The 50,959-nt window shown below is 43.9% G+C and overlaps 7 protein-coding genes across 7 annotated transcripts; 2 read left to right on the forward strand and 5 right to left on the reverse strand.

Annotated features, from left to right (window-relative positions):
* Positions 1–10,708: 10,708 nt before the first annotated feature.
* Positions 10,709–11,056, forward strand: LOC308075690 (transcription elongation factor SPT4-like; the record flags this gene model as incomplete). Its single annotated transcript, XM_080415638.1, has 1 exon — positions 10,709–11,056. One exon carries the CDS (start codon positions 10,709–10,711, stop codon positions 11,054–11,056), a length of 348 nt encoding a protein of 115 aa, XP_080271764.1.
* Positions 11,057–15,019: 3,963 nt separating this feature from the next.
* Positions 15,020–15,883, reverse strand: LOC308075906 (thioredoxin-like protein 1; the record flags this gene model as incomplete). The annotated part of the gene is made up of 1 exon (XM_080415893.1): positions 15,020–15,883. One exon carries the CDS (start codon positions 15,881–15,883, stop codon positions 15,020–15,022), a length of 864 nt encoding a protein of 287 aa, XP_080272019.1.
* A 4,046-nt stretch (positions 15,884–19,929) lies between these two features.
* Positions 19,930–20,190, reverse strand: LOC308075692 (diphthamide biosynthesis protein 3-like; the record flags this gene model as incomplete). Its single annotated transcript, XM_080415640.1, has 1 exon — positions 19,930–20,190. One exon carries the CDS (start codon positions 20,188–20,190, stop codon positions 19,930–19,932), a length of 261 nt encoding a protein of 86 aa, XP_080271766.1.
* A 1,450-nt stretch (positions 20,191–21,640) lies between these two features.
* Positions 21,641–21,901, reverse strand: LOC308076134 (cytochrome c oxidase subunit 6B1-like; the record flags this gene model as incomplete). The annotated part of the gene is made up of 1 exon (XM_080416255.1): positions 21,641–21,901. The coding sequence occupies one exon, from the start codon at positions 21,899–21,901 to the stop codon at positions 21,641–21,643; it is 261 nt and encodes an 86-aa protein (XP_080272381.1).
* A 6,308-nt stretch (positions 21,902–28,209) lies between these two features.
* On the reverse strand, positions 28,210–30,827 carry LOC308075693 (uncharacterized protein; the record flags this gene model as incomplete). Its single annotated transcript, XM_080415641.1, has 2 exons — positions 28,210–28,281; positions 30,189–30,827. The coding sequence occupies 2 exons, from the start codon at positions 30,825–30,827 to the stop codon at positions 28,210–28,212; spliced, it is 711 nt and encodes a 236-aa protein (XP_080271767.1).
* Positions 30,828–31,410: 583 nt separating this feature from the next.
* On the reverse strand, positions 31,411–32,889 carry LOC308075694 (NADPH:adrenodoxin oxidoreductase, mitochondrial-like; the record flags this gene model as incomplete). The annotated part of the gene is made up of 1 exon (XM_080415642.1): positions 31,411–32,889. One exon carries the CDS (start codon positions 32,887–32,889, stop codon positions 31,411–31,413), a length of 1,479 nt encoding a protein of 492 aa, XP_080271768.1.
* A 1,549-nt stretch (positions 32,890–34,438) lies between these two features.
* Positions 34,439–36,266, forward strand: LOC308075695 (RNA polymerase II-associated factor 1 homolog; the record flags this gene model as incomplete). The annotated part of the gene is made up of 2 exons (XM_080415643.1): positions 34,439–35,648; positions 36,229–36,266. The coding sequence occupies 2 exons, from the start codon at positions 34,439–34,441 to the stop codon at positions 36,264–36,266; spliced, it is 1,248 nt and encodes a 415-aa protein (XP_080271769.1).
* Positions 36,267–50,959: the final 14,693 nt, after the last annotated feature.

A 50,959-nucleotide genomic window follows, 5' to 3' on the forward strand; every position in this document is an offset into this window, starting at 1 on the left:
GTCTGGGTTCTCTATCCTGATTGGATACAATTCATATAATGTTTATTGTCCCCAAAGGGATATTTGTCTTAACAAGTCTGTTCAAATATCCCATCATATCCCAACTTGAAAATGCACTTCCTGTTAACCCATTAAGACTGGGAACGCATCTGTGTGTAACCACTTTAACCATTATTTCATACTTTTGGCTATTAAAAGATAAGATATACAAGCTCATAGCGTGGCACAGAGTGCTGCGCTATGAGCTTGTAGATCTGCTATTTTTTAATCGAGATTTGTTTTGCACACACACACACACACACACACACACACACACACATACACACACAATATATCACTTTTTTAAAGATTTAAAGTGAACATTTGTAACTCTTTGTTTCTGGGGATTCTACAAATGTCTTCTAAAACAGTTTTTTTTGTTTGTTTAAACTGATGTTGCTATAATATCATTGGTTCTCAAACTTTGTTTATGTCAAGGACCCCCAAAGTGATAAATGTTTTCGTCCATTCCCAACCGTTTTAACTCGAGACCCAAAAGAGAAATTGGACGTTTGGCCGGGACCCAAACTAGAGAAAATGGCAAATCTACAAGCTCACAACAGATGTGTTTTTGTCAAACAAAAAAGTTGCGAGCTTGTGGATCTGCTATTTTCATTTCATTTAATTTACTTTTTTAAATCATTAAATGTCATTCATGAAATACTTTTGAAAAATGTTGGAATTGTTTTTAATTGATAAAGTTTTGATTTATTTTGTTTGGGTTAAAACTTATTTGAATCTTTTGAAATGCATGTTTTTTTTTAATCAAAAAGGAGATATTTACTTGCAACCCATACAAATTGGCCCACGGCCCAAAGATGGGTCCTGACCTATTGGGAAACGGTGCTGTAGGCTACTTGAATATGAATTTAAATTCATTTTGTGTATTGACCCAAATATTGCATATTCCTGTTTCCTTTGTGTACAGCACACACATATCCACACCCGTAACAGCCCCACCAGCTGACTTCACCATCCAATCGGCATGGAGAAAAGGATCCAAACGATCATCTGGTGTCAAACTGTACTTAAGTACAATTTTGAGGTATTTTTACTTTACTTGAGTATTTCCAATTTCCAATACTTTTACTTCTACTCCACATCGGATCCAAATATTGTACTTTTACTCCACTACAATTATTTGAATACTTTAGTTACTAGCTACTAGATTTAGATTATTATTACAAAACATGCATTAACCACTTCAGCCCTATATACATTTCGGCCTTTTGAAAATAGCCGATCTACAAGCTCACAATGTGTCGCATTGTGAGCTTGTAGATCGGCTATTTTTATACTTTTGAAAACTTGTGAAATGGGACATTCTGCATAATGAGTACTTTCTACTTTTGGTACTTTTAAATACATTTTGATGCCAATACTTTTGGACTTTTGTTCAAGTACATTTCGAATTCCGGACTTTTATATTTATATGCAGCCTTATATTACAGTATTGATACTTTCACTTAAGTAGAACATGCGAGTACTTTTTCCACCACTGATCTGGTGTCAAACCCCAACCTACAGGTCCCTGGCACCAACCTCCCAAGGAGACAGTGGTCAACCTTCAGTAGATTCAGGACCGGACAAACGGGCCAGTAGCCCAGGCCCACTGTGTGCTTGTGGAGAGGAGCAAACAATGGAGCGCATCGTTGAAGTTCCTCCTCTCTCCAAAAGACTGATAAAGGAGGATACGTTGCCCTCCACACAGCAGATCAGGAGGCAGCTGCTTGGCTTAAGGACTTGATCTCTTGTCTCCGCCTCGTCCTTAACCGGTCAGCCGCCTGACCCGTCCCCATCCGGGGGGGGGGGGGTCACAGACCTGTTATTGCTCGAAGAAAGGGAGTCTACTGCCGCGCCACAGCCAAACGAGGCAAGCCCGGTGCGTCATAGGAAGCAGGACACCCGCACTTTTAGAAGAGAATTCACACTGGGGCAGCTCGGACAATTAAAGCCCTTTTTATTAAGGTGCTGGTACAACTTAAGTGACTGACGTTTCGATGCATACTGCATCTTCATCATTGTCATCAGTCGAGTAGACGGATGAAATGTATCGATCTGAAATGGTTTCTCCAGGAGTTATTTGTAGTCCAAAGAGGAAGATTCTGGACAATCTTCCCATCTTCCTGGAGTCAAAAGAGTTCTCCGAGTCACTGCCTGCGGAGTCGCGTTCCACTCGACGCCGTGTGGCTGAACGGGAGAGTCTCTTTTCCCGGCGTTTCGCCCAGGTGGACAGGGGTTTGGGTTTAGGCATAATTTCTGGGCCATGAAACTAGTTAACACGCCGGACTCTCGTTGGTTATCGGTTTCAACTAGACAAATCACTCCCAACTAAGAGCGACCATGCACCACCAACGAAAAAAAAAAAAAAAAAAAGTTTGGTCAGGTCATGTGGTATTCTGACTGAATCCATGAGCTGCCAGGTGTTGTTGGTGATTAAGTCTAAGCGCTCCACACAGCTCACTGGGACGTCCACTCACAGTGCCTCGTTCATGGAAGCCATCATCAACCAAAAGTCACGGAAAGGGGTCATAACGCCACAACTCCCTACTGACTCGTCAGATGAGAGTCTGCCAGACAAGTACAGATTAGAGCCTGATACGACCGGGGCTTATGCTGAGATGCAGCGATGGGCGCAGACGTGCCAGAGTCATCCACCGACTGGTCATGGGATCAAAGCTTTCAACTTTGTCAAGCTTGTCGTCGTCATCCCCCCCCCCCCCCCCAGTGGACTAACAGCCAGAGCACAGGTCATTAGTCAGGACACTACTTATACTTGAGTTAAAGTACAAAAGTATTGGCATCAAAATATACTTAAAGTACAAAAATAATTGAAAATAGCCGATCTACAAGCTCACAACCCGTCGCGATACGTTGTGAACTTGTAGATAGGCTATTTGAAAATAGCTTATGTATAAAATAGGGCTAAAGTGGTTAATTTATGTTTTATAATATAATAATGTATATCTGCAAAGTAACTAGTAACTAAAGTTTTATAATATTATATAATATTTGCCTCTGAGATGTAGTGGAGTAGAAGTAAAGGTATAGACAATTGAAAATACTCCAGTAAAGTAAAAGTACCTCAACATTTTTACTTAAGTACAGTACTTGACTAAATGTACTTAGCTACTTTACACCACTGGTCACTGGACATAATCTTTGTGAGTCTTCACAGAGAGAGAGATTGTGACACAAGTGTTCCAAAATGTACTCTGTGCTGCTTTAACATTGCACACGAGCGGAACTTTGCAAGGTAGTACATCCCTACACAGTTGTGTTCATCCACGTGACACCAGCAGGCATCGTGAACAGGCACCACACCCAACAATTTTGATGCTAATACCAGGGCCTGCACATTGTCTTTGGAGATGGACCACCTAGATGCTAATACCAGGGCCTGCACATTGTCTTTGGAGATGGACCACCTAGTTGCTAATACCAGGGCCTGCACATTGTCTTTGGAGATGGACCACCTAGATGCTAATACCAGGGCCTGCGCATTGTCTTTGGAGATGGACCACCTCGATGGTGCTACCAGGGCCTGCACATTGTCTTTGGAGATGAGATACCTTTGAAGTGTAGGCATAGCTCAGCGACATGTTGGAGCACCTCGGGTTCCACATCATTGATTTTAACCCTTTTTGATGGGGACTTCACCTTGCTAGATGTGAACATATCTTCAAAGTAAGGGAGGAAGACGGCCAGTACATAACGATGATGACAGGGTAACGCCAGTCCCCCCGCAGCACCGAATCACATCACACTGTTTAGGCCCTCTAAGACCGCTGCGTAATGGTTGGGATCCACAAACCTCTCACTACTCTCCATTGAGTGGTACATTGATGCACCATTCTACTCAGTTTGGACGACCGATTTGCACGTCAGGACCGCTGCGGGCCTCCACCAGAGCTTCCTCTTCCCCAACTCTTCCCCTTCCCTCAACCCAGTCAAGAGTGTCGGACCACCTTTCCTATCCGAACCAGAGGATCGATGACCACCAGCCCATTTTTGCCTGCCTCCATTCCACCGCCATCGTGAAGAGCCCAGAGTCGAGCACATCTGCCCAGCTGTTATAACATCACTTCCGTGCCAACAAAATGCTCTCCCCAACCCTGCAGAGTCGATATGAATTGATGTGTTATTTATTTTTGTTTCTCGGATATGTTTATGGACCCAAATTTTGTATATCTATGGTGTAGCTACAGCACGCACGACAAACTGGCTTCAGTAAATATGTCACTTAGTGGCTGAACTTGATCTCTGTCTCCGCCTCCTCCTTAACCCATTAACACCGGTAAAGCATCCGTCATTTTAGATTTTAGCGTTGGCTATTTAAAGAAAAAACTGATATACAAGCTCACAGCACGTCACTTAATGCCACGCTGCGAGCTTGTACATCTGCTATTTTTGAACATTTTTAAAAAATCTTCAGTGTCTGAAATATTTTGAATAAGCTTTTTTACACAACTCTTCTGGGTGTCCCTGGAATGCATTCCATATTCCAATGTAAAAATAAAGATGCACTAATGATAATAGTAATAATAATAATGGATGGTTGGTTGTACAGGATGACCATTTTTGAATGTTTTGCATAACGTTAACCAAAAACGTAATGTTAATGGTTAATAATTAAGGCGCTCGCATCAATATGTGTTGCTTGCTGTCCATTGTGTGCTGTAGCACACAATTATGTCCATGTTGTGCTATAGGACCATAATGGACACATGATGTACATTTTGGTGAATTCATACTGCATTTACGCATTTTGATGTTTGACAGGATAATGTCTGTGCCAGACTTTTAATACTGCACAAGCTTCGACTTTTTAAAGTAGGTATTTCAATGTGCACCGGACCCTGGTATGAAAAGAGTCTTTATGAGAAGAGTAGTAGAGCCAAGCTGGCATGGTGATGAGTGTTTTTGTATTGGTAGGATTGATTGTTCCTACCAATATATATATATATATATATATATATATATATATATATATATATATATATATATATATATATATAAAAATAAATAAACACTATTTATCTCTGGAGTCAACAGAGTCAAACTAAATGTAATGCCTCAACTCCCACAATTCCATGTGCTTGTCAGGGTGTGGGGGTCCCCATTTCAAATATGAATTTTTTTTTGGGGGGGGGGATCTAGCCTAAAGCTACTTGGACAATGTAAAGCTAGACAAGCTGATGAGTGAGATCATTCACCTGAAAGAATGGTACTGGGACAAATTATCCAGTCTCTTCATTGCTTTAACATTTTCCAAAAAAGTTCAAATCAGTTTTAAAGCGAGCAGAGAAACGTTTTTGTTTTGACAAAACATATATTAACCACTTTAGTGGCTATTTGAAAATAGCCGATCTACAAGCTCACAACGCGTTGTGTGCTTGTAGATCTGCCATTTTCAAACATTTCAGCACCTTTATTTTTGGTACTCTTAAGTATATTTTGATGCAAATACTTTTCTACTTTTACTCAAGTAACATTTTGAACACGGGCTGTTTAATTGTAACAGAGTCTACATTGCAGTATTGATACTTTTACTTAAGTGGATAATGTGAGTACTTTTTCCACCACTGTGTGTGTGTTGTACCCTTCATGTGGACATACTAGTCGTGTCATTTTTTATGGCCGTGGAACCATTTTCTAAATGGCCTCGTGCTTAAATGGCATTAGAACCCGAGTGAATCTGACAGGGGAAGGCTTTCATTATAATGGACATCTCACTTACATATACACACACACACACACACACACACACACACACACACACACACACACACACACACACACACACACACACACACACACAGACACAGACACGTGCCCGCGCAAACACACAACCAATGCAAGGCCTTTTATGCACTGTAATTTTTTTAATGAATGGAAGAGTGGGAGCAGTGCATAAAGTAACAAAGTACATTTACTCAAGCGCTGTTCTTACCGTAAGAACAATTTTTAAGTAGTTTTACTTAACTTGAGTATTTCCATTTTTTCAATACTTCTACACTGTACTCCACAAAGTTTCGGAGGCAAATATTGTAACTCTTACTCCACTGCAATGATTTGAACACTTTAGTTACTAGTTACTTTGCAGAATTAGATTCTTATTAGAAAACATTGAACCACCTAAGCCCTACGTTATGCTTTGGCTATTGAAAGTATAGCCAAATAGCCGATCTACAAGCTGGTTATTTTTCAAAGAATTGACAAATAAAACACATTTTTAAAAGGTGTATAATGGGACATTCTTCATAATGAGTACTTTTGGTATTGAGTACTTCTTCCACCACTGAGTGGGGGCAAACAGAGGGCATGATACTTTAACAGGTGTGTGTGTGTGTGTGTGTGTGTGTGTGTGTGTGTGTGCGTGCGCGCGCGCTGGGATGCACAATCACTCCATAAATACAGACAATGAGCGGACATATCGATCTTGCTGTCGATCTTGCCTCGCGACGCATTGTGAGCTTGTAGATCGTCTATTTTCAAATGGCCGAAATGTATATAGGGGCTGAAGTGGTTAATGTATGTTTTGTAATGATAATCAAAAACTTTTTTCCATTTTTAACTCATTCACTTCCACGGACGATTCTGACAACTTTTTTTCCTCTTTTTTTTGGTGTTTCCACTAGATGGCGCTCTTCGCTATCACATGAGTGACCATGGATCGATCATACTGGAGATATAGTCTGTGACTACTTGAAAAGGGTAAGAAAATTGTAAAATAGCTGGCAGTGGGTGATTCATTTATGTATTCTGGCAGTGAATGAGTTAACCCTATACATCCTGTGTTATACTTACAGTAGTTGCATGCCACCGAAAATAGCTTCTATAGATCTACTGTTTTTCTGCTTTGATCTTCCCTCCCTTACTCTAAAAAATCGCAACAATCTTTCTCGTGAAGATCAGGAAAATTGTCCCGGTAATGTCTATTTCTGAAATTCTACTAACCCTAACGCACGCACACACGCACGCACGCACGCACGCACGCACGCACGCACGCACGCACACTTGTGAGGACATCAGCATTTTCACGATTTTCGTGAGTTTTATTTTAAGGGAATTTTTAACCAAACAATTGCAGATCTACAAGCTCACAACGTGTGAGCTTTTAGATCGGCTATTTTTTGGGTGCACGAAACCAGCAAGCATCTAAGTGTAAATCAGGCGTAACTCTATCTCTAAATGTCTAATCCTAACTCTAACATCAACCTTTTTCTAATTGTAAACATTATCTCTAAAAGTAATTTTAAATCATTATAAGAACCATTTTTCTTGTGAGGTCCAGGAAAATAGTCCTCACAACTTCACCCCCCACCCCCAAAAAAAAATTATACTATACTTGTGGGGACAATCGGCCCTCACAAGTAATTACACACACACACACACACACACACACACACACACACACACACACACACACACACACACACACACACACACACACACACACACACACACACACACAGGATATGTGAGCACGGCAGTCAAGCACCATCCACTGGCTGACAGGTTGACAATAGCTTTCTGACAGGTCCGGGCCAGCTCCCCCTCACACACACACTCACACACACACACACACACACACACACACACACACACACACACACACACACACACACAGACTACACCTCTCTCTCTGTCTCTCTCTATCTCTCTCTCCCTCCTCTTGTTCTTGTCATGTCCTCACCTAGCTTGTCATCTTCGTGTTTCTGTTCCCGTCCCCTCTCCTTGTCTCACGCACGCACGCACGCACCACTTCTCGTGGTCGTAGAGACTTGTAAGCTCCGCCTCCACCCATAGCTTTAAAAAAAAAAAAAAAAAAAACATATATATATTAATAGGAATATAATAATTTTAGTATTAGTTTGTCTCTCCATAAACTAATCAAACAAAGTCCAATAACGCCATAAGCTATCCTTTTTTTTACAAATACAAACTTCCCTTTTTAAAACCCTTTTTGGTGTCATTCAATACCCAGCAGCTATAAAAGGACCAGCAGCTCCCCAGAGAGCTCATTTCTCCACCAAGGAGACAGCGTCTCAATCCAGATACCCCCCCCCCCCCCCCAAGGCCCTAACCCGTTCAGACCGGGAACGCATCTGTGTAACCACTTTAACCATTATTTCATACTTTTTGCTATTCAAAAAATAGCAGATCTACAAGCTCATAGCGTGGCACCGAGCTTGCAGATCCGCTATTTCTGAAAAATCGTGACAATGTTTGCAAATCTTTGAATATATATATATTTTTAAAGAGAACATTTTTTTACTCAAATATTTGCTTCTAGGGGGTCCCTGGAACCACATATTTTGAAATGGGGGTCCGCGGGTCAAATGCATCATTTTAGGGGTCACATGAAAAAAAAAGAGAACCACTGATATTATAGCAACATAGGTATTTTTCTAAAAACTGTTAGGATTTAGAAGATATTTGTAGAATCCCCAGAAGCAAAGACTTGAGTTACAAATGTGTGCTTTTAAAAATATATATATTCAAAGATTTGCGCACACTTTCACAAAATTTCTAAAAAATAGCAGATCTACAAGCTCATAGCGCGGCACTCGGTGCCGCGCTATGAGCTTGTATATCTGCTATTTTTGAATAGCCAAAGTATAAGATAATGTTTAAAGTGGTTAAAATCTAAAATGACGGTATATGCTTTACCGGTCGTAATGGCTTAAGACCCTCACACACTTAATTGACGTAACCTAGTGCTTGAGTATGAGAGGCTGCAATGGCTCCAAACGGTATAAATATAGGAATGGGAGAGCGGTCCTTCATTCATGACCCTTTCCTTAACTTTGCAAACTCTTACTGTACTTTCTGTGTGACCCGTTTCAATTACAGTTGTCCTGTCCTGTGCTTTAAGGGCTGTGTGTTCAGTCATTGAATGTGACAAAGTACATGTACTCAAGTACTGTACTTAAGGACATTTTTGTCAGAATGCATAAAGGGTTCAAAACCTTAGAAAAAAATGTTGAATTATTTTTACTTTACTTGAGTATTTCCAATTTTCAATACTTTTACTTCTACTCCACTACATCTCAGAGGCAAACATAGTACTTTTCCTCCACTACAATTATTTGATAACTTTAATTACTAGTTACTTTGTAGATTTAGATTATTATTACAAAACATACAGTAACCACTTAAGCCCTACTGTATATAGACTTCGACTATACAGTTGACTTCGGCTATTTGAAAATATCTGATCCACAAGCTCACAAGCTCACTAGATGTGCTATTTTCAAATGATTGTATACATTTTGAAAACATGGAATGGAAGATTTCTGCATAACAAGTACTTTTACTTTTGGTACATTTTGATGCCAGTACGTTTGCACTTTTACTCAAGTAAATTCTGAATACCAGACTTGTACTTATAACAGAGTATTTCTGCATTGTAGTATTGATACTTTAGTAAAACATGTGAGTACCTCAAAGTGTAGACATTAAGGACCGGGCCATGGTCTCCCAACTAGTGAGCCAGTGAGCCAGTAAGACCCTGACAGATAGAAAGTGTCATTGATGCACATCAAGATAAGCCATTTATTCAGATGGAAGGTGGGAGAATTTGAAGCATCGATGCATCTATTGTCTTCAGCTCCACAGCAATTATTAATAATTTGAACCGTTTCGAAGAGAGAGATGTTTGTTGATATCGGGTTGCTATAGTTACCCAATATTGTTGATCATACCGTAATGCCTGGAGGCCAGTCCAATGTGGATCTCTAACTTCATGTGATATGAACACTGATGATGGTGGCATGACATGAAATGTTTGCTGCAATTTAAACTTTGAGCACTTAATTAAGCATGGAAAAATAAAGAGAAAGTTATTAGTCTTAGTCACTGTGTCTTCCTTACGCTTTTTGTGGAGTGCAAGACTTTTTTTCCCCACTCTTTCCCCCCTAGTTGTTGAGAGTATCACACCTGCCGTCAACACTGAACTAAGGGGGCAAAAAGAAAGGCAGTTTACCCTGGACGTGACCGTCATAGTACTGACGTCCAGTGGTGTAAAGTAACTAAGTACATTTACTCAAGTACTGTACTTAAGTACACTTTTGAGGTATTTTTACTTTAGTGGAGTATTTCCAATTTTCAGTTTTTTAATTTTAACCACTTTCTACTCCACTACATCTCAGAGGCAAATATTGTACTTTTACTACACTGGAATTATTTGAAAACCTTTACTAGTTACTTTATAGATTTTGATTATTATTACAAAACAAACATTAACCACTTCAGCCCTATATACATTTCGGCCATTTGAAAATAGCCGATCTACAAGCTCACAATGCGTTGCGATACAACTGCTTTTAGTACTGTAGGTATACTTTGTTTTGTTACCAATACTTTCGTACTTTTACTCAAGTCAATTTTGAACTCCGGACTTTAACTTGTAACAGAGTAAATTTCAGTATTGATACTTTTACTTAAGTAAAACATGCAAGTACTTTTTCCACCACTGCTGATGTCAGGACGTCCAAGGTAAACTGCCTGTCTGATGTGACATCATAGTGACATCATAATGGACATCATAGTGCAAATTAAAACCAGACGGTACGCAGTGCAAGGGCTGTATCGTTCACACACCGACCACACACCGACCACACACCGACCACACGGCGCGCAACACCGACTAACACGACACGTAATGGAGACCATTCCCAAAGAACTTCGCCAGCTGCGCGCGTGTCTCCTGTGCTCCCTGGTGAAGACGGCGGAGCAGTTCGAGTACGACGGCTGCGACAACTGCGAGCCGCACCTCCGGATGAAGGGCAGCCGGGAGACGGTGCACGAGTGCACCAGCTCCTCGTTCGACGGCGTGGCGGCCATGATGAGCCCCGACGACAGCTGGGTGGCCCGCTGGCAGAGGATCGAGGCGCTCCGGCCGGGCGTCTACGCCGTGTCGGTGACCGGGCGGCTGCCGACCGACGTGGTGACGGAGCTGAAGGGCCGAGACGTCGCGTACAAATCCAGAGATACCGCGGTGAAGACATAATGATAGTTGTCATAGACTTGATTACTTATTCCTCTGGCAAAATGTGGCAACGCTGATCCCAATCCCATAGCCTGGGGGACCATGACAACAGATGGGCATGCACAGTAACGGCGCAAAATGTGGAAACACTGATCCCAATCCCATAGCCAGGGGGACCATGTAGAGTTAGACAGTGTTTCCAAAAAAGGCAAATAAACAGCTTGAATTTGGGTAAAGTGAAAAACTGGCTTCTACCCGGTGGGCATGTGGTAATGATGAATGGCCATGTGCAAGTGCAGAGCAATTGCTTCAGCCACTGAGGAGAACCAAGCACTTCAGTCAGACTGGCATTCCTTAAATGATATGTAGGATTATTATATGTAGGATTCTGTCTCAGCTCAACCCAGCTGATCGCTGGCCACAAGGGGCACGGAGCAGTTAGGGGTTAGGCATCTTGCTGAAGGACACTTTCTACCAATCATTATTCAACACATTGATAGCCCGGCCTGGGATAGAACCTGGGATAACCGGTGTCATGAACTGACTAAAATCATGACAAAAGTAGGAGACGACAGGATTTAACTTAAAAGTTATTGGGCGGTGAAACCGCCCCTATAAGTGAGGTTTGGATATTTGTACAACAAATCCTGCACTGTGATTGGCCAAAAATGTCACCGCCTAACCCTGCACCGTGATTGGCCAATCACAGTCTATTCAGGACTGTGATTGGCCAGTGTCACATGACACATGTGCATAGCCCTATATAAGAAACCATAACTTTAAAAAAAACATAAATTTGTTTTTTTTAAGTTATGGTTTCTTCCATCATAAAGAGTGTTTCAATAAATGTATTTATTTTTTGTACATGATTGGTTGACTCCATTCAGTATTGTGATTAGCTAGCAAGACACCGCCCACTTCACACAGGGTGTGATTTTTTTATTTTAACTAAAAACAACAAACTTTACAAAAATATACAACTTTGTGCGAGTAAACATCAGTATTGTATTGGTTGTATGGATGTGTGTATGTGCAAGCGCAAAAGCAACCAAACAAAACTGTTACCTGGTAGGAGAGAGAGAATGACCTTGGCCAGCCTGCTTCAATACTCCAGGGACAAGTGGAGTCAGGTGTGTCTCGTCCCATAGACGCATCCCTGGCAGGCAGGCTGGCCCTCTCCTTCTACACAGGACAGAAAAAAAACAAACCATTAGGATCAAATACAAACGGAACAAACAGATGACCCCAAGCATAGTTAAGGAGGGGTCATCACACTGGGGACTCCCCAGACAGCCTCTCTCACCATTCAGCTATGCCGCCCATAGCGGGGTTGGTGTTTCCCCAGCTTATGGTGATTTGGTTAGTTCTGTGGTTCTCGACCTTTTTCTGGATCACAGGGCCCACTTGGAAAAGCGTTTGCGTGGCCCACTCATCTGACCACTTAACAAGGCAGCTATTTGGCTCGGTATTTGGGCTGTGTGCATTTCCATAAGCATGTTCTCTCCAATCAATCGATTATGTTCCGGCGGAACTAACGTAGTTCTTTTTATTTTTCGGGTGTATTAATGTTATTGATTTGCCAGGTGTGAAATGGTGTCACTTCACACATGGGTGGCAATTAAATTTTACTTTACAGGGAAAGATCAGGGAAGTGTGAAGGGGTCGGCTGTCACATCTGTATTATTCTACTAACTTAGTACTAACTTACTTAATCCTCCTCGTTCCAAGTGGGACATAAGGCTTTGAGGATCTGCCCTCTATCGGGACCTGTCTTGTGCTGCATGTTTTGCTTCGCCCACGTAAGGTTCATCTTAAACTCAGCTGTCACGGTTCGTCGCCAGGTGGTTTTGGGTCGACCTTGACTCCTTTTCCCTGCTCGGGTACATCTCAGTGCAACCTTCGGGATTCAATCCTGGGACATTCGGACATTCAGTATATACTGTAGCTCGCATTGCGACCTCTTCCCCTTTTCTCAACCTTTTTTTTTATAGATCATGTGGATATTTCCAATGGATGGACCCATATTAAATATCCACACATTGGATATATGGACCATTCTTTAGCTTACCAGATGATTCGTGTCCGGAGGGGCAAGCCGGTAATTCAAACTCTGCCATTTTGTTGTTGTTTTGCCAAATATAGGATTACTGTATTATTGTTACAGTATAACTGACTGAAAACATTATTCCAGTGATCTCCGGGGGTAGAATATCTCACTCCCATGGGAATAATGTTGTTTAGCGCTTAGCCTATAACTGAACAAATGCATTTCCATATATTCACCCGAGTTCAAGCATATAAATGAGGAATTAGCATTTAAATACGATACGATGCTTGTCCCTATATTATTTGAGCCAGAGAGTAGCCTACGTGGAGGAACGCATATCGTCTCTGTCGGGTGGAAACCTCATACGCCGAAAACGATTACTTTGCATAATTCAAATTCAAAAGTAGCAGATCCACAAGCTTGAAACGCGTCGCTCCGCGCCGCGTTTCAAGCGTGCGGATCTGCTACTTTTGATGCTTTTGTGTGACTCTGTAGTATGAGGCGTTAAGTTGGTCGTTAATTTACGGAAAAACACCAAAAAGTTAAAATATGGAGATAAGAGGTTTCTGCCCGACTACACGGATATGCATCAAGCCGAGAGGAGGCTCACTGCTCTGGTAGAGATGGATCTATTGTTGCATATAGCCTGTTATTACAACAACAAAAAAAATACAACACTGTGCTTCGTCTTTCATATCTCCTTTGTCGGGCAGAAACCTTGAATCTCCTATTTCAACTTTTTATATATTTCTGTGAATGCCCTACTTCGTCATACTGCCTGCAGTGTCACTCAAAGGTAGCAAAAATAGCGACGTGTTTGGAGCTTATGTCTATTTTAGATTTTTTTACCCATTAAAACCTCAACAGCATCTGTGTCACGATTTTTGTAAATCTTACTTTGAACATTTCTTACTATAATCTTTGCTTCTGGGGGGTCCCTGGAACAAACATATTTTGAGATACTATAATCTTTGCTGCTGGGGGGGTCCCTGGAACAACATATTTTGAGATGGCGGCCAATTACATATAATATTTGGGGCCCTTGACATGAAAACGTTTGAGAGCCACTGATATGGCAACCATACACGTTTTCGGAAAAGTGTTAGGATTTCTAGAATCGGCCTCAGGTCTTCATGGGTTACGTGAAAGTGAAAGGGGTTAAGGGTGTGGGTTCTTCTTCTTTAGGAAAAAGCCCCCACTACATATTGAATATAATCGTGTTGCAGATCAAACCTTTTCATAGATTGCATAAAAGCTTCATAGACTTCAGTGTGGTGTAAATTAATGTTTTTTGGTTTGTTGACTTAACTTTCTATCTAATATGTTTCCGATTCATGTTGTTCATGTATTGTCAGACCTTTAACCAGTTAAACCATCAATACTGAGTAAACTTGATCGGCTCTGTTTTCCCTCTACACCAAACCTCTTTGCTGAAAATAGCCAATTTACAAGGTTGAGGCGTTGTGTGCTTGTAGATCGGCTACTGTTCCCCTCAGAATATGGGCTCAAGTGGTTAATGAAAAGAAAAATCCAATCACACATAGATTTGGAGCCCCCCCCCTTTTGTAACTCTGAGGACCTCCTAGGGGTCCCGGACCCCTGTTGAAGAGGTTCCCAAACTGTTTAGCTCAAGACTCAAGAGAAATATGATGTTTGCCCAGGACTAGGGAAAGTAGCAGATCTGCAAGCTCACAACGCGGCGCAAAGCTTGCTGTTCTGCTATTATCACTACTTCTTAAACATGTGTTTTCAAATTTTTCTATTTTAATCATGAAATATAAATTTGAAAATGAAAAATGTTTGAATTTGTCATCAACTCATGGAAAGTTTTTCGTAAAATAATAATAATTAATGGCAACAAATAAAGGGATATTCACTCGCGACCGACCCACTGTTTGGGAAACGGTGATCTACAATATCTTCCTTCTCTCTCCAACTCAGTGACTGTCTCCTCCCGCTTTCCCGTTAACCCGTTTGAAGTCGTTCATATTGGTGAACTGCACCGGGGTCCCGATGAAGGTCAGGTGATTGATTTGCGTCGTCTCCTCGTCGCCCTGGTTGGACGCCACGAACAGCGTGACGCTCTGCACGTTCTGGAACTTGACGTAGCACAGGGGGATGGCGGCGTCGCCTCTGAGGTGGTCCTCCGACAGCTCCAGGGCCTGCGTGGCCTTGCCGCGCTCGGCGTCGTCGAAGTCCATCGACGGCAGGTTGATGAACAACTTGACCGACTTGGGGGCTCGGCCAAAGTCCGACGATCGCAGTTTCATGGAGAAGAGCTTGACGGGCAGGTTGAAGGCGACGGTTATCAGCAGCTGCTCGTCGCAGTCGGACTCCAGGTACGAGGAGTCCGACTTGTCCAGGCAGTTTTCAAAGCCGCAGTCGTCGCTCTCGTTGAGACACTCGCAGCCGGCCTTGTCGACCAAATGCATCAGGTCCAGATATCCCTTCGGAACGCTCGGGTCCCTGGGGTCGTCCTCGACGTGCCGTTCGATCTTCTCCTCCAGAGCCACGGCGTTCGCGCCCTCGTACTGATCCAGGCGGAGTCCGTTCCGGAAAAACAGGAAGGTGGGCGTGGCCTCGATGTTGTTGACCGCTGCCGTCACCTTGCAGACCTGGACGTCCGCTTGGAGGAAAGTGACGTCCGGGTACCTGTTGCTCAGCATGTTGAACGCCGGGCCTATCCTGACACAGGGTCCACACCCGGCCATGGTGAACTTGACCACAGTGAGCCTCGACCCGGAGGCCGCCAGTGCCGGCTGAAAGTCAGAGTCCGACGCAATTGCCTTCACCCCGACCATGGTACTACGCACAACCGTACGGTCGATATAATCAATCAATCAAATAGTAAGAGACAATATTAACAGTTATAACACACGTAGGGATGTTACTTTACAGTAATGGACTAACGTCTGATTGTAAGTCTGTGTTCACTTCGGGGAAAGCCTTGTCAGCGGACAGGCCTTGTGGTCGATACCCGGGGAGGTCCAGGGATTCGGTTCTAGACTTGTCGGGATATAATGTCATAGGTTCCCGTAGGATGTCGAAGCTATCGTCCCGTTCTAAGGCGTTCTCGTTCCTTTTATACACTGTTACCGTGATGTAGATGGTCCACGTTTGGATTGGATGCTGTGACGTAGTAGGTGTCCATATCTGGGTTGAAGGAAGCCCATATTTAAGAACTGCAGTCAACGACATATTACATCATCGAGAAAGGTGTGCTCAGTGAGGTGCAAATCTCCACCAGGAGATTTCATCAACGATGTCATCAATATCACAACAGACCTGCCCAAATATGGAGTTGGATAGGGGGAAAAGTGACTCTCTACAGTGCAGACTAGATAGTCACAGGCTGAGTGATCTTAACTTTCAACAGCCTATCGACGGAGTCGCTCCATGCCGCTAGAGCGAACTCTCTCTCCTCTGTCCTGATACTCCTGGACCTGTCTGCAGCGTTCGACCGACACAGTGAACCATGAGAGCCTCCTCTCCACCCTCGAGGGGATGAGAGGGTCTGTGTCAGAACCACACAGGCTCACTACTGGGGTTCCCCAAGGCTCGGTTCTGGGTCCTCTTCTTTTCTCTCTCTACACTACATCTCTTGGTGCTGTCATCCACTCCCATGGCTTTTCCTACCACTGCTATGCCGATGACACCCAGCTGATCCTCTCATTCACCCCCTCTGACACACAAGTGGAGGCACGCATTGCTGCTTGTCTGGCTGACATCTCGGAGTGGATGTCGACGAACCACCTGAAGCTCAACCTGGACAAGACCGAGCTGATGTTCCTCCCGGGGAAGGGCTGTCCGCACCGAGACATGGCCATCACCATTGATAATGCTGTGGTGACGTCAACTCGGACTGTGAAGAATCTGGGTGTGACCTTGGACGATCAACTGTCATTCTCGGCAAACATTGCATCAGTGACACGGTCCTGCAGATTCCTCCTCTACAACATCAGGACCTCTGGAGCTTGTTCAGAAAGCTGCGGCTCGTCTGGTGTTCAATCTCCCACACAACTATCCTTCTCCGTTACATTGGCTCCCCGTAGCGGCTCGCATTCAGTTTAAAACCCTGGTGCTAGCCTATAGGGCAGTGAAAGGAACAGCTCCTTCTTACCTCCGGGCTATGGTCGATGCTTACACCCCTGCCCGACCACTTCGGTCTGCCACCTCGGGGCGACTGATTGCCTCGTCACTCAAGGGTCCTTCTCGTCGATTGACACGGTCACGACTTTTTTCTGGCCCCACAGTGGTGGAATGAACTTCCCACTGATGTCAGGACAGCAGAGTCACTGCCCATCTTTCGCCGCAGGCTGAAAACCCATCTCTTCAGGAAACACTACCCTTCCTCTTTGCCTGGCCTACTTGTTGTTAACTAGTTGTACGAACTCTTGTTCTATTGTTGTATTGTTTTATTGGATCTTGTTTAGTCGATACACTTATTTGTTTTAGCTCGTGCTCATTTGATTTTGCTATTTTGACTCATCTGTTTAAGAAAGTAGGTAGCTGATATATTGCACTTTTACCTTAGCGCTAGGTATACTCTTGGTTGCTTGTTTTTGCAGGAAATGCACTTAAGATTTCTGGTGATTAGTAGTTTCGTTCCCTACCTATGTTGAATACACTTATTGTAAGTCGCTTTGGATAAAAGCGTCTGCTAAATGACTGTAATGTAATGTAATGTAATGTAAACTCTTTAACTGACAATGACGAGATTTCTCGTCATGTTTTGCTAAGGCTCAGTGACGAGAATGACGAGATGTTGTGTTTTTAGTGGTTTTACGCTAGATTGTGCTGTTCGCTAACACATGAGTGACCATTTCATTCTCGGTCACACAGATCCAGCAGATCACGTGATCGCAAGATCTCCTCCACCATTCACTTCCTTGGTATTCGATTTGGGAAAAAACACAAGCAGACGGGGGGGGGGGGTCACAGAGAAACCCTCCGTGTTTAGCAACGACTGGGGGATCGATCATACCGGAGATAAATATTCTGTGACTAGTTGAAATGGCAAGGAAAACGACAAATCGCTGGCAGTGGCTTATTTCTGGCAGTCAAATAGTTAAATGTGTCTGAAAATGTGAGTGAAAGAAAACTCCTGCGCTTCCATACCCGGGGGGGGGGTAAAGAAGTACTTTAAACTTTGCCCCAATCATAGAAAAAGAAAAAAGCACAAAGGGAATTTAACCGATGGCTTCCAAGGGATCTGTCTTTGAAAGGGAGAACGTGGTAACACTTTTACTTGAGGGGGCAAATTAATGACGAACTCATCACATCATACATTAATTCATCATGAATCTATCATGAACTGATCATTAATTCCTGGTCCTTTCACCACAAACTGAAATGGTGAAGTCACTATGACTTAACCGAGTGTAATATATCATCATTAGTTAAAGACGCTACTCAACAGTTTCACTTCTACGCCCAGGATGAGTGCTCATAGGCGGGTAGGAGTACTGTGGAGAGTCGGTCTCTGAACGACCCTTGGCGCTACTCCACTACTGCGGCACATGCACATACACACAGATATCAAAGGGGGTTTGAGCCCCTGCCCCTTTACTGTCCTTTGTAAAAAAAAAAAAAGTGCCCTCTCTCCAGACCATGAATGCAGCATTTACTTAACTATGGTGAAAGAAAGTGCAAATGACCCTTTCCATGTCGTACCCCGAGGATTCCCCAACTTTTCAGGCTGCGACCCTCAAACATAATCACATTCGTCCCCCCCACGCTGACAAGCACTTGGAATTGTAGGCATTACATTTAGTTTGACTCGGTTCCACAGATAAATAAAGTTAAAGTAGCCAAACTACATGCTCACAACGTTGTGAGCTTGTACTTTCACAACGTTTGCCTCTGTCTTTAGTAGTATTTGACAATTTGGCCAATTTGCTATTAATAAGGTCTTAAAAGTCATTAAATCCCCCCATAAAAAAAGAATAATAATAACTTGGGAACCACTGCTGTACCCGAAGGCAGCATTCAAGAGAATTTCCTTTGCCGTTTTTCTCTGCTGAAACCCATGCCGTGTACCACATCTCCAGTATTTAGTTGAGCACGGTGTTGCGCACCAAAAAGAGCTGATCTACAAGCTCACAACAAGCCTAAAATAATAATATATCAATATTATGAGCCCGATATCATGTATTGCATCGTGACATTTTTGTATCGAGACACCCGTACATTCCTGTTCATGGTTTCTTTTTTTGCCACATCCTGTGTACAGGCACATACAAGTGGAAATTCTTTCCCATATTTAGGAACTGCAGTCGAGGACGTATTACATCACCAAGACAGGTGCACTCAGCGAGGTGCGAACACGTTGTGAAGTTGTAGATTGGCTAGTTTCTACCAGAGTTTGTATTAGAGCGCCGTGTCACCTCGGGGGCAGAAAACAGTGCTGGTCATGTGGTTCATGTGTAATGTGACAAACGCTCATAGACTCCAGTGCATTCCGTAATCACCCGTGAATTATATTCCAGGGCTTCTAATCCTTTTCTGGATCACTCGAACATCTTGAAAGTGTTTTGTGGCCCACCTATCTGATCAAGTTAAGTCAGATGGGTGGGCCGTGTGCATTTTCAGAGCATGTTTATTCTAGCGATCAATCGCCCGATTGTGTTCTGGCTTGGATCAAAGGAACCAACATATTAGTTCCTTTTTTATCTGTATCACAAGTTGTATAGCAAAATACCATTACATTGTTTTAACATTATTATTTTAATATTAATGTTATCACATAATTTGTTTGCGTTTTGCCAATTAGTTGGGGTCCCACTTGCAATATCCTTACAGCCCACCAGGTGGAGCATTGCTGGTATGCACACAGTGTACGGGGTGGTCAGGCCTGAGCCAGTTCCACGACGCTCTCTGTTGACGATGCTGGCGCTTGGACGATCTCCCCTGACATAAAGGCCTCCTTCTCGTAGATGACCTTAACGATGAGCGAGCAGCTGGGGCACGTGGCCACTTCCTCGCCGTTCTCCAAGTCCTCTTTAGTGATCTCGAATCTGTCTCCACAGGGACACGGGTAGTAAAACGTCTCCGTCTCCTCGTCAAACTCAAAATCCTCGATCTCGACCTCGTCGTGAAACACAGACATCGTGGCAAAACGATCACAAACGACAAACAGGGCTTTATGGTGAAGTGACTATACTTGTAGATCGTCCGGGCTAGCTTCCTTGTTCAGCGACATTCCCGGTTCCTTTTATACACTCTTGGCCGTGATGTATACGTCCATATTTGGCTTGGAGGAAGCCCATATTTAGGCACTGCAGTGGGTGACGTACAGATGTGACTCCAAAAGTCTCAGAGACCCCGCCATTGGCACTTCAAACATCAGTGAATTGTCCAAGCATTGTCACAGACAAAGGGGGGGATTTGCCAAGTGTGAAATGGTGCCAGGTGCGAATTGACCTCTTTTCACACCAGGCAAATTAGGAATGACAATGAGGGGGAACTGAAATCGACTTTACAGGGAAAAGTCAGGAAAAGTGAAGAGGTCAGATGTCATGTCGGTCGTGACATCACTTGTCGTCGTTTTCAGGTGGAAACCTTGTATATCCAAATGGATCCTTACAGTTCTGTAACTCTGAGAGTGTACAAATGGACCCAAATGGACCCTTATGGGTCTCCGAATTTAACACTGAGGATTTTACAGTAGCCTATAGATTGGAGTTCCAGTATAGTATATATTTTTAATTATTATATTAATTATATGTTTATTTGGACGGGACAGCGCTTATAAAATGCAGTATAAATTCACCAGATTTAGCAAGAATGCTAATTTCCATTCGTAGTCCCCATACAGAAAACAAGCAACATTACAAAAAGAGCACATATAAACATTACTAATAGACAAACAGAAGAGAAAAAACTCCTGTTTTGACCTACAATACAAAAAAACCTACATAAATCTAAAAATGTTCACATGTTTGATTGTCCATGATCCATCCTTTTAGTTGGACCTTAAAAGATGTAAAGGATGGACTCTCTCTTATGTTAGTGGGTAGATTGTTCCAAATCGCGCTTCCTTGAACTGAAAAGGAATTCAGCGCAAAGGCTGTGCATCTAGACGGCACCTCACAGCGCCCTCTGGTGATGGCCCTTGTACTGATGCCCGTGTCAGGCTTCCTTTTTATGAATCCCCAGTCAAACATTGAATTGGCCAAATTGTCAGATAATATAAGTTTGAAAATAGCCGGATCTACAAGCTCGCAACGCCAAGGCGTTTGCTTGTAGATCGTCTATTTTCACAATATTTATCTGTGGAACCGAGTCAAACTAAATGTAATGCCTACAATTCCAAGTGCTTGTGAGGGTGGGGGGGGTCCCCAGTTCAAATATGATTTTTTGGGGGGCCGTGGCCTGAAATGGTTGAGAACCACTGCATTAAGCCACGGACCCCCTTTGATACGATTTTTTTCAAAAAATCTACACTGGCTGTCCGTCCGGGTCTAAAACTCGCAGAACCCATTTCCATTATTCCCACATTTGATGGCATGCAGTGTGGTGGGGGATGAAAGGAGGCTTTGAAAGTAATGGTGCTCGATTTAAATCTTCCCTGGGAAAGTCCCACTCTCCAGCTGTTCGTCCCATTTCTGCACCCAGCTCATGGGACAGAGGCTCTTGTAGACCCTGCCGTACCACTCGCAGGGAGCCGTGTCCTGGTCTCTGGCGGCCAGGGCCTTGTTGCACCTGTGGAAGTCCAGGTAGTTCTGGAAGCAGTTGCGCGTCTGGTTGACGTTGGGGAAGCGAGCGTCGAACGGAGCCGTCCGATAGTTCTTAATCTTCTCTTCGATCGTGTCGGACATCTTTCAGTTACAGTTGCATTTAAGCTGATCGGACCTCGATATATCCACGTATTGTGACTTGTTAGCTAAACTTTCAGTCTCTGGGTGAATAACTTCTCTTGTAGGCGTTGAAGGCTCAAGAAGACAAAGCTTGGTGCCTGGTTTATATACTCTGCATGGTCCTCTTTTAGTCGTGCTGACCCAACGCTCGTGTTATGACGATGACGTCACTATGATGTCACCCCAAAATATGGAGTTCCATATCAGTCCTGCCCAAATATGGAGGTGCCCAAAATACGCCGATTGTTGAACCTGTGAGATGGATGAACAGAGAGATCTGTTGGGATGGAAGAGAGCAAAGAGTAATTGTGAGCTTTGTGAGCGTTTGGCATGGCGTAAGCTCGCAGTGCAGCAGCCTTTTTTGGTAGGCATTCATCTGGCATGTTGCAGACATGGCCAGCCCATCTCAGCTGGGAGCGCTTGAGGCATGGCATAGAGGCTCTCCGTTTCAGCTCTGATGTGGAGAACCTCAGTGTCTGGGACCTTGTCCTGCTGCCATTTGATGTGGAGCAGCCTCCTGAGGTGTCTCATATGGAAGGTATTCAAGTGGTGTAAAGTAACTAAGTACATTTACTCAAGTGCTGTAAGTACAATTTTGAGGTACTTTTACTTTACTGGAGTATTTACAATTGTCTATACTTTTACTTCTACTCCACTACATCTCAGAGGCAAATATTGTACTTTTACTCCACTACAATTATTTGAAAACGTTAGTTACTAGTTAGTTACTTTGCAGATATAAATTATTACATTATAAAACATTACATTAACCACTTTAGCCCTATTTTATACTTAGGCTATTTGAAAATAGCCGATACAAGCTCACAACGCGTCACATCGCGACACGTTGTGAGCTTGTAGATCTGCTATTTTCAAACATTTTAGTACTTTTACTTTTGGTACTTTAAGTACATTTTGATACCAATACTTTTGTACTTTCACTCAAGTCAATTTTGAATTCCAGACTTTTACTCGTAACGGAGTATTTCTACATTGCAGAATTGATACTTTTACTTAAGTAAAACATTTGAGTACTTTTTCCACCACTGAAGGTATTGAGCTGCTTTGCATGCCGGCTGTTCACAGTCCTTGTCTCACAGGCGTACTTTCTGGGGAGAGAGAGCAGCAGATGTGGCCGTCGTTTACTAGCCTCTCAAAGCACTTCACGACCTCAGACGACTGATCATTCGCCCAGTGCAGCATCAGCACTCTCCATCGACGAGCACTTGCCGTGGCCATGCGTGATCTCTTTTACCCCCCTGCCACATACGTACCACTCTTTTCACTATCGTTGGGAACTGAGCTTCCACTTTTCCTCATAACGCCAAACAACACCCGTCTGGTATTGTCCTGTGGATGAATATCTACATAACAAACAGAAATGGGTGGCATAAGGCCGAACGTGACACTCACAACGTGTTCAAGTGGTGAATGTGTTGTGCTCATCGTCTCTCTCTTTCGACGTTCCTTGTTTCCTTGTGTTTATAAGTTAAATAAACTACATGGCACTACAGAGCTGGAAGCTATAATAATGATTGACCATAACCGCTTAAACCCTACAGTATACTTAGTTGATCAGAGGTCCCCCTGGGCTCTATACTTGGCCTGCTCCTTAATTCCTTCAACACCAAATCTCTTGGCTGAAAAATGGCTGATCTCAAAGCTCACAACACGTCGCAGGGAGTTTGTAGATCGGTTATTGTCAATGATGGACTCCCTTTGGAAGGGAAAAAGTACCTTAAGAATTAACCACTGCGCACGGTGGCGCAGTCGGTAGCGCTGTCGCCTCACAGCTAGAAGGTCCTGGGTTCGATTCCCGCAGGGGACGCTGTGGGCGCTGGGGGCGTGTTCTCTCCTCCGCGTCATCAGTGCGCATACCCTAGGTGGGGTTGGCGAAAGGGCCTTTCTGTGTGGAGTTTGCATATTCTCCCCGTGTCTCCTAGGGTAGGTACCCTCACAAAAACATGCAGTAATCCTGGTCACTATACTGCCTCCCCCTGGCCAGCCGGGGCGCCTGATGGAGGGGAAAGGAACTGGTTGGAATAACGTGTTCCTTCCACGCGCTACGTCCAACCAGGGAACCTCTCCCCTGTCAGGTGATAAGAAGGTCAGTTGGCTCTCATGCATTGAAGGAGGCATGAGCTCGGCCCTGGCCTCCCTAGGTTGGCAGAGGGAAGGTAGTGCCCAGGATTACATAGACAATTGGCACTGGGTGTAAAAAATAGGGTTACAAAATCGTGGGATAACATTTTTAAATTAAGAATTAACCACTTGAGCCATATTCCAGCTATAGTGACATTTTCAAAAAAATACATATCAATAATAGTGAAAATGTCAAGCTCACAACGCATCATAAAGTGATGGGTTATGAGCTTGTAGATTTGCTTTTTAGTTTTTTCAGGAAAATCTTTGCGTTTGTGGATGTCTAAATATCAATGTAACAATGCATTGATATTAAAAGGAAAATATACTTTTCAAAGCATGTACTCCAGTACTTTAACGCAAGTACAATTTGACAGAGCAGCTTTCACTTGTATATGAGTAATATTTGACAGGAGTATACAGTAGATATATTCTTTGACCGTTCTGGGGTTCAGTACTTTGTCCACCACTGGCTATTGTAGTTCTGTAGACTGAAGATCTTGTGTTGTAGGGCTTGTAGATCGGCTAATCCAGTGGTTCCGAAACCTTTAGCTCGAGACCCAAAAGAGAAGTTTGAAGTCTCCCCAGGACCCAAACTAGCTAATTTTTTTCTTATTTTCCTTTGTAGATCTGCTATTTTTGACATTGATTTGTTTAGGGTGAAATAAGAGCACCAAAATGCACTCTTTTACAGGTCTGTTTGTATTTAAGTATAGAGGGTTTTAAGTGGTACTGAATATGCAGCTCACAAAAGCAAATTCAACCTGGTGTATGACGGAGGGCAATTTCACGTTAAATTAAAATCTCTGCCACTTATATTATTGTGAGCGATTTTTGTATCATGATAAACGATCCCTAGTCCCAACCCACTGTTTGGGAAACACTGGGCTAATCTTTCTCTCTCTTGTCCACCCCCCCCCCTCTCCCCAGGTACATCCAGGATATGGTACAGTGATAACACCCAGCACAGAGAATTGTGGTTCTAGGTGGAGACCAGCTTTGTGACCATGAAGTCGTACAGCCGAACCACCCAGTCAGGTTGGTCTCTTTTCAGGAGTCTTCATGTGTTTGTACATAAATGGTCTTTTATCAGTGTAAACGTGTTACATTTAGCCATTTTGTTTCCCACGAGGGAGAGCCTGGTTTGTGTTCCGAGTGTTAGAGTTTCAATTACCTACTCTTTCTCTGTCACCGACAGGAGGTCAAACTTTAAACCGACCCTCTGGATTGGATGTACTGTAGCAATGTCACAGGCCCCTTATGGAGACATGTAAGCCCTCAGGTTACTGATTTATATTGGGGCTAATCTCTCAAGAACAGATTCTGCTCTGCGTTTGAATCTGTCGGTAGCCGTGTTGACAACCTGTGCGCATTGGTTAAACGTGGGCGTGCTATCAGATCAGGAAGCAGGCCGCGCTTTACCCAATCAAATGTAGTGGGCGGGATTTGCGTGTGTGCCGTTCCTTCCCCACTAGAAACAAGCCGAAACTCATTTAACAATAGCGTCCTCGAAGCCGACAAGACCACGGAAAGTTAGTAACATTTTAAATTGCTCTTTCATCATAGAAAGAAGTGGGCTTATAACCAAAACGATCCATGTTCTTTGGGAGAATTGGTGTTAGTGTTCCGTGGAGAAATATTGTTAGTGGGAATGAAAACATAGTCGCACCACCGGAAGTGGAGCGCTGAAGGCAAACCAAAAACCCTGGTTTCCTTGTGCACGGTTGCTCCGTTGAGCTTGTCCCAGAGCCAAGTGAATAAGTAAAAAACAGCAGAGGGCGCTGTTTTTCCTTTTTATTTGGCGTTGGGATTGTATTGGGGCTGACCAATATGTAGGAAAAAAGGTAGACAATCTCACACGCTTGTATCTGATTGCTCACATGTCACATGATGTCCCTATACCTGCTTGCTTGTCTCTCATTGTATTGAAAGTGTGTAAAGTCTTCAGTATGAAAAGCTTTACCGCTTTCGTCGGTTGCCGAATTTTCTGCGGCGGTTACAAAACTTACCATGTTCGTCGAGGTGTAAGCACTGTTGCTACACTTGAATCATATTGTGTATCGTATTGCAATCGGGATATTTAGCATACATATAGATCTGTAATGTTGTATATCCATAATTGATATTTATATCATTCAGTCAGTTTTATCATTCAATTAAACTATTTATCAATGTCCTGCTATAATTGGATCTAGCAGGGGTAGCAGTGGGATGATATGTCTGCTTGAGGTCTTTCCACGGTGAAGCCTGCAGGTGCAAGTGTTAATGGGTTGAAACTTTGGAAAGGCCTGTTATTATTAATAACTAGAGATTTGGGCCGCATATAAGAAAATATATGTCAAATGGATAATCGTGTCCCATTGATGGCTTCCTAGTTGGTTTGAAACGTTACTTTAGGAACAATATACTGTAGGAACAATTACTATTGTTTCCATTGGAAAAACCAATGAAACAGTTCTGAAGTTTGTGCTCTGAACTCAAGGCTTACTAGGGCTGAGGACAAGTGTGCAGGCCAGCATGAAAGTCCATAACGTCTCTGTCCGGCGGAAACCTCATATGTTCAAAACTGTTAACCCATTGAGACCTGAAGCCGATTCTACAAATGTGTTCTAAATCCCAACAGTTTTCTGAAAAAAACGTATGTTTCTGTCAGTGGTTCTCAAACTTTTTCATGTCAAGGACCCCCAACATGATATGTATTTGGCCGCCGACCCCCATCTCAAAATGTTTTGTTCCAGGGACCCCCCCAGAAGCAAAGAATAGAGTTCAAAATGTTCGCTTTAAACAATATATATTCAAAGATTTGCACACATTTTCACGATTTTTCAAAAATAGCAGATCTACAAGCTCGTAGCGCGGCACTCGGTGCCGTGCTATGAGCTTGTAGATCTGCTATTTTTTAATAGCCAAAGTGTAAAATAATACTTTTAAGCTCAAATGAAAAAGTGACACAGATGCGTTCCAGGTCGTTCCATGGGTTAAGGCCTCTGCATGCTCACCCTATCGCCGTTTGTGACCGAAACGGCGGTTTGGATACTAGGCGCTCATAGTCCGGTGATTTCGGTTAGTAAAAAACAGAGAGATGTGTTGAGGTGAGCGGTGAGTCGCGGCTCAGTGACGTCACGTTGTAGTTTTCAAACCACCGTGGCGAGAGAGTGATCACCGAAAATGGTAGCATGCGCCCCCCCCCCCCCCCCCTTTACTAGCAGATCTGCAAGCTCGCACGCGACACGTTTTGAGCTTGTATATCTGCTACTTTTGATGCTTTTGTTTTGTGTGACGCTGTAGTGTGATCGAGTAGGGCATTCATTTACGAAAAAAATACACAATGTTGAAATATGGAGTTTCTGCCCGACAGCAATGATACACAACTGAATTTTATAATAACAGATTGCGTTCGGTGCCAGAAATCTCACCGTTGAGCTGCGCGGAAATATATTTTCAAATGGTCGAAATGTATATATAGGGCTGAAGCGGTTAATGTATGTCTTGTGATAATCAAAATCTGCAAAGTAACTAGTAACTAAAGCTGTCAAATAAGTCTACACTCTATTTGCACTCTATTGTTGAAGTGTGAATGGCCTCTCAATAGATTATGTAAAACCTCCTAGGGCAGTGGTTCTCAGCCTGTGGGGCGGGACACCCATGGGGGATGGTAAAAAAAAGATGACGGTAAAAAAGAAAATAAATGAAAATAAATGAAAAAAGACCATTACTGCATCAAAAGTAACCAACAAACTATGCTATAAACAAAAAAAAACTGGTCAAACGTTGGCCAAATTGGCAAATAATTGAAAAGGCAAACATTTTGAAAATAGCTGATCTGCAAGCTCCTAATGCCTCGCAATGTGAGGCATCGTAAGCTTGTAGATCAGCTATTTGCACAATATGTATCTGTGGAACCAAGTCGAACTAAGTGTAATGCCTCCACTCCTACAATTCCAAGTGCTTGTCAGGGTGGGGGCGGGGGGGGGGTCCCAGTTCAAATATGATTCTTTTGGGGGGTCACGGCCTGAAAAGGTTGAGAACCACTTTCCTAGGGGACTAACTAGATAAATAAATGAAGTAAATTCCGGGTTCCTGGTTGTTGATAGTGTCCGGCCAGCACATGTTGAGGCTAGTTACTGTTAAATGTCTGGATTATCTTCACGGTGGTGACAGTCATTCTCCAGGTTCTCTGTTCCATTCAGCAGAACAGGCTTCACCGTGAAATTAAAGATTGTGATATTGTTAAGTCATATTTGTATTTCAGGAAATAAACAAAAAATAACTTTCTGCCTGAGTCATCTAGGTGACTTAGGCAATCATGAGTAAAAAACACGTTTTTCCTAAGTCATGTTTTTCTGCCTTTATTTATATCTGCTTAACTCTACTCTCCTAACACTAAAGCCTATCAGAATGCTTGTTACATTCAAAAAAACATTTCTGCCATTTCTGTCAGAAAGTTGTCTTAAATGCACTTTCTGCCGAAGTCATTTTGGAATGTAACAAGCATTTTGAGGACATTGGCAATAAGGCGCAATGAAGAAGCATGTTAGTGGAGAGTAGGGCAGAAAAGTCAATTTGGCCAACATATTACAATTCTGCTATGAGGCTAACGATTATGTTGATGTTACTGGGCAGAACTGAGGGGCACAGCAGGGCATGAATTTAACTGTGTCTGTATACTGCAATGTAAAATGTACTTGAGTAAAAGTACAAAAGTATCAAACTATACTTAATTTACCAAAAGTAAAAGTACTCGTTGTGCAGAATGTCCCATTTCACAAGTTCAAAATGTATACAATATTTTTTGAAAATAGCCAATCGACAAGCTCACAATGCATCGCATCGCGACGCATTGTGAGCTCTTAGATCTGCTATTTTCAAATTTGAAATATATAGGGCTGAAGTGTTTACTGTATGTTTTGTAATAATAATCCACATCCATAAAGTAACTAGTAACTAAAGTTTTCATATAATTGTAGTGGAGTAAAAGTTATTTCCCTCTGAGATGTAGTGGGGTAGATGTAAAAGTATTGAACATTGTGAATAACTGAAGAAAGTAAGAATACCTCAAATTTTTACATAAGTACAGTACTTTACGCCACTGGCGCCGGGCAGGACATAGATAAGGCCCTCAGAGCTAAATCAAGACTGATCATTTTACAGTGTATGGTTGGGACTCCAAAGGGAAAAAAAAAAGTTTCCATGTGTTTTAAAGATATCTTTTGCACTTTTCTACCTTTATTGGACTAGACTGACACCGGCCTACTCGGGAACGATGGCAAGTTGGGAGCGATGCAAATGAGGAATGCATATCCCACCCTGTTATGGAATGCCCGTTTTACCCGTTGTCAGAGTACCTGTTTTATCTGTCTGTCTGTCTGTCTGTCTGTCTGTCTGTCTGTCTGTCTGTCTGTCTGTGTCCCTTTTGTGCCCATATATGGAGATCCCCAAAGTTATGATTATATGACCATATATGGGCATGGATCCTAAACTCCTTGTGCAGTGGTAGATGCACATTTTGCACTGAGTGGAAAGTGGAACGACTAAGTAATCAAATGCCAGGAGTGGGGAATTCGCCAAATCTGGCGGTTCTGGACAACCGCCTATCCGATCGACTCAGCGCTGGGCACGGCACTCCCGCGGGTCGGCGGCGACTCGCGTACTAAAAGTCCCGAATTCAAAATGTACTTGAGTAAAAGTACAAAAGTATTGGTATCAAAATGTACTTAAGTATCAAAAGTAAAAGTACTAAAATGTTTGAAAATAGCAGATCTACAAGGTCACGACGCGTCGCATCGCATACTTTTTTCACTGTGACGCACTGTGAGATTGTAGATCGGCTAATTTCAAATAGCCTACGTATAAAATAGAGCTAAAGCGGTTAATGTATATTTTATAATGTAATAATTTATATCTGCAAAGTAACTAGTAACTAAAGTTTTCAAATAATTGTAGTGGAGTAAAAGTAGAATATGTTGCCTCTGAGATGTCGCCGAGTAGAAGTAAAAGCACTGATAATTGGAAACGCTCCAGTAAAGTCAAAAGTACCTACAAATTTTACTTAAAAGTACAGTAATTGAGTAAATGTACTTAGTTACTTTACACCACTGGCAGGTACTGGGAGGAGGAGGGGCTCGTCCGAGCCGTGAAAGCCGGACGCCGACGGCTGCAGGTTGGCGCTCGCCTGTGAGCCGTTGCCGTCCTCCTCCTCCTCCTCCTCCTCCTCTTCCTCCCTGTCCGTCGTGGCCTCGCCGTCTTCGGAGTCGTCCTCGTGTTCCGACTCGTTGCTCGGCCTCTTCCTCTTCCTCTTGACCTTGGAGGAGGATATGGTCGCTGCTCCTCCTGCGCCTCCTTTCTTACGACCGGTCCCGGGCTTTCTCCCTCTGCGCCCCGGGACCTTGTCCTTCGTGTCCTTCGCTCCCCCCACCTCCGCGTGGTGGTGGCGATCCGAGGAGGACGACTCCTTCTCCGTCGTCCCCATGTCCGGCATGGACACCACCAGGTCCTTGAGGAAGTCGAACTGCGTCTCCCGCTCGATGCACTGCTTCAGGTGGGACGTGGTCATGGTCTTGGCGTTCCGCGAGCCGGTGACCCGGCAGGCCTTGGTGAGCAGGGAGTCCAGGAACAGCTCCAGCGCCCGCGAGATGATGACCGGCACGGCGGCGGCCACCTTGCCGATCTCCTCGTCCGTCTGCATGATCTTCTTGATCCTCGCCGGCGGGAACCTGGCGTTGTACTTCTTCTTCTTGCTCGGCATTGTCGTTGTCGTCGTTGTTATCACCTCGGGTTGAAACACAGACATTGACTTTATGGAGTCGTCTATGTGTCTATATGATATGGACAATAGTAGCTTTTATATATAGTCAGCTGTGTGGACGGATTATGCCTATATATGGACATACCTGACGTCATAGTACCGCCGTCATACATGCGTGATGTCATAGATCAGTGGTTCTCAACTTGTGGGCCGGGGCCTACAGGTTGCATGTGTGCCCCCACATAATCGGCAAAAAGAGAGAGAGAGGATGGGTGGATGGACAGGCAGATTGGGATATAATATATGCAAGGGATAATGTATGGGGAGGTGGTCATTGTTGAAATTTAAAGCCCGACAGGGTGATTATCCACCGACGCGGAGCAGAGGTGGATAATCACCCTGTCGGGCGATTCTGCTATTTTTCTGCATAGCATTTTTTTGCAAATGACACAGATGCGTTCCCGGATCGAATGGGTTAACCCTCCCCACGCGGTTCTGTGTTGCCATTTGCTAGTGTACCCAACTGGCTGAACTGCCAGTGAACCGGTAACAGATTATACAAAACAATTTTTTATGGTTTATGTCACGCTGTGTGGGCCACCCGAAGCATTTCCTCCACTTCCAGCAGTTTTTCCCGGGGTTTCCCCTTCGCCTCTCCCCTCTTGATCTCCTCCTGGTCGATCTTCTCCCAATCGGAGAAGGTCACAGGCTTCACCCCTCTCTTCTCAAACAGGGCACCGATTCCCTGTGAGCCGGACTTGGCGGCAGCAGACACGTCCAGGCTTCCCGAGGCCAGGTCCTCCAGAAGGCTGCGTGCCGTATCCAAGCTGTCGATAACAGTGGCGGCGATCGCTCCGCTGGGACCCGTCTTCAGCCACCCGCTACAGTACAGTCCCGTGGCCTGCCGGACACGGCCCACGGTGTTGGGGACGATGGCCTTGTGGGGGTCGAACGGCACTGACGAGTCGATGGGGAGGCTCCTGTAGCCAAAGCTGCTGACGATCAAGCCACAGGCCACATCCTCTACCTCGCCTGTGGGCACCGCGCACGCTCCGTCACCTGACCCCTCGAGTCTGTTGACAGCCAATCGGATACCGGCTGCTTTGGTGAGGTTGGAGGAGGAGGGCAGGACCTCGAGGGGACTCCTGAAGAAGCGTAAACCCCAAACACGGGCCTCGCTGCGTCTTTCCCGCTCCCTCTCTCCGTTGGATTCCAGGGCGGTCGTAAGCATCAGCTCTGCCAGACGCTTCCTTGGCCTCGGTGCCTCTTTAAGGTCGTCTGCAACACCCTCAAACTCGGCAGGCACCATGTCGGGTCTGGTGCCGCCGGGCAGATTCACCATCTCTCTGAGCTCCTTAATCGTGAAGGCTACTTGCATGGGTCCTCTCCTGCCCACGAGCAGCACCCTGCGGACCCGGCTCTCTGCAAGGGCGTCCAGGGCGCGCTGAGTGATATCGGTCTTCTTTAAGACGTCAACGGGAGACAGCAATATTCTCGCTATATCCAAAGCCACGTTTCCGTGTCCGAGAATAACAGCCGTTTCATGGCTTAAACTCGGGCTCGACCGGCTGTCAGCAGGCAGTCCGTTGTACCAGCCCACAAAGTCTTTGGCAGAGTACACGCCAGAGAGACCTTCTCCAGGCACCCCCATTCTCCTGTTCCCCTCTGCTCCGTAGCTCAGTACGACTGCGTGGTACGCTTCCTGCAGTTCGGCCACACTCACGTCCTGCCCCACGTTCACGTTGCCGTAGAAAGTACAGCGGGTGTGCCGCGCTGTTTGCGTGAAGGTGTTGATGACGTTCTTGACTTCGGGGTGGTCGGGGGCCACGCCGAACCTGACCAGGCCGAACGGGACGGGGAGTCGTTCGTAAATGTCCACCTCCACATCGCACCGGGCCTTGATCAGGTGCTTGGCAGTGTAGAAGCCCGCCGGACCTCCTCCAACGATACACACCTTTGGGTTGGAAGCAGACGTTACAAGCCCATGTACAACACCGCCATGAAACCGGCACAGCCATGTGATTCTCCCTGGGGAGAGGCACAATAGCCTCTGCATCTTCATCTAGTGAAATGTCACTTCATGGATGCTCATCTTCTTTGCAACTCTACTGTCAAATATAGCTAAATGGTAACCGGTAGCCACTGCAGGGATGCTGTTATTAACTTTATTAACCAGTGATGTCCGACCCCACCCTCCAATATTTTCTATTTGGTGACTAACAACGGAATATCCTTTACAGTGCTATCTGGCTTGAAACAATACCCTTACGTTGTAGTGGAAAAGGGCTCTGTAGAAACACGAAAGTATGTGGGTTGTAAGGCCAAATACCCTGGTTAGCACAGACGGTGCTGATCTCTCTTCTGGTGAGAGTTTGAAACTGGTAAAAGGCATTGCCCGTATATAGGCATATATGGAGATCCGGTTGTCCAGAGCCACAGATCCTAATCGTTATGCCCATATATGGTCATGCACATACAGTATATGGGATTGACTGACTTGGTGCGCGCATCGGCAAGGACTCGAGGGAAAGTGGTGCCCGGCGCCGAGTCGTGCAGATAGGCGGTTTTCCAGAACCGCCAATCCGATCGATATGCCCATGTATGGGCATGCCCATATATGGCATGACATCAGGGATCTCCATATATGGGCATAAACGGGATAAGGACTGACAGATACAGATATCTCCATATATGGGCATAAAAGGAACACAGGTAGACGACAGATACATATATCTCCATATATGGGCATAAAAGGGACACAGGTATACAGACAGATAGAGACCTCCACATGGGCACAAACGGGACACAGACAGATGGGTTCAACGTGTTCTCTTATCCTACTATATAATTGGAGTAACCTCTGTCTGTCCGTCCGTCTTGGTGTCCGTCTTGGGTCGACCGGGTATGGGCTAGTTAGAATAATCCAAACAATGCTGCTGATGATGATGAACCACACCGATTTGCACATGTGTCCCCTGGGTGCCTCTGATACGCCCATATATGGGCGTATTGGTCAGATCGGCAGTGCAACATAATTGTGAGGGCCGCGTCTCTGACCTGAACCTCCAGTGATGCACTGTAAAAGGTACCAAAATATCAGCGATAGTTTCAGATTCAACCAACGATCTCCAGAATCTCCAACTATCTCCGATCTCCAAGATCATACTCCCTTGGCTTCTGCCACCGGTTCCTTTGGACCACCCTTCAAACTACACAGGTTAGACATCTTGATTCAAGTTCTAATCGGACACCACTGTGGCCGGTCTTGGCTTCAGACAACCAGTCCCCTTTACTCTGAGTACAGAACCTCCAACAATCTCCAAGACTCAACTCTTTGACCTAGATTTAATCAAGAGTACATCCTTCTAGACTCGATCTTCAAGACCTTTGACAAATTCTCACCAGTAGAGTTCAGCACCCTCTGTACTAACCCGGGTATTTGGCCTTACAACCCTTACAACGGGAGCTAATTTAAAACTGCAAGGCATGAAGCCATCGTATTTATGACGTCTTATTGATGGCATCAGTCTTTCCCAAATATGGGATATTTAATTGTATTTTGTGCCTAAAAGAAAGTGTGCTCTCGGTTCTGAACGATTCATGCGGAGATCATGGATCCATCCGGCCAGACTCAGAGCTCCTTACGGAGAACCGCGGTTCCAGAGAGGTCAGGGCTGTCCTGTCGGGTGAAATACTGCAACAGTCTACCCGACATCCCCTTCGATCCAAAATGCATCGCGTATACGTTCGACCGGCAGAGGTTTGTTCGGTACAAAGCCACCTCTCTGGAGAATCAGCACAAACACGCGCTCCTGACGGAACCCGACCTCGGGGTCACAATCGATCTCATCAACCCAGACACCTACCGCGTGGACCCGAGCGCTACCCTGGGTCAGGCCGACGAAACGCTGCTGGAAGAGGACGTCCAAACGCTGTTCGGTTCGAAGAGGTCTCTGCAGCACGCCAAGGTGGTCCCGTGGATGAGAAAAACAGAGTACACAGTCTCTACGGAGGTTAACAGATACAGTGTCTCCAATGGGAAGGCTAAGTACAATGTCGGTGAGTCTGACAAACAGCATTCCACAGAGGGAATCTACAAGGACAGAGACAGCCAGATTTCTGCCGTTGAGAAGACGTTTGAGGACGCTCGGGGATCCATCCCCCGACAACACCACAGCAAGGCCGGAGTCACTCCCCTGGAGGTGCTGCCCGTGTTCCCTGACTTCAAGATGTGGGTCAACCCGTGTGCTCAGGTCATCTTCGACTCTGATCCCGCACCTAGAAACACGTCGGGACCTGCAGGTGTGGAGATGATGTCTCAGGCCATCCTCAAAGGTATGACGGACCAGGAAGGAGATCAGTTCATGGGCTACTTCCTGCCCAGCGAGGAAACTCTCCGTAAGCGCAAGAGAGATGCCGACGAGGAGTCGGACCGCACGTCGCCGGATGAACCGTACGACTACAATATAGCTCGGGAATATAACCGGGAGGTGGAGAACAAAGAGAGCGAGGACTTTGAAGGGAACTACCTCTTCATCTTCAGAGACGGCGATGGCGTTTACTTCAACGAGCTCGAGACCAGGTTGCATCTGGGTAAGAGGAGACCCGATGAGGCTGGAGGAGCACAGTCGACCACGGACACCGTGCTCGTGTGTAAGCACAGAGACTTGAGCGAGGAGGAGCTCCGAGCCCAAGAGGCTCGTAGAGCTCAGCTGGAGAGTGGCAGAGATTTTGTTTCAGTGGAAGATACAGATAGGATGATTTCCGGCACCGATGACGACATTGAGGAGGATAACGACGATGACAATAACTCGGCCGGGAGCAATGGGGAGGAGGAGGAGGAGGAGGAGGAGGAGGAGGAGGAGGAGGAGGAGGAGGAGGCGGGCGGTGGCGGCAAGGGGAATGAAAGACAAAGGAGCTGACAAACAGGGAACAGGGACAAAAGAGGTGAAAAACAGGGTTTCAGGGACAAAGGAGGTGAAACACGGGGTTTCAGGGACAAAGGAGGTGAAACATGGGGTTTCAGGGACAAAAAAGGTGACAAACGGGGTTCTTTTTTTTCTTTAAAGTAACAGTTTTGGACATGAGGTTTCCACAATATTCTCTTAATCACTTTAAACGTGGCATCCCTTTGAACAACAACAAATCAGACAATTAAAAAACTTGCAAATTTTCAAACATTGTCAGTAAATGCCAATGGAGAAAAAAATAGAAAAATAAATCAAACATTTTGAAAATAGCCGATCAACAAACTCACAACGCATCCCACCGAGACAAGCTTGTAGGTCGGCTATTTTAGCTATTTTTTTAAAATAGGACTGTAAGGACCACTTAACTAATTTTCAACATATATTCATGTAATTGGTCCTCACTAATTGTCTCAGAAACCTGCGCCTACCAGTGACATCATCGATGGGAATCCAGGCTAATAGAGACTGAAGGCTTTCTCTTCCAGGAAAGTTAGCATGCTATAATAGAAACCATTGTTCTCGCATTTTATTCTCCCTTTACTCCTTTTATTTGACCATTCCTCCTCGACGACTCCTTGACGGCCATTTCTCATTTTTTTCTCCTGTTTTGGGGATTTAAGCCTTTTTTGCGTGGCAACCCATGTGTCAAAGGCCCAGAAGACCTCCCCTCACTGATACGCAACCACTGTCTGCAATGTTCATTTGCGCAGTTCCTTGGGTTTTTGATATGCAAATCACCATGGTAGTATTTGATTGTTTTTTGATGGAAGGTAAGAGTGGTCTCTCTCTCTCTCTGTCTCTGTCTCTGTCTCTGTCTCTGTCTCTGTCTCTGTCTCTCTCTCTCTCTCTCTCTCTCTCTCTCTCTCTCTCTCTCTCTCTCTCTCTCTCTCTCTCTCTCTCTCTCTCTTGATACCAATACTTTTGCACTTTTACTCAAGTAAATTTTGAATTCCGGACATTTACTTGCAACAGAGTATTTCTACATTGCAGTATTGATACTCTTACTTGAGTAAAAAAAAAATAGCACTTTTCTCCCACCACTGGAAACACCTGCAGCGCGGCGTAAGCGAACGGAATGAATGTAGAATGCTTTACTTGCAGATTGCAGAGCGGGGATATCTTCGGGGTCATGGACTTCATTGCACAAAGGCTTGTTGCACACTCTCCCCCCCCCCCCCTCCCCCCCCAATCATTTGGAGCGCTGCTGCATCGTGCGGTCGGGTCGGGCTCCCCGAGCGGAGCAGAGCCAGTTTAAAGGCATAGGATTATAGCTACCTGCTTTAGAAAGCAAAGGTTAAGGGAAGACAGATAGCAGTGGACGGGGTGATGAATGTAGTCAGGATTAACACTGGATTAACTTGTATGGCGGGTCCCCCCAGGTCTGTGTGTGTGTGTGTGTGTGTGTGTGTGTGTGTGTGTGTGTGTGTGTGTGTGTGTGTGTGTGTGTGTGTGTGTGCGTGTGCGTGTGCGCGTGTGCGTGTGTGTGCGCGCAGTGGTGGAAAAAGTACTCAAATTCTTTACTTAAGTAAAAGTACCAATACTGCAAAATAAAAAGTAAAAGTCCAGAATTCAAAACTTACTTGAGTAAAAGTATTGGCATCAAAATGTACTTAAAGTATCAAAAGTAAAAGTACTAAAATGTTTGAAAATAGCAGATCTACAAGCTCACAACGCGTCGCTTAGCGACGCGTTGTGAGCTTGTAGATCGGCTATTTTCAAATAGCCGAGGTATAAAACAGGGCAAAAGTGGTAAAAGTATGTTTCATAATATCATAATTTATATCTGAAAAGTAACTTGTAACTAAAGTTCTCAAATAATTGTAGTGGAGTAAAAGTACAATATTTGCCTCTGAGATGTAGTGGAGTAGAAGTAAAAGTATTGGAAATTGGAAATACTCAAGTAAAGTACAAATACCTCAAAATTGTACCTAAGTACAGTACTTAAGTAAATGTACTTAGTTACTTTCCACCACTGTGTGTGTGTGTGTGTGTGTGTGTGTGTGCTTGTATTACTGTACTTCTAAGGGCCAAATGTCCTGGCAAGTATAGTAGAATTTGAGAAATCGACATTGCGAGGACATTTTTCATTTGGGGAGTCGGGTTTACAATTAGGAAAAGATTCAGTTTGGGGGTTTAGCCCACCGGCTAGACAAATGCTGACGTCCTCACAAGTGTAGTAGTAATAACTTTGGTGTGTGTGTGTGTGTGTGTGTGTGTTAGTCTCTTGTGTATTGTGTGTTAATCCTTCCATGACCTTCCCCCGAGTTTGCCGGTAGAGTCGTCTGTAATACAAGTTTAACACACTCGCACATGTGCGTACAGTGCACTCGTGCACACACACACGTACACACACGCACACGCACACACGCACACACACACACACACACACACACACACACACACACACACACACACACACACACACACACACCTCTCTAAGTGGCGTTCACCAACGTTCAGCAGTTTTCACACTGTAACGTGACTCTGTGAAAGCAAAGTATGTTACTCATATTAATAAAGAAAATATATTGCGTAAAATAAACAAAAAAAAACACAAATTCTTCACTGATGATAGTTCTGTCAAACAAGTCTATGAAGCTATCCACCAAATCTATGAAAACGATTCATCTGCAACACAATACCATAACACATGTAGTGGGGTGTCCCTGCTTCATCTCTCTCTCTCTCTCTCAGCTAAGGGGTCCTTGGCCTGTAAAACGTTGAAGACCCCCGATATAAATAACTTAGAACCAGTGGCGTAAAGTAACTTAAGTAAATGTACTCAAGTACTGTGCTTAAGTACACTTTTTAAGGATGTTTTACTTTACTGGAGTATTTCCCATTTTCAATACCTTTACTTCTACTCCACTACATCTCAGAGGGAAATATAGTTATTTTACTCCATTACAATTATTTGAAAACTTTAGTTACTAGTTACTTTGCAGATATAAATTATTATATTATAAAACATAGATTAACCACTTTAGCCCTATTCTATATCTAGGCTGTTTGAAAATAGCCGATCTACAATCTTGTAGATCTGCTATTTTAAAACATTTTAGTACTTTTACTGTTGGTACTTTAAGTACATTTTGATACTGTTGTACTTTTATTCAAGTACATTTTGAATTCCGGACTTTTACTTGTAAGCGAGTACTTCCACATTGCAGTATTGATACTTCTACTCAAGTAAAACATGCGAGTACTTTTTCCACCGCTGTATGTTCTAACTTAGAACTATAAGCCATACGAGTATAGCCTAAATGTCTACTAACTTCCACACAGCTCGTGCGACTTGCCTCTGTTCCCTAAACTTCACCTCGCTGTCAAAGATAACTTCCAGCATTCCGGCTGACGCCTTAGGAATTCTATAGGACACATATCCCGGGTAATTTAAAATGACATTCCTCCGGTACAGAGGGCCAAAAGGAGACAGATTTATCTTCATTTAACCGGAGTAAATTGAAAGTGAAAACTACACTGCATTATGACTGTGAACGTTCCCTTTATGATGAATAGCACGTGGGAAACCTACCCGATGCTAGGCATGAGGTAACTTTTAATATGAAGCCAGAAGTTTAAACAAACTTATATACAGTAAAGTCTTAGCCCCCCGGAGGCTAAATTTACCTTTACCCCCCCCCCCCCCCCCCCCCCTCCATTTAGCTTAATAAAAAATAAATAAAGTATAAGGACAATTTTCAGCTCGAATGGCTTTATGTCTTACGTTTGCCCGTGAACACATCAGCGCTGCCTTTGATGGCTGATGCAAAACCATTTAGTGTATATGGCCACATCCATTATGTGAGAGCTAGTCCTTCACCTCAGCAGAGCATGGTATCAATCATGAGCCCTCCGGGCGGGGGTGTGAAATGTGTTTACTGTTTATTAAGTTAAAACGCAGAGAGAGAGAGAGAGAGAGAGAGAGAGAGAGAGAGAGAGAGAGAGAGAGAGAGAGAGAGAGAGAGAGAGAGAGAGAGAGAGAGAGAGAGAGAGAGAGAGAGAGAGAGAGAGAGAGAGAGAGAGAGAGAGAGAGAGAGAGAGAGAGAGAGAGAGACCGAGGTACATAGAAATGCTGTACATTTGAACAGAGCAACTACCTTTAAATTGTACCCATATACCCTGTGGGGTTGGCAAAAGGGCCTTTCTGTGTGGAGTTTGCATGTTCTCCCCGTGTCCCCTAGGGTAGGTACCCTCACAAAATCATGCAGTAATCCTGGTCACTATACTGCCTCCCCCTGGTCAGCCAGGGCGCCTGATGGAGGGGAAAGGAACTGGTTGGAATATCGTGTTCCTTCCACTACGCTACGTCCTACCGGGGAAACTCCCCCCTGTCAGGTGATAAGAAGCGGCTCATGCATTGAAGGAGGCATGAGCTCAGTTCGGGGCTCTCCCCAGGCTGGCAGAGGGAGAGTAGCCGCCAGGATTAAAAGCTTAGGCAATTGACACTGGGTGAAAAATGGGTAAAAAAAAACTTTAATTACATCTGAATAAATTGCTGCTATTTGTCGCAGAGATTTTATACCAAGTGACTGCAAAACATTGAAATATTGCTGTCAACCGTTTCAAAACGTTTATACCAAGCTAACTTTTTACTATATGGATGTATAACTATTTCTGACAGAACATGCACAATTTGTATCGTTTCGTGAGATAGTCTACCCTCCAAGTTGCAATGTAACACAGCTCCATGTTTACACATTTCCTTATTCCCATTTAATTGTACATGTTCTTTGTTTCGTTTTGATTGTTCCACTTTTGCCTTGGCAATGTAAACGTATGTTTCCTCAGAGAGAGAGAGAGAGAGAGAGAGAGAGAGAGAGAGATAGAGAGAGAGAGAGAGAGAATATATACTGGGGAGAGTATCTACAACACAGAGGAGGCATATGCAATTATATGTCGCTGTTGTTGTCGGGTAGAATTTCCACATTCTAACATTTTGTGTTTTTTTTTCGTAACTTGATCATACTACAGCGTCACACAGAAGCATCACAAGTAGCAGATCTACAAGCGACGCGTTTCGAGCTTGTAGATCTGCTACTTTTGAATTTGAATCCCGAAGAGTAAAGGTCATTACACACCGGCGATTATGCGAATATACACAAAATTCGGACTCGTTCCGAATAATTAAAAGACGCCTTTTCGCTTCGCTTTTTCGCTCCGTGGAAGCTTGCATTGACTTTATAAGGTTTAAAAAAAAAAGAAAAGATTATTCGCATGAAAAAAATTGCCCCTGGTGTGTAAGGACCTTAACAGTTTTGGACATATGAGGTTTCCAGCCGACAGAGACGATATTCAACATACATTTTTAGGGTGTAGTTAGTTAGCTACAGTAACTCTCCCTTATTATGCCATTGATACTGTAATGAGCAGAGTCATTAAAGCGTCGACTACAAATAAGACAAATGTGTTGTAGAAAAATTGTTGTAGTTGATGTAGTATTGTTTTTTGTTTGTTTGTTTTGAACAACTGTGTTATGTTTTCCCCAATGTAGTCATTGATTGAACATTTCGTTAGACAAAAATGCAAAACGGCAAGAGTACAGTCAAACACTTGGTCTAAAAGCATAACACCAAACAGGTCCTTGTGGTCTTGTTTCCAGTGGAGTCCATATGTATTCAATTCATCAACATGTAAAACAAATTACACCACAATTCAATATCATCACAAATATAAAGAACTATGTACAGGGTAGAAAGGGGGGGGGGGGGTCGCCTGTCTAAGGGAGAAGTGATAATTACCTCCCCCTTTGGCCTCCTGAAAGGTGCATTTTCAGGGCTGTTTTAAAGGATGCCAGTGAACCACATGTTTTGAGGGATGGGGTAGGGGCATCTCGCACTTGGGTGGCAGCGCTGTAGAAGTTACCCACGTTTGTTCTCTAGGCGGGCGGTACCAGATCATTGTTTACGCTCTAGTATTGTGGCTGTGGGTGTCGCAAATCTGTTGGGAAGTATTTAGTCAGATATGAGGGCATTGAGGGCAAAGTCGCCTTGACTATTTTGAAAGCCAATCCCATTTTTTATTGTTTAGCCCATGTCTTCTACCCTGAGCCATCCTAGGCTAGCAAAATGTGTGGGACAAAGGTAGGTCATGGCCAAGAAGTAGTCGAATCAGTTTGTTTTGCGAGGTTTGAAGCTTAGTCTAGCATTGTCAAAGTGGCATTGAATGAGGGCCCCGGCAAGAGTCCTGAGAGCACTTTTGTTGACAAAAGAGGAAATTCTGCCCAATAATCTTGTTCTTTGATTTACTTTTTTGATCACCTTTGTTGCCATGCTTTCACCGGTAAGGTTTTTGTTAAGAATACAGCCCAAATAGATCGCTTCTTTGCTAGATTTTACGGTGTCAACAACTCTGACCTTACTGGGGGAATGTTTGGACCCAAAAAGAATGGATTCTGTTTTACCAAGGTGTAGCGACAGTTTGTTATCGGCAAGCCAAGTACGGATTTTGGTGACTTCAACCTGCTATTTGTCCTCACCCGAGATCAGGAGTGCTGAGTCATCAGCGAACAGGAATAATTTGCAGTTACAGGCAGCATTCATGTCGTTAATGTATAGAAGGAACAGGGACGGCCCTACCAATCCCCTAGGTGTAAGTGTAAATAAAGGGATTTCTTTATTTATTTTATGTCTGTCTGTCTGTCTGTCTGTCTCTCTCCCACAAGTTTTCAAATATAAAAATCCTTTGAAAATAGCAGATCTACAAGCTCACAATGCGTCGCATCGCGAGCTTTGTAGATCGGCTATTTTCAAATGGCAGAAATATATATATAGGGCTGAAGTGGTTAATGTATGTTTTGTGATAATAATCTAAATCTGCAAAGTAACTAAAGCTGTCAAATAATTGTAGTGGAGTAAAAGTACAATATTTGCCTCTGAGATGTAGTGGAGTAGAAGTAAAAGTATGGAAAATGGGAAATACTCCAGTAAAGTAAAAAAAAACTCAAAAGTGTACTTAAGCACAGTACTTAAGTACATGTACTTAGTTACTTTACACCACTGCAGTGTTGATTTTGTCAGCAAATTTTGATTTAGTTTTATTCCTAGTCTTTTGAATAAAATTCCATTTAGTTTTAGTCATATTTCAGTCATCTGAAATGTTTTAGTTTTTGTCTAGTTTTAGTCGACTAAATATCATAAAATTATAGTCGACTAAATCAGTTGATTTAGTCGACTAAAATGTATGTTGGCGGTGCCTTGATGGCGTCGTAATGGCTGATTTTACACTTGGTTGCATGCTGAAAATAGCCGATCTACAAGCTCACAACGCGTCGCAGCGCGACGCGTTGTGAGCTTGTAGATCTGCTATTTTCAGAACGCAACACCCGAGTGCAACCAAACATAAAATTACGTCCCTCACTAACATTTTTGTCTAGTTTTTATCTGTTGACAAAATTGTCAATATATTTAGTCTTAGTTTTAGTCATCAAAGCTTAGTTTTATTTAGTTTTTAATTTAGTTTTCGTCAGTGAAAAAAGGTAGTCGACGAGCATTTTCCGTCATAGTTTTAGTCGACCAAATCAACACTCTGCACCACTGCCACACAGACAGATCACAAAGAGGCAGTATAACAGCAGATGCAGTGTGACATTGTGGGATAATGATGGAGAACACAGTCTTCTTCCCAGACGTTCCTCTGTGTTATCTCTCTCTCCGTAGAGCCATGTACTGTAGTTCCAGAGGGGTTGAGCTGGTCTCTCAGACAGTGCAAAGAGATTGGAGCTCGCGGTGTAGTCGTGTAGAAAGACACAATTATTAAAGAATGACACAAACGTGTCTCTTCAAAAGACATAACGTGCCTCATGTCGGTCAGTCACACTCTCCCTTTCCTCTGTGAAAGGTGTAATGGGATGGAAAGAGAGGGGGATTAGCCCTTTAAAACCGGGAAAGTGGTAGATTTTTAGCTGTATATGTTTTTCAGGAAACGCTCAGGATTTACATTAGAACAGTGGTTTAGAACAGTGCGTGGTTCTCAAAAGTAGCAGATCTACAAGCTCACAGCCCGTCACTTCGTGCCACGCTGCGAGCTTGTACATCTACTAATTTTAGATTACAAAAAATAACCCTTTTTAACACGAATCTTCTCTTGGGGCTAAAACATTTTCAGATGGGGAGGGGGGGCCCGTGGCTAAATACATATCATTCTGGGTGGTCCTTGACACGAAAAAGTTTGAGTACCACTGATTTAGAAGGCATTCATTCATAGAATCGGCCTCAGGTCTTTTTTTATTTTTTATCCCACGATTTTGTACCCATTTTTTCACCCAGCGCCGATTGCCTATGTAATCCTGGGCGCTACTCTCCCTCTGCCATTATGGGGAGAGCCCAGAACTGAGCTCATGCCTCGTTCAATGCACGAGGAGCTATAGCAAGCCGCTTCTTATCACCTGACAGGCGGGGGGGGGGGGGGGTGGGGGGTTTCCCTGGTTGGAAGGAACACGTTATTCCCAGGCCTCAGGTCTTAATGGGTTACCGTTGAGAGAAAGAGGACAAAAAGGAAAGAGAGGGACAGAGAGAAATGAGCGAGAGGCACCGCCCCGTGGCACCACATGGCGACAGACACTCCGTGCAGAGCGGGCCCCGAAAAACCAATTTCAGGTGGTCTCCATAATTGCACCCCTGTTAACCCATTGATACCTGGAACGCATCTGTGTCACTTTAGATGTCTTTAGGCTATTCAAAAATAGCAGATATACAAGCTCATAGCGCGGCACCGAGTGCCGCGCTATGAACTTGTAGATCTGCTATTTTTGAAAAATCTAGGAAAAAAAATTTGTGTTTTTCTTTCAAATTTTTTTTTGGATTTAGAAGACCTTTCTAGAATCTTCTCAGGTCTTAAAGGGTTAACAACCTCGGTGCGTATGTGATGGCCCACCACACCGCACGAGCCACATGTAATATAGGATTATAAAAATCCTCTTATTTTCATTTTGCTTTCCCTGGGGGTTCTGCGGCGGTTTTGAGCGAGCCGGTCTGGCCAGGCAAACATTGACGATACAGGTTTTTATTTATTTTTTATAAACGGGCATTTTATTGCTTCTGGCTTCCTTCATCCCTCAGTCAGAGAAAAGCCTGGTCGCGACCTAATGCAGAGAGTGTCTATAGGGGCGGGACTTCCGCCGTACGCATTTTTCCCCCCCCGGAAACGATATTTTTCTACCAATCACAACAGTCGTTTCATTGACGGAGAATGTAAACAGATTACAGACCCCATCCCTCAAAAAATGTAGATCCCTGGCATCCTTTTGAAACATCGCTGAAAATTCATCTTTCACGAGGCCAAAGGGGGAGGTAGATATCACTTTCAATAGTGTTACGAAATCAGGCATATATTATCTCTATCTCTAATCCCTAAGGCTATCTTCTAAATGCCTCATCCGGACACTAAAGGCCCGTACGCACTACATGATCTCAGCCCGATTGAAGCCCGATTTGTCACCCCCGTCAAAATTCCTGTGTCGGGCCCGATTATGAACTCCGCGACAAATTAATGTGTGTCTTTTCCTCTTAGTAGTGTGACATGTCCACCACAAGAGGAAATCATTGGGCCCCTGCGACGCCCCACGACAACACGTTGTCAATATCAAACGTTTAATTTTTCTCCAGTGCGCCACTGTGCTCTCCTGCAGTGAAAACTGCCCTTGTGCACGCACGGCCATTTGTATATACTTGTCAGGACATCATAGTTTTATAGTACGCCGATTGTATGAATGTCTTCCTTTAAAAAAATATATATATATTTTAGGGCTTTTCTGCCTTTATTTATAGATACAGTAGAGATGGACAAGTACACGCGCATGCACACACACACACACACACACACACACACACACACACACACACACACACACACACACACACACACACACACACACACACACACACTTCCACTGACCTATGCTGTCACTTGTATTAACGAGTTGGTGGGTGGTAAATGTATCTCTCTCTCTCTCTCCCCTTCTCACCCCCCCCCTCTCTCTCTCTCTCTCTTTCTCTCTCTCTCTCTCTCTCCACCCTGGGGCGGTCCATTCCACTTAAAGCAGTGTGTCAATGGGAGAGGCTCTACATGACACCGTCAGCCTGGAGGAATCACAGCTGGAATGAGAGGGCGAGGCCAAGGTCAGTGGTGGAAGTGCATTTACTCAAGCACTGCACTTAAGGACCAGTTTGAGGCACATTTACTTTACTTGAGCGTATCGATTTTTTTCATTAGTTCAGACCAGGGGTCTCCAACGGGGGGGGGGGTCCGGGATCCCTATAGGGGGTCCTCAGAGTTACTGGTGGGCCATCAGATATTTGTGTGATAGGATGTTTTATTTTTTATTTTTTTTGCATTAAAGGGCAAGACCACTTTGGTAGAGGTTTGGGTTGTGTAGTTCAAAATATGCTCCTCCTCTCCTCTCCTCTCCCCTATGAAATTGCTATCGTAAAATGTTGATGTCCACACAAGTATAGTAATACAAACGTGTGTGTGTGTGTGCGTGCGGGCGTTGTTGAGTGTTGTTGAGTGCCTGTGGAGTGGAGTGTGTGCATAAGAGAGAGAGAAGACAATGGAAAGTTTCCGTTTGAAAGTTAGTTAGAATGCAGTGATTCGTGAGTTTTATGCAAGTTTACTGGGAGAGTGTCTTCAGTGTGTGTGTGTGTCTATTTGACAAATTCTACTAGCTGCATTGTAGCTCAACCTTAGCTAACCTGCAATGAATTGGCCATCTGTCTTAGTCCACAAGGGTGTGCGTGCGCATGCTTACGCACGCACGCACGCGCGCGTACAGTTGTACAAACACAACTGTGCGAAAATACACGCACACACACTCACTCACTCTCACACACACTCTCACACACACACACACACACACACACACACACACACACACACACACACACACACACACACACACACACACACACACACACGCGTGTACAGTGCAAACACAACTTCACAAAATAACACAGTTGCACAGCTGGGGACGGGCTTTAAAAGTTTTCAACTCCTAACACTTAACACTTAGTGACTTTGATGAATTAGCATATCGGTACGATAAGCTACGATGAATGTCCAATTCATCAGGGCTTCTTAAAAGCTTGTGTCGGACAGACAGGCAAGACAAATGTACACTCCCTCCCCGGGCTCTCCATCACTCTCATTATCATCCATACTGTCGGGCAGAAACCTCGCATCTCCATATTTCAACTTTTAACAACTTATTTTTTCATAGATGCATGCCCTTCTTCATCTTACAACGCACACAAGTAGTGAAAATAGCCAATCTACAATCTCACAACGCATTGCATTGCGACACATTGTGAGCCTGCTATTTAAAAAAAAAAAAAAAGTTAATTGTGGAAAAGGATTATGACGATTATGCAAATAATAATTGGGATTATCTCACTCACATAAGTGACAGGTCTATACCAAACTACAAACCATTATCTTCTCAATCCACAATACCATGCTTTAGTTGAGTCATTGAGTCTTCCCCCCTCTCTCTCTCTCTCTCTCTCTCTCTCTCTGTGTAATAGACTGTCCTGTTGCTCTGAACAGACTATGTCATAAAGCACTGCTTCTCGTTAAGGAGGTCGTAACCATAGACAACACCCTCAGCCATACTCAGCTCATATTAACCAGATTGGAGACATATTTCAGAGGAGTGTACAACATGCGTACATCGCTCTCGCACACACACACACACACACACACACACACACACACACACACACTCTCTCTCACTGGATGATGACCCTGGGACGACAACTGTTGTAGCCAATGAACGTTTGCAGGTAGCCGATCAACTAGCTAGCTCACACCGCGTTGCAACGCAACTAGTGTCTATTTCAAACACAGAGTGTTTTTTACCTAGGAGTGACCTTTTGACAGCAGCAACTGTCATAATTGCTGCTGAAATTATCCCTGCTGGGGGATAATTTCACTCCCCCCCTATCTAATTATTGGAAAGTATTAAACAGTTGATATTCTTTGTCTTCTCATCTGTGTGCCATAATAATAATAATACAACTTTATTTATATAGCACCTCTCAAAACTGGGTTACTGTTCAGGGCATACTTGCCAGCACTGGCCTATATATGGAGATCCCCATAAATGGAGACGATCGATCTACGAAGTCGTCATAGAGACCGAAGACGTGCCATAGATACAGGGTCTGACATCAGCGAACCCTGCGTGCCGAACCCTGATCGGTCGCTAAGGAACTCTGCCTTGAACAGGTCGCCCGATGGGACTGCCGTTCAGGCCTGGATCGTAATCTCCTGCGTGCCGAGACCGGCCTGAGGCTCCGGTAGGGAGTTGATGGGTTGCCCTCACAGTAAGCCTTGAATCCGTCACTCAGTTCGAGGGACCATGTAGTACAGATAATCGGCTGGTTGTTTAGAACCGGACTCAATAGCCACTGTGAAGTCTAGCTGGGTTGTAAGGCCAGCTAGTCGTCCTGGTACTCTATAGAGAGTTAAGATGATCTTCGAGTGTCCTCAGCAACGCTCGAAGATCATCTTAACTATCTCCAGAGTACCAGGAAGACTAGCTGGCCTTACAACCCAGCTAGACCTCACAGAGTCCGGTTCTAAACAACCAACCGATTATCTGTACTACAGTTACAAAGTGCTTTACAAAGAAAACGGCAAAAGAAAATACACAAAACAAAGAAAATGTAAAGATTAAAAACAATGCAGAAAACAATGCAGAGATGCACATGAACACACCACTTCCGTACTGGTGCAAGACCAGTGGAGATAGACTAAAGTCATCGACTAGGGCTGGGCATTAAAAGCTAATCTATAAAAGTGTTTTTAAAGGAGGGATTTAAACCGGGGGACAGACTCGGTGAGCCTGATCTCTAGGGGCAGGGCATTCCAAAGGGTAGGGACTCTGAAGGCGAAGGCCATTGATTGATTGATTGAAATTTTTATTAGGCAAAAGAATGTAAAACAACACAGTTACATTTATAATGCTTTTGTCTAAAAGGTCCGGCCAAAAAAGTCCTTGCGGACTTGTTTCCGTTGGGGTCCTTGAATTAATTTCATAGACATATATAGTAGCAACCAAACAGTTCAAAAATCAACATGAAAATACAGATAATACAGAAAAAATACAACTATGTACAAAAAAAAGGAGCATGAAAAAAATTTAAAATAAAAAATAAATGTACAAAAAAAAGGGGGGGGGGGTGAAGCATGGAAAAATAACGATTATATACAAAAAATGCATGAGGAAATACAAAATATGTACAAAAAAGAGGAGGGGGGGGGGGTCGTCTGTCTACAGGGAAACTGGTACTATCTCCTCTTTCGGCCTCCAGAAAGATGAGTTTTTAGGGCTGTTTTGAATGAGCCCAGCGAACTGCATTTTTTGAGGGATGGGGTTAGACTATTCCATTCCTTGGTGGCTGTGCTATAGAAGGAGAATTTGCCCATGTTTGTTTTATGGGTGGGTGGTACCAGATTGTTGTTTACGCTCCCTCTAGTTTCGTGGCTGTGGGTGTCACTAACTTTTTCGAGGTATTTATACAGATATGCGGGTATACGGGGCATTTCGGGCAAATCTGCATTTACAATTTTGAAGACCAGACCCATTTTTAGTTGTTTAACCCTGTCTTCCACCCTGAGCCAGCCTAGGCTGGCAAAGTGAGCCATGCAACCTTTTGTATTTAACAGACCTTTTGGAATGTCCAGGAGTGCCTGGTTTGAGGATCTCAGACTACGTGTAGGCACATAGGGGGGAGTAGGTCCGAGATATAGGCTGGGGCAGGACCTAGCCTGGCCTTACAAGTAGTTAGTAAGATTTTGTAACTGATTCTAAACTCCACTGGGAGCCAATGGAGGGATGCTAAAATGGGTTTAATATGATCACATTTATTTGTACCATCTCTCCTCTGCTGTGTTAACATTATGTGTAACCCATTCAAGTGGCAAATTAAATGTGAAACACATCAACTATTGAGAAAACAAGAAGATACGTTGACAAAGACACTCCATACATTTGGAAACATTTGTATTCAAATCTATATCGTCTCCAGTTCATGTAGGATTATTTCAAAAGTAAGTAACTATATCCTCTCATATGGATTGCATTGACAGATGCAGTTACATCGTTCTGCCACACCTCGAGTGGGTGCGCTGTCTCAATAGTGGGCGTGAATTTGCAGTCCGCCGTGTGTCTCTATTGGTGAGCCTGGTCACAGGAGCCAATCACCAGCCGGTTCCACCTAGTAGTTAGCCACTCACAGTCAGACACCACTCAGTCACCATTCACCCCAGCTGGTACTCATCAGTCACTCCTCACAGTCACCAATCAATCACACATACACAGTGGTGTAAAGTAACTAAGTACATTTACTCAAGTACTGTACTTAATTACAATTTTGAGGTACTTTTACTTTACTGGAGTATTTCCATTTGTCTATACTTTTACTTCTACTCCACTACATCTCAGAGGCAAATATTGTACTTTTACCCCACTACAATTCATTAAAAACTTTATTTGCAGAACATGCATTAACCACTTTTCCAATTATATACCTAGTCTATTTGAAAATAGCCAATCTACAAGCTCACAACACGTCGCATCGCAACGCGTTGTGAGCTTGTAGATCTGCTATTTTCAAACATTTGAGTACTTTTACTTTTGGTACTTTAAGTATATTTGATACCAATACTTTTGTACTTTTACTCAAGTACATTTTTATTTCACTTGTAACAGAGTACTTCTACATTGCAGTATTGATACTTTTACTTAAGTAAAACATTAGTACTTTTTCCACCAATGAGGGGAAAGACACATAGGGCAACACACAGGAAAATACATATATGACCCTATAGGGTCATAACACAGCGGAAGTGGCTGGTTCCGGTTTTGTGGCAAAGGCTTCATCCTTTTGCCACATACAATTTTCATTGAAGCCACATTGACGATCTTTTCCCACAGTCAGGGACTTTGAAGGGAAAGCTTTAGTGAGTTTGGGTAGAGCTATTCCCGCAGTGTGGGTAAAGTTTATTCTATTTCATTTGTAATTGAAAATACCAGACATGTACTTCATCATTGCAGCTGAAAGACCTTCAGAAGATCGACCGGGAAAATAGCTGAATGTTTTCTTTTCTTTTTCTGGACTTAACATTTTGAAACACATTTGAAGGACCTTAGCGAATAAAATA

This window comes from Gymnoscopelus braueri, assembly GCF_963280865.1.
Source record: "Gymnoscopelus braueri genome assembly, chromosome: 20".
Classification (NCBI taxonomy): domain Eukaryota; kingdom Metazoa; phylum Chordata; class Actinopteri; order Myctophiformes; family Myctophidae; genus Gymnoscopelus; species Gymnoscopelus braueri.